The following is a 72089-nucleotide window of genomic DNA, read 5'->3' as shown; positions in this document are numbered from 1 at the left end:
GCGAACCTCTTCGTCGGACGATCCAATGAAGGCGCATTTGTAACTGCGAGTTTCAAAATATTTTCAAATCATGTCCGAATAAGATAGAAGGTAAGAAAGGAAATAATAAGAAAGAATTTGAGGAGGGATAAATGATAATAGTCGTTCAGAAGTGTTGGTGGTAGCGTGTTTATTTCAAAATCGACGCCCACTCGACAGAGGTTGCATACCATTGATAAACTTCCGCGGTGAGGGCACAATGAATCGCATACGCGCTCGTTCGCGAGATATTATATCTTCTTCTTACGTCAGACCGGCAAATTGATTCCACCTTTTCACGGTGAAACACTCGGGGAAGCGAAGGTTCTTCCGTAACGCCAGAACGAAATAAGTTTTGCGCGATTGTTGTCCCTGATTATACCCACGCGATAGTTCCTGTATTAGGTGCAGATGTTATGTGGCCAGAAGAATTCTAATTACCATTGGTTTTCACGTGTTCACTGACCGTTTCCGTGTTTCATTATTTTCACCATGCGTCGTGCCTTTCTTCCTATTCTATCAAACGGACGTTGTCGATAGTCATTGAACTACGGTTCCCACGGTGTTCGCGCCATTTTTCGCACTCTTCGCACTTCATCGTTGCGCGAAAATCATTTTTTTCCCATTCTGCATTTCGTTGTCTCGTAAAAAAAAAAAAAAAGAGGAAATAAAAGTACTTGGCTGTCTTATTTCGTTTTCGTTATTCATAAAACTGCTACGAAGAGAGTAATTTCGGTAACCAAGTAACAAAAGCAGCTTCCAAACATTCTCTCGAATTTCTTCGAAGTGACAGTACTCCTACGTATTCCAAGTAGCACGAAAATTAGCAGGATTCGAAGCGTTGGAGGGATCACGGCGTTACTAACGAACCGTGTTCCCAATTATCATGGCCGCGCGAAACGAGAATTTTCGAGGCACGACTGAGCCTAATGCCCCAGTAACGGGACGACGCTTCTCTGTTCATGGTGCCGCGAATTTGCAATTCAAATAATTAGCGAATCTGGCGAAAAACAACTGACTGTTAATCTCTCACTGTATCCTTTCTCTTGTATCTTCACATATGCACACGATTGTGTGTATTCGTGTTCGTAGTGTCATCCAAATGGACGGATGTTCATGTTCGCCAGGTTTCGCGATGAATGGCCAACACACAACAGTGACTTTTTGACCTAAATTCTTTAACGACCAGCGAAGCTGACGTCAGCGAGTCCTTGACCGTAACCGGCGATCGCCTATACTCCACCGCCGGCACCTCTACCGTCGAAGCATCATGGAATCGCCGATGACCCTACCGGGAATTTGATTCGCGCCGATATTTCCTGCTTCTCTTTTCTTTAGTTCTTCCCCCGCATTTCCCCTATTTTTCACTCTGTTTGTTTTCCTTCGCCGCCCCTTTTCGACGATTTTTGTCAGTTTCCTTCGCATTTTTATTTTATGATACGTTTCCCTGATATGATGCGTTTCTCTATGTACAGAGTGAAGTCAGTGTTTAGCATTCTATTAGGTGTCTTTTTTCCTGATTATTCTCCTTTCCTTTCGTTTATTCTCGTTATCGGGGTTAGTAAAGTTATCATTTCGGGGTTAAGCAAGAAGATCCATGACACCAGCGAATTTTCAAAGGTGATAATTCGAGCGAAGTTCAACTGGTAACCCGGTTCTTTAGTGTCTTCTTTCGTCGCATGAACGCGTCGGACTGACTCGAGTTAGCAGGAAATTGAAAACGCGAGAAATTTCACGCGGAACCGGTACAATTATGCGACTCGCGTACCACTGTGACAGGATGTTTACTTATTGAAATTGTAGGCCTACACAAAATCGGTGAGGATTATGCCGAAACCGGTTCCGATTGTGTAGTTATTTTCGGAGGTACGCAAACTCATAAAAGGCTTTTACGAGGACCGATGGCCTGGCGCGTTCGCGAAACTGCCTGCTCGACGGACGTCCATCCATCGACGAGTCGCTTGTTTCTATAGTGCATGATTCCATCCGAGTAAAATGCAGCTGCTTTACTTGCAACTATCGACCTTCGTTATTCAATCTCTAATGAATATTTAGCATTATATGAATCGCTACATGATTATACATCGAGCCGTATCTACGATCTCGTCCACTATATCGTCAATTATGTCATACGTTTTGTCTCAGGGTTCGGACGACACGCGAAATTGAAATCGCGCAGACGGACGCGTCTCGACGATAGGGACGACGGACGCGTTTCGAGGGATACAGCTCGATGGAGAGGTTGCACGCGCCAGTCACGTAACACGAGATTCTCGTAATCGAATACGCGAGAGAGCGCACGTACAAAGGGGACCACGGGACACGGGAAAAGAGAGGGTGGTGAAAGACGGAGGAAGAAAAAAAAACAAAAGAAAGAGGACGGATAGGATGTACGTAGGTGAGTATTCGGACTGGCCAATCGATCGGACGGTATCCGCGTTACTCGAACGCTACTTCTTGTTCGAGAGAGAAGGAGAGAAAGAAAGAGAGAGAAAGAGATAGAAAGAAAGAGAGGTCAGGCCATGCGCACAGGATGCGTCGATTTTTTGCCCGCCAACATTTTTTCTCTCCTCCATTTTTTTCTTACAGCGTCCGCTGTTGCCGCTGCGCCTTTTCCCTCTCTCCTCTCTCTTCTCCATCGCTTTTTTTCCCCAGGTGGAAAAATGCATAACGGGATACGCGGACCAAGCACCGAAAACCGGGGGAACGTGCGCGGCATCATCGAGCCGCCGAATTCAACGAAGTCTTACATCAGCGTCCCTTCGGGAATGGCAACCGTGTCACGGGTATTTGGGGATGCTCCTTCTTCCCAAAATGGAGGCGGAAGAAACGGAGATGAAGATTCGTTGCTGATAAGTGAAAGGAAGAAGACTTCTACTCGGAAGCGTGGCGGCAAGGGAGAAATATAGCAGGTATTGGAACTACATGATACTTATATGATTCATTGTATATCGACCTAGGTAGCAGCTGCTATAGATTGTCCGCAGCAATCGAAAGAATTAGCCGGGGTGAATGAAACAAACTCAAATATCACGATGAAAGCCATTATATCCCGTGTACGTTGATCGTCCTGCTGTATTTACCAAAAAACCGAGGAAAAAGGCGACCGCAGCAGGCAGCGGTAACACGAAAAAACCTCACGCACAGCGCCACATTTCCTTCCATCAATCAAACCTGGAACACGTGACAGGGGAGAAGGCGCAGACACGGTCGAAGGCCACAGATTGCCTATGCAACTTCTCTCGCAACCTTCTCTTCGGACAGTGAAGGAGAGGGTGTTAGGTAAAAAGATCGTAAATGGTTGCCACGTGAGTTCAGAATTCGAATTCCGTGTGGACGAAAAGCATACATGGTTTCGGCGTTATATGCACGAACGAGGCCTGGTCGTTGTTGCGCACGAGGAAACGTGACGCGAAAGCCGAGTCCTTTTCCGTGCATCTCATTAGGACACCGGAGGGACAGGGGCAACCACCCAGGACCTGTATGTCTCTTATCAGGATGGATATATTTTACGATCGGGAAGTTGGCCAGACTTCCGCTGTTGGAGACTACCTAATTGGACGGCCCTCTTCCTGCTACGATTCGCCGAGGAACCCTCGACTTTCGTGAAGCGGCCCGAACCGTGCTTAGAAGCGTTTCTTTCCGTCCTGCCTCCTCGTTCTCTTCCCTTCTCCCAGCTATACATATTTCTCTCGCACAACGCTCTTTGTCCACCTCCTTTTCTTGCCTTCGTCGTTTTCTCTCCTTCTTCTTGCCTCCCGTCTCTCTGTTCTTCGACCTTCCTTCTCGCCTTCCCTCATCCGCCACACCGACGAGGAAGTTTAACGCCGGCCCACCGTGGTGTGGCACGGGCTGCGTTCGTTCGCCGCGCATCCGTGAAAGTGAAACGGAGAAAATCAGGTTTCGAAGACGAGCCTTCGAACCTCCTCTCCGTGGATGTCTTTCGAGACACGTTGATAGAACCGAGAGCATTGTCTCGCGGACCACGCGGATTCTCCTTTGGACGCGATCCAACGCGACCGGGGACACGCGTTTTTCTACCTGCCTTCGAGGTAGAAAAGATCTTTCCACTTCGATGCGACCTTTCTCTCGACTCTTATTCGATATAGTCGCTTCGCATCTGTATGACTTAATTATCTGATAATAAATAAATTAAAAAGAATGTTATCACGGATAAGAGAATAGATATTTTGTACGTATAAAATACGACAATAAGAAGGATCAGAGTAGTCGATCATAAGGCAGAGATGCTGATGCCGATCTCAGCTGAGAGGCGGCCAAAGTCAGCTGACTTCAAGTGTTACCTGGCACGGGTCAAGACTCCCTCCTACTTTCCACACTCTTTGTCCCCCCATCGCGCTTCCACTTCTAAATCGTCGAGTCGTAATTGCAAGAACAAGTCGAGAAAATTTCGTGACTTTGCAACGTCGAATTTTCGTCCTCGATCTCCACTTATCGACCCTCGTCGGCGGCTGATTAAAAGACGGAAGCGATACTATCCCGGACCAAAGACGATTAACAAGCAGCGGGAATCAAGCGTTCGGAGAGAAACCGATCGTTACCACGGCCTCGGTTCATAAACCAAGAAACCACAACGCGCCACTTCCCGTGAGGGACGCGCGCGCACGCCATTCGTCGCCTCCGCGCCGCGACCGTCCCTGCCGGCCTCTTCCGTAAACAGAGCCCAATTTATGCAACGTTGATAGACAACCGTGCCACCGCGTTGCTTTTATCAGTGAATTTCATCCACTTATTCTGCGTGTCCACTCGATGTAATTTGAAAAATGGATCAGAATTATGAGACTGCGAACTATGCTGTGGTTCACCCTCGGGTCCCGCGAGCGGCGGGTTCGCTCGTGTGTTCCGTCCACGCGAAATCGTGCGAATCGATCGGGCCGCTGGCATGGGACAGAGTGCAAGGAGGAAGCGAGCGATCGAAAAAGAGCAAACCGGGAAGACGAACGCAGAGGATGAAACATCGGCGGCGACAGCGGTAGAAGAAGAAGAGAAGGAGGAGGAGGAGGAAAAGCAAAGGTGGTGGAACAGGAGGCGATCGAAGAAAGAGAGTGAAGGATGAAAAGAAGGGAACGAAGGAGAAGAAGATAAAGTAGACAAAGAAGAGGAGGCAGAAGGAGAAGGATAAAGATGAGAGTAAAGAGGTGGAGAAGAATGAGGAGGAGGAGGAGGAGGAGGAGGAGGAGGCACGAGTCGTCGGTGCAAACCGAACGAGGTATAGAGGAATCGGTAGGCGATACAGGAGCGGGGGAGGTCGAGCGTGCGAGGGAGGGAGGAGGTGGAGGTCCGGGTGTGGGGACGAGGTAGGGTGGAGGCTAGAGGGGATTCGCGGGGCCAGAGACGAAGGGAAGTTGGTATCGCGGATGGCGATGGCGATGGCAGAGTCAATGTCCTAGCGCTCGCACTGGGTCACGGCGAGTTGCGGCCAACGACCCAAGCCAGAGCTCCTCTTTACTTTGCACAGAACGAGCGAGAAAGAGGCCTGGAAAAGGGGAGGAACGAGGATGGAGCGGAACCAAGCGATAGACAGAGAGCAAGCTTGCGGCGCGAGCGAGCTGAATAGAGGGAGTTGGAGGGAAGGAAGCGAGACGAAATGAGTGAAAGAGAGAGAAAGAAGAAGATACAGTCTCGGAGGGACAGAGATGAACAGTGTGTTCCCTGGTTCCTCGTCTCGCGATGTGTATACTGGGTGCTCGAAGCGAGAAGTCCTTCCTTCTTCACCGATCCTTCCCGTGGTGGATCCTTCTTCCTATTTTCTGCATCTCCGACGATCTCCACCTAGCCTTTGTCCACAGTGTCTGCCTAACCCAGACCTGCTGGCCGGCCGGATTCGCCGAGTCGCCGCTGACACGGAAACCAGCCTGAGAATCTCGTTTCCTTCGAGCCTACGTGGTTCGCGTTCCGCTAAGAGGAGAGGGGGACACGCAAGTTCAGTGACGATTATCGGTGACCTGTCTCTTCTCTTCTGTATATATTTCTGCCTGTGGTGTAGCTTCCTCGACCACGATCCACGAGCATTGCCACGAAAATTGCCCACGGGACACGCCGGTTCTACCAAGCTTTTCCCTTTCTTCTCGTTAATCTTCGAGGTCTTCTAAGACTCGACCGGTTCCGCGATCTTTCACGATCGCTATGACTACTCTTTGTGCCGGCACTCTTCGACCGAGACTAATAGATTACGTTCTATCCGTCTGTCTCCGGTGTACCAAGTCCTCCAAGTCCCTTTCCTGTCCTCCGGCGATATTGTGAGGGCTTCTTATATAATTCCCCGTGTCCTTCCTTGAGGAAAAGGCAAGTCTCGCTCGGAACACGAGACACACGCGAGATAGAATCTCTCTAGCTGGGATGGTTGGCTGACTCGCGAGAGAATTCGAGGAAAGTCGGTAATGAACGTCCACTGTGCCGGTGAAACAGTCGTTTGCCAGAGAATAGATAAATTACCGAGGCGTCTGGTCGAATGTAAATCACACGATGGTGGCCTGATACGTAAGTTGGCCTCGCCGGAAGAATCGATCGAACGATCTCCTGTTATCGTAGCCTGTTAGATTTCGATCCGACGACGATCCGATAGCGAATTCCTTCAAGCTACTCCCACAACGAAGTTCACGAAGTTCATCCGTGTTCGCTGAAAGCAGCTCCGTTCGCCGAGACCAATCGAGAAACTCGAGTTTCCAGTCGAGCGACAGATACCGTCTCGAATTCCACTCGCGGCATTACTATGCATAATGAAGAGATATTTGTTTTCATAGCGTTCAGACCACGTGCTTTTCAACATTTCCCTTTCTTAGTCTTTTCCTATTCCCTGTTTCGATCCTCCTTTATCTTTTCATAATACACGACGGTAATGAAAATGGCTATGAATACAGAATTCTCAGATTCGTACCGAAGATGCTGGGGTGTTGATCTCGAGCGTCCTCCGTACGGGCAGGTGACTCCACGTATGATCGATCGGACTGGCTCGATCGAACTCCTCTGGTTCTCACGTGATGGCGATCGATCGAGACGGGTCAAGTTCGAGTACCCTGCTCGCGAATGGTCCCCGAATAATCGGTCTCGGTCGTGATAGCGGTGGGGATGATCGCCACTTAATTAGACGTAGGAAGCGCGAAGGAGGCAGCGGCGAAAAAGACACCGGGGGCTGCGGCGATCTTGCGTGATACGCCGGTACCCGTGGTATTCGCAATAATTTATTCGGCCAATTACTTCAGAACTGACGCGAGCCTATGGCGAATCATTGAGCGTAAAGGTCAATAGCACGTAGTTGTAACTCCGTGCACGGGGAACAAGTCATCTAAGCGCATGTATTCGCAGCGACGCCGCGGAGATCCAGCTTTTCGAGCGATTAGGTTTTATTCTCGTTAGGAACTCTTTATACCACGATGAGGGAATTAAAAAAATATATATATATCTTTATATAATGTATAGACACGTGTACACACCGATCCGTAGATAGAAGGACGTGGGTTCCCCTTGGACTCCTAATGGAGGCTCCCAGTTAAATATCGCGAAATTAACTTCACCCTGTTATTATCTGTACCACGGTCCCTATACGTGTAAGGGATTAATTAATCGCGCGATTAATAAGCGCGCTACGAATTTCAAATATTTATGAGAATGGAATTCAACTGTGTATACGCGCGGCTCCCGAGGAAAGCTAAGTGGGAGAGATCGCTGATAAGCAGACGGAAAATACAAGAACGAAGCGCTTCGAAGACTCGCTCGCTCGAGCACAGTGAGAAGTGAACGGCGATTAAAGCGGCTAAATTTATATTGGATCGTCGAATTCAACGGCCGGCAGCCAGTTGGAGAAATAATTGCCGCCTCTTACGTCGGATTAACGATTAGGTTACCCAATCGATCTTCTCAAGGTCTGTGAGATCTCGATCTCGTAACGAACCCGCCACACGAATACCGGAATATCGAAGTACGGGCGAAGCTTGACGCGAACGTTGACGCGTTTCGCCTCCCTGCGCGAATTCCTCCATCGGTAATATCAGTTAACGCGTACGAATTGACAAGTGGAACTTGTAACACGCCAGTTCCTGTCCGTACAATGTACTATGCTCGCCGTCTCGTGCCTTCGATACCAGGCTTAGGAATCGCGAAACACGCTTGACGGTTCGCAGAGATTCTAATTATAAGTCAGTTTCTAATGGAACCGCCTGGAATTGCCGCTTCAGATAACACGAGAATTATATCCGACCTCTTCCTACGGAATATCAAATGAACAAACGAAAGCCTCGTTAAGCTCATAAATAAACGAACAATTCCCCCCATTCTGCCTACCCGCAACGTCCACCCGATTCGTCGAGGCTTTAGGAGCTACCATTTCGCTCGGATACCAAAGTCCCAGAACATGCTTTGGCGCGCATGAATTATTCTCTCGACTTTAGCGTCGAGTCTTAATCCGCCAACCTATGGATCACGGAAGTTTTTCTTTTTATCGACACAAGCGATCGCCAATCATTTTCATTGCATATGTGATTGATTCTATTATAAACCATTTGAACGATTGCTATCGTATTGATTTATTGCACGATGTAGAATCGAAGGACGAAACGATCGAACGATATTCGCGTCACCTTTGCCATAGTTTAACCCGACAGTTTTTAGCGTGATAGATTTTTCTAAACATACGGAAAACTAGAATACTCGCTGAAGAAAATTAAGGCGACTTCTTACGGTAGAAGATAGAACGATGTTCGAGGAATCAACTGGTCCTATTTCGTACCGAATTCGATGGAACGGCTGGCCAAAAATAAATTCAAGACCCGGTAGATCGGAGAACGAACAGGAACGCCACTAGCAGATCCAGCAGGGAAATATACCGTTAGCGCGTTGCCCACGAATAGTTCACGGCGATCGAGCGAGCCCGATTTTTTTCTGCCAGCCTCGCTGCTCACCTACTTCGAGAGACCGCGCTTCGCTATTTACGGCCCCATCGCTGGGCCGCCAGCGAATCTCTCTTCTTTTTGGATTACCAGGCTGTTTCGGCTGACCGGTATTCCGATTCTCGATGTCGTCGTCTCTTTCGTCTTTCGAACCATGTAGCGATCGTTTTTGCTAATTTCCATCCTTGCGTGAAATAGTCACGCGTCGACCTATCGAACCTACTCGTTTCAGTTTCGTTTAGTCATAATGGAATTATTTACGGTTCGCGTCCTTGATCGTTTCGATCAACCGATAAATATCTACATATTATTATTCCACATATTTTAGAGTATTATATCTTATCTCTAGTTTTATATCTGCTGTACAAATAAGCATAAATCTTCTACTATAACGTTCAACGACAACGTTCTTAACGAAGATGGCAAAGTTCGAATGTTCGAGCTCGTTACATCTCCCTCTTTCGAATAATTTGGCCACTGTTCGCGGAATGGAACTAATTTTAATTAAACGATAGTTTTATTGTTTCAAGATGATAATTCCGTCGTGGGTAATGGTAATGCCGTTTGGGGATGAGACCGACAGCCTCGCAGGATATAGTACCCTTCATGTGAACCTGAAACGATGCCTGGAAACCCGAGGGAGGGAAGCCTGAGGAAGTGTATTTGAATTCGTTACGCGTACTTTGAAAAGTAATAGTAATACTCATAAGCGGGGCTGGGAAGAGGATCTCTCTTCTGACACACAGCAACAATGGGTCGGTTTATTCATCATCGTGTTGCGTACGATATTCCCCCAATTCACTTTTGCCGCGAGCAACTTCAACCGTGACAATTTATTACGACGAACTTGGAATCCTAGGAACGAACATTGAATATTAATACATCGGCAAATACATATTCTGCTATTTGTTGAACAGCTGTGCTCCCACTGCTACCACACTAATCCATTTACCTGGCCGAAATTACCCGCGAGATTATAAACGAGACACAAGCATAATCCTTTTTATTACATTGTGACCCTTTCATGCTCGACAACGTGTACAAGCAATATAGTACTTTGCAACGTCACAAACCGAGTAAACGAAAAATCTACCGATATTTGGTAAAATTGATCTCACTTTTCTTTACGAACAAATTAATTTTTATTGCTCGTAACTAACAAGAGGATATCAATACACAGCCGAAAGAAGATTCGGCTGTGAAAGAGATAAAAAGAAAATTGTAAGAGATGTTGGAACAATCGGTGAACCGATGGTTTCATAATACACGACGGAATACGATTCCGCCTTCGTGGGACAGCAGCGATGAATAGGCGATAATTGAAACGGTCGATGTTGCAAGAAGCGGCTGACCATCGCATCAGGGTCAGCCTGGTGCAACGAGGAAACGAAGGAAAGAAGAAGAAGCGGATGATGGTCGTTGCATAATCCCGATTTCAATCCCCTCGCCCGCCGTTGTCTCGGGGTCAGCGTGCTTCTCGAAGAAAATCACTTTCCTTCCCATAGCTGCTACGAGGTATATACATATATGCATGTAACTACGTTCTATACGCAGCTACGTATCTAGCTACTTGTTCGCGCTTACGAGCGAGCGAGTAAGCAAACGCGTGCACCGATTCTTCCTTCCTCCCGCGGCGCGGCTCTTCCTGGTTTCTCAGCTCGTTACGAACGAACCGACAAATTATCGAGGCTGGCTGCACGAGCCGTGGACGCGAACACGCGCGACTATACACGACGAAAGAGCAGAAGGGAAGACGAAAGAGGAACGACAGCACGAAATCTCGGATGCGTCAGTAACGCAGGCCTCCTCGTACTTTCACTTCCTTTCCCCTTCGAGTTCTCTTTCCCTCTTTCTTCGCTCCTCTTTTTCCGCCTCTTTCTCGCACCTTCCCGACTCTTCGCCTCTTCCACGCGGCCATTCTTTCTTTCTCCCTGCTTCTCCCTCGGACATAGAACTACTTTTCCTTTCAAGCCCTTGGACTCAGGGTACCCGACCATGCCCATCACGAATCCGTGGATCTTGCCGCGTGCATACGAAGCCCTGTTCTCCTTTTATTCTTCGCCACCATCTGGTCGCGTGTCCTGCCGTCGACCATTTGGTCCCGTCGCCGCATCTTGCCGGCGAACGCGTGGGATAAATAGTCGCGTCCAGCCGTGGCTATTGCCGCTCGATCACTGAACGAGCCGCGCCGAGCGCGGAGGAAGGAGAAGGACGAAGCGGAGGAAGAATGAAAGAGGGAACGCGCGCGCTGTGACCTCTCCGCGTGGTGCTTGGGCCACCGCGCCGCGGAGAGGAGCGGCGCAGTCTGCGTGGAGCGTGCTGCCTAGGCGAGCAAGGGTGAGAACCCGAGGGACACGGAGAAACGGAATCGCGAGAGGAGAGACGACGCAAATACGTAGTTGCTGGTGGTAGCGATGGTAGCGATGGCAACGAGGGAATAAAAGAGTTACACGGTAGGAAGAAGAGGTGTAGCAGCGGGCCATGGAGCGGACGTGGAAGAAACCGAAGAGAGCAGGCAGGCGAGGATGTTTCGAGCGTGTGGTGACGCTTTTGCGTGATCGACGGAGACGACGAGGACGTTGACGTTAGGACCGACAACAACAACAACAAGAACAGAACCACTGATAAAGAAGCCGAAGAAGAAGAGAAAGAGGGGCAAGAGAAAAGGAAGGAGAAGAAACGGAGAAAGAGGTGGTGGAGGACGCGTTGAAGAAGGAGACGAAGAAACGGGCAAACAAGAAGGCGAGGAGGGCCGATGATAGAGACAGCGGTCCGTGGCGGTGGAACGAGCGTGAAAGAACATGCAGAGGAAGAGACTGAAGGAAGGCTGTAGAAGGCGGTTGGTGGGTAGGGGAGCGGGTCGGTGGGACGAACAGGGGGGCAGGGAGGTGAGTCGAGATGATGCAGTTGTGCGTTTGCAAGGAAGGCGGAAGGAGGAACCGCGGAGGGAACCGGTCCCGGTCACTGGGCCACCAGCCGGCCGTCGAACCCGCCACACTGCCCCCTACCACCCCCTACCCCTCCTTTTCCTCTCCTCTTCTCTGTCTCTCGCTTTTCTTCGCCCCGTGTTTCACTCCAGCCATCTCTGTCTCGCTTCCTTCGGCCTCCCTGCGCAGAAATGCCTCCCCCGCCCCTCTGCCGCCACCGCCTCCTCCTCCTTCTCCTCCTCCTCCTCCTCCCCTTTGGAAAGCTTCCCTCCATCGAGAAACCTTTCTCGACGCTCGGACTCTCCGCGACGACGACGACAACGACCACGACGACGACAACTCTACTCCGCTGCCTTGGAGTTCTTCAAACAATGTCAACCGGCGTGCAGCGTTGTGTGCGCCGATAATGCCACCGGTGCCACCATGTTTACCGGCCCGAGGCTATATGCTAGCCGTCTTCCCGCCGTGGCCGACGTTTTCGCGTGTCTCCTCGTCCCTTGCGGCGTGAGCCCGCGCGAGGCCGACGATCGCACGCTTCAACGGTGAGAATGAACATGGATCGGACGGACGATGCCTCGATCTTGTCCCGGACGAACTTGCCGTTTCCTCCGCTCGTATTCGGAAGGGAGCTTGGTCCTTTGTCGATGATCGTCGTATCGATCCTTGGTAGATTTTAATTTAACCTTTGTATCGTGTATTCCTTTCCATAGGTTATCAAACATTTTCTTACTTCTTAAATAGATGGATAATTAGTTTTTCAATGTTTACGTATTCGTACATCTCAGATATGTAGATATAGTAAATGTCCGGTGATTTATGCACAGAAGTGTACACGCATGTATCTTGAGAGAGTCACGTTCATACTTTTCAACTTCGAAGCACGTGCTCCGTTTTCTCATTCATTCAACTTTGATTCTCTTTTCTCGCATCGAACCATGAAAAACTAATAGAGACGGGCGACTTTCAAGTACCAATGCGAATCGATACGCGACAATGGAGATAATCTGTTAATCCGGCAAGAAGAAGCGAAACGTTGGGATACACGCGTGTGCGTTGTGCAAACACTGCCGATATATCGAGGCGGTGAAAAGGAACGGAGACACGGGTACTCCGACGGGCACGGTCGTTCGCGTGGAAAGAATGGAAGAATTAGTTTTGGATCGGGCTTTCGATCGTGAGAGAGCAGGCGAGCAGGTAGCGCAAACGGAAGCTTGACTCGTACACGGTAATCTCGCCGAGATACGCCAAACATTTTCTCTTAATTAAGAAAGGACGTGGCCGTAATTAAGTTTCCCTTCCACGTTATTCTCCTGCTCGTTTCAGACCGCGCCGCGTGTTACACCGCCGCGCCGTCAAAACACAGCGTTCAGCGACTTCGAACGATGACTTCTGCTTTCAATTAGCCACGCTAATTCATCAAAACTGCACCTGCTACGCTCTTCCCTCTACATCCTGTTTATTCGTCATCTCGGTGAAAAATATGTTTGTTCCGGTGTAATTGTAGAAGAGGTTGCACCAGTTGCACAAACGACAGCAATCCAAGTTCCAAGAAAAATGTACGATTTCTATCGCGAATGTCACGTGTTTCCAAGCTTTCTCAAAGATAAGGTTTAATTTAGCAATCAAGCCGGTCGATATTACAGTTTCGTTTATCGATACAAGGCTTGTAGTTCTTATCAGTTTTATCTGAACTGGACGATCGACTTCTCGATAGGAGACTCACCTGAACAATACCGGCACGCGTTATCGCCACTGTCCCGCGTTTTGACCAGCGAGCGAAACGCGCTTTGTCACAAGGTAGTAATCGACAGTCTGGAAAGTTCGATGATTCCTGTCTAGCTCGTGCCCGTTTAGATCGCATTCCACAGATAGGACACGCGACGGCAGACAAGAATTATTATCGGCATATGTTGTGACATTTTCCTAGGATCGCGAGGAACATGCGTGATTTCCGAGTTTTCTGATAGACACCGGTTTAGAATCGTCGCTAGTTGCTAAACTTGTTTATTTTTGTAATATACATACATGTGATACATATTGCTCTTTTAATTTATTGGATAATTTATGGAGAAAATACAATCAGTTCCTTATCGTTACCACGGATACGGTAACTGGTTCGAAACATTGTATTACAGATTCCTGTAAAATCTTCGTTGATCGCTATCTACTTTATTTCTAGTAGGTAATAGAAATTTACTTTACCTACAATCGGTGTCTGGTACTGATTGAAGGTACTCGCTAATGCTAAAAGGTAACTAGTTGCGAAGACATTATCGACTACTTTTAATCTGTAGATATTTCAAAATTCCTTCCTTACCTACATGTTACCAGTAACACATTTCGCATCCTATATTTCTCATTCGACATTCGTATCGAAACAACATCTATCAAAATTCATTTAGTCCAGAATAAAAAACATCACGTAGAAAATTTATTCGAAAATAAAACTTTATTACAAAACAGTCATTTCAGTTAACACATTTCGGAACGTTCGGTCTGCAGACGGGTTCGACGATGGTTACGTTTTGCCCGCACGGTGGACAAGGTGGACAAGGTGCACAAGGAGCAGGTGGACAAGCTGGAGGACAACATGGATCACAGGGTTGAGTGCACGGAGGACAACAGGAACAGCTTGGTGGAGGACATATCTTCACATCGCATGCAGCACGGCACGGTGGATAACATGGTTGACAGGGTTGAAGGCACACGGGTTTGCAATCCACCTCGCAGACGTATTGCATCTCGAAGGGCAGGTCGTTTCGTACGGTGAGACATTTGCCTTGGATTAAGTAGCAGTAGGCCAGAGCCAGGACGGGGTTACCGCTGTAGGGTAGGTGGTGAGGATCGGGCACATGTGCGAATATGTCGATGTGCGTGTATTTTAAGGGAGAACAGCTACAGGCTCCGTGCTGCAATCGATACGAGGGGGTGAGAACGAGTGGTCGAACGAGGCGGGCCGAAGGGAGATAGGCCGGCTAAATGAGGCTTTAAACGTCATTGTAATGGAAAAGCTTTTTAATCTGCCATTAATGCCTCCTCGCGGTACTTATGTTAAGCTGATCGCCCATAAAAAATTCATTCCGCCATCCTAAAGAGGGAAAAGCGTGAGATATGTAGGTGTGTATAAAATTGCTTGCCGACGGATATTGGTTTAAAAACGATGTTAACACGATACCTCTTCAAATACCGTGTTATAGGACTGCGGTAACTTATTGAATAATACTAGTTAAATATAACCGTCGCGTGATGAAATGAGATTAATTTCGTAGAATGGTAAGTTTAATCGGTCATGGATTAGCACGAGACTGATTATCTGAGTCAAGTGAAAGAAGATCAGGCTTGGCGGTTATTTATCCCCTCGTTTAAGCCTCCGATTATCGTAGTTATTACCTGTACCTACTATACAGATTGCAGTTTCTTTCTTAGCCAAACGCTGCCAGTATATTCTATAGATCAACGTAAGAAAAATATGTGTCACTGGAAGCATCGTTAAAATGTTACAACAAAAGAACGACGTAGAAAATGATCGGTAACGAACGTGCGTTGCTACGGTGCAAAATACGAATAGATCAAGAACCATTACATCTAGTAGTAGTCAGAAGGTATCGTGATACTATCACGAAGTAACTTTGACGAGCAATAAATGAGAACTTCAAAGAGTAACAAATTCAGTCTTTTGCCGCTGCCAATCTTGTATTGACAGGAATAGCGAACATTTTGAAGTGGAGTTGCGTAACTGTGGTCGTAGAAGTATTATCATGCCCTCTGACCACTACTAGACATAAATTATATTATATAATTTATAACTCTTTAACGATGCTTCCAAAGACAGCTATGATTAGATGATATTTATTCCCTATCGTGACCTATAAAATGTACTAACAAAACTGGGACACGCCACATGTTTCTCTGTCGTACTGATATAGATACAACTGCGTCAGTTTCAGATCATCGACTGGCTAGTTCAGCGGGAAGCCTGTAAAATTAAGTTTAAGTATAAATTTCCACGGGCTAGGCTTCTGTCTGGCTGGCTTTCCCGAAAGAAACGTCACGAAAGAGGAACCGTTTGGCCAACGTCAGAACTGGAGCACCTGTTGGAGATTCGGGAAAATCGCCAGCGCTCCAGGCGATGTCCAAGTGAAGGTATTTCAGAGCTGTTTCTGATCGAGTGCCGTGTTAAAAGTTGCGATTCTTCACGTCTAAGAAACGAGATAAATTTCTCACTTAATAGGTTCTAAAATATATTTTACCTTATCCAGGCCGGAAGCCATGATTAAAAAGGCGGATGGATTTTGGTGTCCTCTGTTCGTCACGCTACTGCCTTTAGGCGGCGCTTGGTAAATATCGTCGCCTTCCGTTCGACCTTCGTGGAAGTGGAAGTCCTCTCTTCGTATCCTTGATATCTCGAATGGATCGCCCATTGTCTCCCCGGAAGCTTGGAGTTTCTCGGCGTTGCTGACTAAACGCGCCACTGCATTATCCATAGCGATCTGGAGTAAATAGTACAATAATTTATATCACAATGGGACGATTTTGAAGTTCGTTATTTCAGAAACGCTTACCGAGTATCCGCGACCGACGGTGAGCATCGCGTGGTTTGTTAGCGTCGCTACAGTGAAAATATGCGGATTAACCGAGCACAGGGCCATTTCTTTCATGTGACAGAGAGCATCGGCCATAGCCAAGCGACCATCCGCGTCCGTATTCGAGACACGTACCCTGACGCCGGACTTAGCGGTGATCACCTCGTCGGCGACGTAGGAATTCTCACCGATGCTGTTCCGTACCACGCACAGAGCCACCACAGCCTTCACCGTCGGTGGTTGCAGCAAATTCACCACCTGTCAACATCAAATCCTTCCTACGGCTACTTTCATAAACATACCAAACGTATAATACTTTTAGCAGTTAACGAGACTATGCGCTCTCTTTTAATCTTCTTACTGTCTCGATTAAGCATTAGGAAATACAAATTACATGGCACAGTTGTACCATTGATTATCCCGATCGCAGAACCGTGCTCATAATCATATCGACCAAATTGTCGGTTTAATCATCGTAAAATGAAACGCTCGAGTTAAATCCCTCCTATAGATTACGCCCGATACTGTCTATAATTTCACTAACCACCTCCGGCCGAATCGGTTAACAACCTTCGAATACGATTGGAAAAAGTTGCAACAAAGCGAAATAGGAAGCGCAGGAAAGCCTTTTACGAGCTATCAAACGTTTCACTTTGATACCGCAGCGTTTAAACGCATAAACGAACAATCTGTTATAGCGAAGCACCTGCATGAATCCAGCGCACGCTGCTGCTCCGCATTTGTCCCTCGACATGCCGAACATCGAGCCGCCGACCTTAAGGTCGGTGCCGCCGGTATCGTAAGTGACACCCTTAGCCACAAGCATAACCGTTTCCAGGATGCAGGCAGGATTAGGCGGCTCATAAGTCAGAAAGATAATTCTACCCGCGTGTCGGGGTATCATGGAGGCTGCACGGTTCACGCACGCGAACAGAGGATATTCCTGCAGCAGAGTTTCCTGGTCGGATACAACCTGCATCGTCACGTTCGTACCGCAGAACAACTCCGCAAGGTACTCTTCGACTCTTGGGGGTGCCATTCTTTCGGGATCTGCGCCACCTGCAGGAAAATTGCGTGAAATTAGCGTAGGAAATGAGATTTCGAGCTATCATCCGGGCTAATTCGAAGCGGTGTTATTGGCACGATTTTACGTTCGGAAATGAGAAAGATTGAGCTGTTGAGGAAATTAGGGCGTAATAGGGTTGAACTTTGGGTGGTAATTTCTTGAAAGTGTCTACTCTGTTATGGGATACACGCGAGGGATAATCATTGTTGGTATGGAAAGTAGAGAGGAGGGCGAGTCAACGACACGGTGGGAAGTGCAACACGAGGTTTATTTTCTTACGAGGTTTGTAGACATGAGTTCTCGCCACTTTGTCGAGTGCAAAGCTGAAATATAGATATGACGGAGTATTGTCTCTTAAATTTCTAGAGATTTACATGTCCGACCAATTACCGCGCTGCTTCCCTCGGAGCTTCCACAGAAGATTTTATTGAAAAAGGGCCGGCAAGGTTAAAAACGATTGCGAATGCTGGTGCACTCTGCAAAGTAGAAGCAATGCAGGTCGTTCTGTACGCTTCGAAACTCCCTCAATGACGCGAGTAGATTCTTCTAGCCAGGCCATACACTCCAGCGGTATAAAAAAGAGATGGTAAAACGAGAAAGAGTCTAACGAGCGACGAGATTTTGGCTTTTTGAATCTACGGAGTACTTGAGAAACCCTCGTTCCCATTTCTTTTGTCTGTAGTTTCACAAAGAGTTAATATCGTATTAAAAGTAACATTACGCTTAATCTACGGAATAATTCGCCCGTTAAAGATCATCAAAAAATACGCGCGTTCCTTTCTATTTGCTGGTCGAACAGTGCGACTACGACCGATTTTTTTCTTCCTTTAATAATCGGCCTATTCTCTGTGAGTATTATTTCAGCCAAACGGATCAACGTTTTTGTCACCTCTAATATTATTTTACGTTAACAGAGGCACGAGAGAGACTTGAACAGTAGATTACCGGGAATTCCGTTTAAAATTTTTACGCGACACGTTTCTTCCATCGGATATAGAATTTTTTCGGACCCATAGTTTTTTAGCAACGAGAAATTAATACGATCCACGTAGTTGGAAGCGAACGGTCAGCGAACGAGGCGAGGAGAAAAAATTCAGGCGAATAATCAACTGGAAACTGAAAACGGCAGTAATTGTTTCTCGAGCGTCCAGGGTGGAAGTACGGCCTGGTATTTTAAACATTGGAGGGAAAGTGCATCGGCGCCGGCGTAACGTCGCGCGAAAACGTATATACGCAACTTTTTCTCGCTTAATTAAACGCCCGAGATTCTTGGGGAGAACGAGCAAGTGGAACAGCCTGAAATTTACATTCCCCCGACCGCGAGGAACGCGAATAAAATGTCGAATCGCTGCGTCTATGTCGAGGAAAAAGTATTCGGGCGATGGCCTCTGAAAAATGTTCCGTCGTCAACGTCCCAGAGTAAACCAGAGGACGATCAACGTTGTCCAGGGACGAGGCAAGAAATTCCACCGAGGAATCCATTTCGAGTCAGTCCCTTTAAAATAAAGAGCACCGATAATGTTTAAACGTTTGAATATTAAAATGGCCCCCAGAGGGACTTTGCTGAAAGGTACGAACACGAAGATTCACGCTCGACCAGTTACTCCAAACGAGTTGTCAGCCGCCAGCGATTTTTCCTTCTTCTCCTACGTCCTATTTCTCCAAGGGAAGTCCGCGAAACGGAAGTCGGCGGGGCCATTCTTCGGCCAGTGCGCTCGATAAAGTAGCAGGAATCTCTCTCGGCCCAGGCAACGACTTACCGATGTCCCTCGCCACGTATCTTCCGCTCTCGAGCGCCGAGGCCAACTTCACGATACCCTGAAGCTTTTTACTGCAAATCGGACTCCATACGGCCAGTTGACACGCCTTGTAGCATCGGTCTGGGCATGTTTCTCGAACCTCCAACGGCTGCACAGAACCGGCAAAGCGATTTCGTGGTTACAGAAAGTATCATTACCAATCAACTTTGAATAGGGTCTTTGAAGGATTAACAAGTTTCCTTATTATCGAACTCTGCAGCTTTGGTTTGACTGGCGAATGGAAGGATGATGGTGATATTGATAGAATTATCGGCAGGTTTGTTTGAAAGGTCAGGGACATAAACGGATCGATGACCAATTTGCAACTTACACCAGTCACAGCTCGATATGATAATTTTATCGTAGCTGCGGAATAGATGGAAATAAAAAAAATAGGTCGTGGACGTATTCGAATGAACGACGACCGTGGAGACGGAAATCCTGTAAACCAATCGCTTGAAATCTTCTAAGCTTCTGTTCGAGCCTGTTTTCTGTACTAAATTGGAAGAAACGGAGTTAACGGAAACAGAAATACCATCAATTACTAAGAAGAAAGCGGGCGTACCGAAGAAAGCTTGTCTGGACTGAAAAATCGATATGGAATTAACCCCAAGAGGCTAGACACGATGTCCAAGTGACGGCGAATTTTCTGTAGCGTGAAAAAAGGATGCAACAGCCGTTTTGCTAAAATATCATCCCCTTAGAACCCGTGTACCATAAATCATTAACAGGAACGAGACCATCGTCTCAATCCCTCGAGCTTCCTTTAACTACACAAATTCCGTCGTAAAAAAAGTTGATCCTACGAGACATCTGACACGGATCAAAGAGGTCAACGTTCACGTTGAAACAAGATAAGCGGTGAAGAAGTTGGTGGAGCGCCAACGAAGACGTCAGTTCCTGCGGAATATTTCACTAGCCAGAGAGAACCAGTTTTCGCAACGTAGACACGCTGCCCGTGTTCGGTTTCTAACGCAGCTTCTTAGCTCCCTTTGTTTCTCCACACGGAAAATATTAAAGCGGATAATCCTCTTAGTGGATCGCTCGATTTATAAGCGGGCTGGCCACGAAACACGTATGTTTCGTTCGAAAGTTCTCGAATTAATCCCCTTAACATTTCGCTCCTCGACCCATTGAGAGCTTGTTTTCCTCCTTCGTTTTCTCTCCCCTTTCTCAGCTCTTTCTGACCGTTCTGCTCTTTAAAAATCGCCATATTTAGCATTACTTTTAATCCTCGCTCTTTCCTCGAACGCCTGTTTCTTTCATCATGGCACGAGGCAAGTTTCAGCATGGAAGATGGTTTCTCGTCTTCGTTATCCGAACGCCCGGCATAGTTCCGCGTTAATGTATTCGCTGCTCGTATCGGAGCCGCGTGTCTGCCTACCCGATAGCTATTATTTCGAAGTAGGTGAATAGTTTACGAGTATATACATGTTGGCGATATCCTGCGAGAGCTTGAAATCGAGGCAACGTTATGTAACAGATTAGGCTGTTAATACATCGCGAACAGTGTTTCCATTTCTCCAACTTGTTAGCGAATGTAGATCCCTCGCGTCAGATTTACCGGTTAATATTTAATTTCCAATCTCTCGTCCGCCACATATGCTTTCTATCGAAGAATTTCTTTCTCGTCGAGCTCGAACTTTGTTAAAACGTTATAAATATCTGATTCATTTCCATTATCGTTTTAGTTCTTTTGGAAAATTGGAAATAAAATTTCTTTTCGGAAAATTCCGATCGGAAAACCAATTCACTGAGAGAACCACGACAGATAATTTTTTAATTACACATTTTCTATCTGTTATGCTTTTCCTTTAACTTACACTCCAATCGAATGTCTACAATTTTTCTGAGATACTCTCTGATTATCGCGTCGCTTCTGCTTATTTTTTGTTCCTCGTAATATCTCGTCGAAAGGATAAAATTCGTCTAGAGCGACACGTAGATAATTTCACAGCATGTCTCAAGATCAATAACGGCGAAATTCCGAATGTTTAAAAGAACCCGGGAATTTCAATCGAAGCATCTGAAATTCCGGGAGCACCGAAAGACAAGTAATATTCGAACCGGGGTTAAAGTACCTGCAGCTATTTTAATCTTGTCGCTGACCGTCTCCTGATCTCCTTCAACGAAAACGAGCTTTCTGACAAAAACGCTAATCAAATATCCGAAAAAAGCGAATTAAAGGAACCACGAAGCGATAAACGAGGGAGGACAGAAATAAAAACGAGTCACAGCAAAACGAGAGAAAGAGGGTGGGAGAGGAAGGGTGAGAGAACTTCTACGAGAAGAAGAGCAAAGGAACGAGACGTTCTACAAGAAGAAGGGTGAAAGTGTCGAGAGGATGAGAAACGGAAGTACCTCAGGGTACGGAAGCGACGAAACGAAGAGACGACGTTCACAACGGCGTTCCGATTACGCGGCGTCGGAATTCCGAGGGCGTCTTCCGGTATTTGGAAAACGATGCTCCGTATTCGCGAGACCCGCCTCAGGAGGATGGCTAAACGACGGAGGAAGTGCGGGCCGACGAAAGAAGGAACGAGCTACGCGTCGATGGCCCAGACACACAGAGCCTGGACCCTCGAGTATTTCGCTAATTAGGTCGCCTTGCCGGCCGCCTGGATTTAGGAACGCCAAGCATCCACTACTCTTGGCAAGACGAAACTCCCTACTACGTTACCCCTTCAACGTCTTATACCGTTTTCCCCTACTTTGGCCGAAGAAGGCGCGTGGTGCTTCTTACTTCCTGTGTTCGTTGCTTAAAGCTGCAATAGCAATGGAGATACGAGTTTCGTTTCGGAGATAAGGGACGAAAGTCCCTAGGCAGTTGTATCCGAAACAAGGAGCGTGTAACGTCGACAGGATGAGGTGCTACGTTTTTGAGAAAGAGATAATCTTTTTTGGCACCTGGTTTGCTGGCGGATGGCTAGCCACGCGAGCGGTATGTTTGGAATTTGAAAAGAGCGGCTGTTAATTTTCTAATGCGATTAAATGGTATTAAGTGGAACTGATACAGAAACGGGAATTCGGTGTAACTGTGTGTACAGCGGGCATTAGCGAATAACCAAGTTTCGAGCGTTAGAAACGCGTGGCAAGAGGTGCATTTGAGATTGGGATTGAAAGGGAGTGAATAGCGCATGGCCACTCAATGTTCTGGGCGAACGTTGGTGAAAAAGAGATTATGTTCGTGCAAATGTATGAGCGATTTAGTCTCCGAGTCAGTATTCAGAGTTTTATCTTGTTCTCTGGACTCTATTTTATAATTATTTTTAATTGTCCTAACCGGGTTTTACGTGGTATTAAATCTGGTTTATAGCTCGACCTTTTTATCTTTCCACAGGCAGGTCGGACAAAAATTTCTAGAACAATATCGTATATGTATTTTGTGGGACATTTCAAGATTGAATTTACGTTGATTTTAATTAAACCCGCGTTAGAAGGGATTTAAATGCGTGTATGTAATTTCTAAGGATAACGAAGCAGCATGTTAACCCAAATATCAGCAGTATCAGTTTTCCCTGCTAATTAATCTTGTCTCCGTGTGGCGTTATCGATAATTTCGCAGGCAAGATACCGCGCCGATACGATTGACCAATGTCAAACAGGCAATTCTGGTACAGAACACGGCTCGTTTCCGATCGTAATTCCGATTGTCAGGTATATCATGTGCTTGTGAGAACGAAGCTGTAATCAAGCGTAGTTTCGCAACCTGGGAAGACATCGATGAACAATGGGGACTCGTAAGACACACTTATCCATCATCCGCAGCTCGCGTTGCCACTGCCGCTGACGGGTGTTGTTTAATAGCTCTGTTGACCGCGCGTTTCGGAGCTGATACCTGTCACGCGCTGCTGTTTACTCAAAATGTCGTCGAACCGGAAACGCTTAGGATTTTATTCGCTCTAGTAACCAGACGACTATCTGGGATCTTCCCATCATCCACGGAGAACCATCCTCGAGCTGACATCTAGAATCACGCGTGGAAAAGCATAGTTACGAAGTACCGGAAAACAGCGATTATTAAGGAATGGAGGAGAGACGACCTTGACCGGCCAATTGATTTTCTACGGGTTACACTCGATGGTCGTAAATAAATCAGAAACGAAACTTTTCAGCGAAATTGCTTTCCGGCGTGTAATTAACGTCTACCATCGAGGGGATAACGAGGTAATCTAGAACGTTCACTTAGTGGAGTTGAACCAAGACCAGGATCAATCGTTTATCCAGAGACTAACAGAGCATTTGGAACAAGAGTTGCGCAGCAAGTATTACTGTTTCACTGGTTTTCGATGACTGAGCGTACGATGCCGTTGGTTATGGATTAAGATGTCAGAAGGATCGGCTGAATTCATTCGATCCTTGCCAATCCACGAGAATGTGACGATGGATTTAGGTCGGTTTAGCGAACGGGAGTCGACCAGCCAATCAAACCTGGGACCAGGTTGAAACACGGGAAGCTGAATTCCTTTCAAACACAGGCCACAGGCTTCCTATTCTGCGAGCGTAGTCCGCACGCCAGCGGCCTGTGTTGTCTCTGTTTGATTGGTTTAAATGGCGCGGCAGTGACCACAATTCGACCGACTATCTGGGAAACGCTTTAACCAGCCGTGTTGCCTACAATTGAGCGGCGCGCGTTTATCAGCAACGTTGACGTTACTAATCTTCGGTTGCTCCACTTTCTTCCGGGAGCTGTTCGATCTGTCATGCTCCAGTCAGTTTCTGTCGTTTCCCCCTTTTTACTCCCCCCTTTACCACTCTCTACTTTGGTTCATCGATACGCTCCAACACCGACGAACGTAGGCAGAGAGTCTCTACTTCTCGCCCGATTGTCTCGTTTGTAACTGGTTAAAATTGTTTTCGGTAGTTCTCTGACCAACGCGATTTCAATATTTGATAAAGACACGCGACCCAGGAAAGCGATCGTTCACGGTATTTTGAGCGTTCAATTTCGCTATTCGAGTGAACTAACGTCGAGTACTTACTACGTAGAGGCCTTCTAGAGCTCCAAGAAGCGTGACCAGCTCGACGTTCTCGAAGCGGATGTCTGGTAGAAGCGCAAGCAGCGGACACCTGACGCCAGCCTTCAACGCTCTGTTTAAACATGAATTCTCGTTTAATAAACAGTCGAACGAGAAAATAAAGGGAAAACGGAAGGCAGTACACGGTCGGTCGAAAGTAAAATTAACCCGATTCCATTATCTCCGGAAACGAAAAAGGAAATAATATATCAATGTCAATCTTGACAGCAAAATGAGAAATCAGGATCGATTTTAATGATCATTAAACCATGATTGAAATCAATTGCATGGAATAGGAATAACCCGCGATAAATTTCGTATTGTCAAACCATCGTTGCTTTCAACTTAAAAACATTTAAAAACTGTTGAGCTGACGAATATTAAATAGAAAAAATACAGAGGAAAATATCGAGCTCGCGTTTCTACGTGTAAAATGTGTACGTATCCAATATTTCACCCTATTGCGAGTCATGCTCTCTCCAAAACACAATTTCCTCCCCTGAAATCGTGTCTTTTGTTCGACGCGTTTAAACTTCGAAACGGTGTCATTCAAAATCAAGGAATCGTGACCAATATCGGTTGAAAGTTATTCTTTCCTCCTCGTTTCGCTGCGGTATTTCAGCTGTCACGCTCGCGAGTGTCGTCAATGTGCACGCGGAATCCCACGCGACAGTCCTCGCGGCGTTTCTAGTGTCAGCTCGTGGAATTTCATTTTTCAACCGAATTTCGGGACGCTCGGCTCGCGTGGAATTTCACTTCCTTCGCGCCCGCTCGATTACCAGACCCTATCTTACGAGATCGAGCGATGCTCAAGATTTCTCATAGTGGAATTGCTTGATTAATCGCCTCGAATTGAGAAGAGAAAGTCGTTGAAAAATTAGGGGAGTCGTGAATAGCGGGCCGAATTAATATACCTATCTACGGACGCCAGTACGTTTGTATAGAGATATATGAAAGAATAATAGTACAGTTAAAAAAAATACAGAGACATTAAATTTTTATAAACGTTTCCATTTTATTCGCCACTTAAAATTATTAAATTTTGGCTAATTAAATATTATTCCATTTTCAATTACTTCGAAGTTATGACTCCATTCTGTATATTGAAACTCCAATTCATAAAAAAGGGTTCTACTATATTAACGACATCGATCCCTTTTCTCTTATAAATTTCGAGCACAGTGTCAATTTTCTGAAACGTGTGAAATCCCTTCCATAACTACGGTATTCGTTAAAAGTTTCTACATTGCTCTGGGTTGTTTGATCCTCCTTTCTAAACGCATTTATCTTGTTCTTTTGCTATTTCCTTACCGTCTTCCGCTTGTATCTTCTATTTCCGCTCGCGGTCAGACTCCAATCTTCGATGGCCGTTTAATCGACACCGTTTGACAAACGGTTATCCCTTTTCTAACCAAGAAAACTGGATGTTATCGCAAAGAACCTATCAACGTTCGTCGAACCTCGGCGCGTTCGACGTTTATTCCGCTTCCGGCGTATTAAGCGCGACAGTAAAAGGCGGCTCGGGGAGAGAAACTGTTATCTTGGTGCACCCTCGATCATGAATATTTATCTCTCGTCCCACAGCTTCGCTTCATTCCGTATTTATTAAGCGAGAGACAGTCGCGAATCAAGCGTGCCATCGCCATAAATAGACAGGGTCGATCCTCCGTTAAAAACTGATAGATCCGATGAATCATTCAGCCGACCGTGCACGAACAACCCTTCCACCCGGGCTCGGCGGCTACCTATTCCGTGTATGTTCTTATAAATATTCAACAGCTCTATTTATCTTTCCTCCTGGAGGACATCCATCATATGAAACGAGAGAACCTTCCAATTGAGATAGGTGTGAACGCTACTCCGCTTTCGACCAATTCTGCGGGGATTAACACGATGAAGACCTAGCCAGATATCTCGAAATTTCGTGTTATTGGTAGTTGGCGTTGTTTAAAGGTTAGTAGGGATCATCGAGGTCGTACCACGTTTACAAGGTTATTACAAGGCCAATGAAGTCGTACTAACGGCTAAAAATCACGAAAGTTCACGTCGTGTTATTGATATCCGCGGTATCATCGAGAACATGTCATTGACACTCAAAGTATCATAAAAGTCGCGTCATTGACAGTCGAAGGTCGTTTGAAAATCCACAGGGATTATCGAGATTGTAAATCAAAGATCATTTAATAGAAGTAAAGCTCGTGACGCTGTCATTTGAAAAAAAAAAGAAAAGAATGAGGAACTTTCTCTTTTTTTTTAAAAGTAGTTCGACCGTTCGATAATTACGGAAATTGTTAGAATAGTTGAATAATTAGGATAGGAAGTTGAAGGTAGTAATATCAAACGGCACATGTGAGCGGACGTCCTCTCCTATATATAGTCAAACTTGTAATCTGAAAATTCACGCGGCTCGTTAGGCGATGGTTTGTCGGTCAATTCGATTAACCAGCTTCTCTCGGCGATGCACCGTCCTTTTTCGCCGCGAGCAAACATTTCGGTCCCGATCGGACAGCCGTGCCCACGGGAAGGCAAAGTTAACCGCGTTATCCCACGCGAAACCTCCTTCGTTATTCAACAATCGTGTAATCCGAGTTCGTCTAATGAGCCTGCACTTTGATCTCCCGCACCAATTAAGCCGTGCAATTAATAAGCAATTACGTGGTGATTAGCTCTGGGTAATCCGCTTGTTCCTTTTTCCCTTTCGCGGGAAATTACTGACAAATATACACTACCAAGTCTGATCAATCCCACGCGCAATCCAACTCAGATTAGCCTAAAAAATCCTACTAAGAATATCTCTTATTAAAAAGATATTTATTCGATACTACCTTTTGACGCCTTTAGTGGCCGCCTCGGCGAAGCTGCGAACGTCATGGTAATCCATGTTGAGCGGCCCGGTCGGACTGTAAATGAGCCTTTTCGCGGGCAAATTGATGGACAAAACCGCACCGATCACGCCCAGAGCGGAATCGATCTGGGCAGCGCTGAACAGCACCGTTTTGAACGGCTCAGGCTCATCGAACCCCGGCGCGCAGCCCGACACCAGGATTATACCATCGTAGTCGCAGCTGCAGATGTTCGGCTCGATTTTCAGCTGACACGGCATCCATCTGAAACGAATCATTATCCTCGTTAGCCTTGCTCTCCGCTAATTGTCGTGCCCCCGGGCTTTCCGAGTGATTATTTGTCAACGATGTATCCCGTCATAAGTCTTAAACAATCGACCACCATCGATGTGTGGTCTCTCGATCGTTTTCATTCTGACACAATTGACGCAGGAGGCTAGCCCAACAGCTACTCCGGAGAAAATGGAAGATCAAATCTTACCCTAATGAGAGATTTGGACGTGGATGGAATTATTTTAGGAGGACAGATCAGATTTGGCGAAAATCTTTGACGTTTCGGTTGGAATATAAAGTCCGTTTAATTGCAAAGACGGTATAGGCGGTATTCCGAGCTTTAGACTTAAGAATGGAGATCTATCCACGGTGTGAGTGACTCAATTACACGACACAGGAAAGATCGCTGTTTGAATCTTGATGCAGCTGTTCTCTTGGAATTGGTAATTCTAGAGATAAGGTTCTCTTCGTTTGAGAGTTGTGGGTCATTTGACGTAATAAAATCAGAATGTATCTCTTGTATAACGAATGGGAGACTTTTATGTTTAAATAGAATTTCTTTATTACTGTGAGTTCAGAGACAAGAGTAACTTAAAAAACACATAAATCTCGCCATTTTGGAAATGGCCATAGTTTCGTTCTTCGATTCGAGATCTATTGTGTGCCACCAACTTCCAGTTCGAACATCTCCCCCTTAAATGTTAAATCCACTATCTCTTTATCGTTTCCTCCTTTCTCGAAACTCTACAAAATCTCAATTTTCCGAAAAACGTTAAACACCCTCATCTCGAGTCTCTTTTAACGAAAAGTTGAATGAGTTGAGAAACTCCGCTTGAACTGGTATTACGTCGGAGGAAATTTCGTACGAGTTTTTCTAAGAATTTTCGAATCCCACGTGGTGCAGTTACACGCGTCGAAGGAAAGTTTCCTTTGGCTTATTTTCGCAGACTCGCGACCACATCGAAGGAGGCAGGGGCATCTTCACGCAAGTTCGTGAAAGCAACTCGACCCCTCAGGGGCGGAGGTGTTAGATCGTGCAGCAACTCGTATGCTTTTGTCTTCGTTACCCATCTATAGCCGCGCTTCACACTGCTCAAAACAGCCGTGAGCATTTATCACGAACAAATATACGAAAATTCGAACGGTATGCACGATCTGACACTCGAAATTTTGCCCTGTGGATTTTTGATCTCGTAAAAAATATATTCCTTAATAAAAAATTTGTAGCGGCACTCAACGGTAAAATTCATAACAGTTTCCGTCCAGTGAATCCGTTACACAAAAACCGTGTTTACCAATAGATTAGTTTATTATAGATCCGACAACCTTAGGCGGTTACCGAAGGTTAATCAAAATCCGTCGTTTTTGTCGTGATCATAGGCCTCCGAGTCGACTACCCGAAAAGTCAAAATTCGTAAACAAGGTCGAGAGTTCAGCGTCCGTTGGGATCTTTCGAGAACATCTTCGAAATTAAAATCCCGACGCCTTTTGTCAACTCTGACGGTTATAAATATAGCGAACAGGGAAGCGAGGCAACCTTTGTTATCGAGTGACACGAGCAGTAACAGCTAAGTTGATACTTCTCCGGCGTCGATATATTCGTAATCACGAATCAAGCCAGCAGTTGTGTTATACGACTAGTGTACACGTAGGGTATACTTTAATAAATTATATTGTTAAATATACTCTGGAGTTTTTAAACCTTCTATCGCCTACATATACCTCAAATTTAATATTTATTCCTTGTAAATATTAAAATTTTGTATTATTATTTATTCGTATTAATATTTGCTTGAGCCTCGTTGAAGTTTCGTACAGAGTATATACGTCTTTCTCAAAGTTTCAATTATAAAGTTATAATGTTAAAACAAGTATCATTACATAAATAAAAATATTTTGGTGAACTTGTTGATAGATCCCTCACCGACTTCGATGATTTTTGAGTATGTTGTCGCAGGCATAATGCTGTAAAACTTTTTCCTATACATGTAACTGTCGGTCAGCCCTAGTTTCCGACACATTCGCAAGAAACTGCCGGTACCAACACGTTAAATCCTGGCTATCTGTTCGTATCTGTGATACAGTCGCGAGCGTAGTCGACACTTTCGCCACTTGGCAATCTGTCGATATCCATCAACCATCGATTTATTTATTTTCGTATCATACTTTACGGATCAAATTCAGCTGCTGCGAAAACCTCGATCATAACTACATATACCAATGTTCCGAGTTGTGACTCAACGCAAAGTGAAAAAAATTATTATCTTATAATTAATTTATTATTATGTTATGCAGTTGTTGTCAGATTAACAAATTTTTTATACTACTATTAGCAAATATCTCGAAGACTATGGATGACCGATGGTTACATACATAGAAAAAAGTTATTCAAAATAATTCCCCGCAACAAAGCCAAAAATCATCGGAGTCGGTGAGGCAGTAATTTTTCGACAAGTTCACTGGTATTTTTAACAAAAAAATATGCAGTTATGTCATAGTTGCAATAGAAAATGTATCAAATTGAAACGTACGTTAGTTTCGTCTACAGAATTTAAGAAAATTGAAGTTCATTAAAAGTCACTTAACGCCAAACTTTATCGGAGTTTCGATAACTCGAACAACTTTCAATCGAAACTTGTTCCGAACGAGACTTATTCTTCCACAAGAAATATCCAATTAACCGTTAAAGAAGACGAAGAAATGTTATAAAACAACGTTCTTCTCAAGAAGACTGTAAGAAGCAAAATCGAAGCGTGGCAGTTTCTCGAAGTAAGCCGAGTGGATGTCAAGCCACTCCGAATCTGCACGAGTCCTCGCGGGTCAACGATTGCAGAAACGCACGAGCGTCTACGTGGCGAATTGTTTCACGGTCTTCATGAACTTACCTTGACTCTACCGCCATGGTAGCTCTGTTACCGACGTCCTTTCGGAAGAGAAATTCGAAAGACTGTTCTCTTCTCGAGATCGATGGTCTCTTTTCTGTTACTGGGCCACTTCGAAGGAATAGATTCGAAGGCGCATTGGATGGCGATTGAAAAATCGCGAAGAAATCGAGATGACGTTTCTCGACGTCGACGCGAGACACCGAAAGGACCGAAAGTATCGAAATATCAAAGAACAACGGCCAATCGACCGTTGTCCTTCACTGCCAGCTTCACATTGGATATCGATCCTCGTTCACTTGCTGCTTCTTTCCCTTTTGTTCTGTGTTCCTCGGCTTCTTGTCTTCGCGATCGATTTCTTTCGCACGCTGGATGCTCACTCTCCAGGATTTTTATGAACAGCCAGGAACGCTAGGGTGCACAGTGTTGCCACTGTTGCCAGTGTAGCCGTGATTCTTCCAGGAAGTGCTATGTATATGGTACTTTGCAGAATGGTAATTCTTGGCCAACTATGTTAGTGACGATGGAGTTAAAGTTAATAAATGATAAATTTATACGTAGTATAACACTATGGAAATAACAATAATATTTTTTAACGTTAAAAATACGATAATAAAAATTTATTTGAAATACTTAATGTCGTTAAAAAATTTAATAAAGCTGCGATATTTGGCTCCCACAATTATGATAATTATGAAAGAGAATTTTTTACAAAATTTAATTAAAGAAACTGGTGTATTTCAATGAATCCTCGCTCGCTATTCAAATATCTAAACATACCTATCGTGCGACGTTACCACGTTGACTTCTCTGCATAACTTTTGAATTCATGCGGAAACCTAGTTTTTCATTAACATTTGAGGCATTTGTAGCGCAGATTGACTTCCTTATAATTTCTTTGAAATTTTGACGACACGTTATTTATCACATTATTTATGCATCATGCAATTTGCAGAGAGCCTGGCTTTACCGAGGTGGAAATATTCATCTTGAAAGTTTAAAGTTTTAACACGTAATTCCTATACATAGTAAGCCGTAAAAATGACTTTTTGATTAATTACAGGAAAACCGTTCCTAAAAAGTTATTAAAATGCTAATATGTTGTGTAAAATGTTTAAAAGAACTTAAAAAAAAATTTTGCCCTTGCCTCACCATTTTCGAATAAAAATAATGTGAAATACGTAATATCGGTAATTTCGGCGTTCAAAATACCGTATGTTACAGTACGAAGTTGCAGTCCTATCCATTTCTGAATTATTTGTTAGTGTACACGCATAGTAAGTACAACAGCCAAGAAATTTCATCTTAGATGGAGAATCTCAGACATGTGTAAAGAATATGAGTTTCGAGTTATGAGATATCGTCGTACTACAAATATCTTAAGAAAAAAGTGTGTAAACAGTTTTACAGAAAGTAATAAATTCGTTTCATGACATTTCCATGTAATCTTGTGCCAATTTTGATGCGGTTCTTGAATACAGTTTTTCTGTGTTAGAAAACAGAAGTAAAACTAAAACTCTCTTTTTTAAAATCCGCCATATATCATCTCGTTAAAGTACATTAACCTATTCGATTAATTATTTACTTTTACTAACAATTTCTCGATAATTATGTGATAAGTTCAAAATTCAGACAAAGGTTTCTTGTATTTCAAATTAGTTTTGCTCGAAATGTGAGAGTAGTCTTAAATTTTGAGGTTTATCTAAGAGCTACTTACCTTAACTTCTTTATCAGGTACGCCTTGCGACATCGGAAATTTGAGTAAAATTTTATGGTCTCCATTTCGATTATATTCCTGCTTCTCACGGAGATTCTATGGGGATTCTACGGAATAGATATTCTCTTGCCTCTGGTTCCTCGTAAATTTGCAACTTTACTTTTGTCGAAAACGACGATCGATAGATTTGTCGTACTTTAGTTCCAAGGAAATTTAACGATAAAGTCGTTCGATGCTGATGGCTTCTCTCGACAAACGCGATCTGATTCTTAATCCAAGCAATTCTTTGTGATTTTTACATTACAATGGAGTCAGATTTGACAGATTCGAAAAAACGTCGGAACAGCTGGAACGATTCGACTCGTAGAGATATCGTAGAGTGCGTAAGCAAATTGAAACAGTGATACAGGAATAGAAAGAGAACTCTAGATATGTAGTGGCCCCTTGAGTCCTCGTCTAACAACATATACACGTTTGTACAGTAAATATGAAAGTTATAAGTGTTATATCGATCAACGAGTAGCGTCAGTGTGCGTGTCTTATTAGACAATAACTAAAAGAATCTCTATGCAGCGTTCTCTTTCTATTTCCGTATCGCATCCACTTACACGGTAATATATGACTCGTGTATATACTCTGTCTTTCTACATATCTTTATGACCTGAATAAACGATAACGCTATCTAATCGATTGATTGACGTGATAGATTAATCTCGCGGATTACGCGTAGCGGTATTTGAATATGCGATTGATGAATGAACGGTATAACATAGTTGCGGAGTTTCATTTCGTACAATAAGAGATCTTTTTGCTGCAGTCGGCGCTAGAATTTGTTTATTAAACGCGTGAACGAGGTTACTGTCTTCAAATATCTGTTTCGTTATTGACAGAGTAAAATAATCTTATCGAGTAAAGTACAGGAAAATGTAAATTGAAGTGCGAAATTCGAAATATTTCAACTTGAATAAATAACCAGGCAGACGATAGGTGAAGCAGGAATGAAAGTAAAGAATGATGAATTTTCAACACAACACGTACAAAACGTGATATATTTGTATGCAAAAAGAGAACAAAATAAATATTCACAGTATTTCATACAGATTCATTTTATATTTTACATATATCGTGTTTAGCGCTGCTATGCTCTATAGATATGTCTATATATTGTTAAAAAAATAACGCATAATTTATGAGATATAAAACTTATAATAACATAGAATATCGTAGAATATACAATATCGTTCAGTATACAATTTGTGCGAACTGTTCGTCACGCTCTGTCAATACACGCCTCATTCATTTGCATATAGTGAATCATTCGTCGCGGGAAACTCTGACCTTAAGAATCCGAACCTTGCGCAACGAAACGCATTAACATCCACTTGATTCTTTGCAATCATATCACGATTCAATACTTTCGTTACACGCTAACGCAGGAGCGGACCAACAGGCATAGGTCACCGGTGTGAGCGTTCTACAAATGTCAGAGATCACTTTCTCTCGCATCAAACACGAATAACGAACGACGTTTTCCCGTATCGTTGGGGAGCGAGATAGATACACCGGATAATTTCTCGATTATCGGGAACATGAACTCTGCAAACGAGTGCTTGACATTGCCAAGGACCCGCGAATTCTGCTCTTGACTTTGAACAATGAGTATTAGACGCGCGTGTACGTATAACGTACAGTATGTTTACAAATTTGCGAAATGAAGATTCTATCGCAAATGGCTTGGTTTCTATCGCAATTGGCTCACGAAGTTTCGTGTGCTCGAACGAAACTTACGTTTTCTTTAAGTGCTTCGCATGGGAAGCTCGGATTGAAGAGGAAAACAAAGTAAGAGCTTGTCGATCTCGTCATTAAAAGACATAAAACGGACAAGACGGAAGAGGAACGAATATAAAGGAGGAGAACACGAGAGAAACGCGAGGAGGAAATCGAGTCAGCAGGGTAGATGCAGTTTCGCGTGCACCGATAAATGCCACCGTTTGTAGTCTGCAACTACCGAAGCGGGCTCGTTTGGGGAGTGTTTTAGGAAGTACCTTGGGGAAAAACCGACTGAATTTTAGTTCTCGGCATCTAGACACGCGTGATCGCATCTTTCCTGGAATCACTTCACTTAACGTAATTACTTCGCTTAAGTATGCGCGTGCACAGTCGGTCGATTAATATCGCGCCTACTGTTTCTTAAATGTGGCTCAACGAAGCCATTCGTTCATGCTTATAACTTTGTACTAGCGCCTACCCTGTAAAATTGCGCGTTTGTCTGGTTATTGGAAATAATAATAGCTGTATGCTGATTCTACAGGATGATTAATGAGAATACTACTAACAATATTTCTAGGGTCGTTATTTGACTATAATACTAACAAAGAATCGTAAAAATAGTGTAACTACGGGAAAATAATTCGCTCACCCTGAAGATTCGTTAACACAACAGTTGGAGAGGGAAATGGAAATCAGCCTCGTTTTCGGAGAAGATCGAACAACACTGTAATCGCGTTCTGAATGTCGCACTAGGAACCTTCTCTCAAAGCCTTGTTCCTTTGCTGACCTCGTTGGTCACATCAAGCGAGACGTTCTTGAGCGCATTAAGCTTCTCCATGTAACCGACGTTGATGTGAAGCTTCCCAGTATCATCGACGATTCCTTGAAGAGGAGCAGTCTTTTCCGCAGCATTCGCGATCGAGGTCACCGACGAGGAAGCAGTCGCATTCGCTGCGTTCTGCTCGTTCTGTAACCGCGTGCTGCTCGCGTACAATCTTCGTCTTCCTGGGAAGTGTCTGGATATCTTCACCGCTAATGGATGAAGCAGATGTTGCTCGTACATGTCTTCTTGTGGATTGGCCGTCAACAGACTCACGATAATACCGACGATCACCGTCGACAGACTTCCTATGAGCGCGTAATACATGTACGTGATACTATATAAATATTCGAGTGGACCTCTAGCAGATGTTGCCTGGATCGCGTTAAGTAATGGCACGTTTTGATCCTGATTGTTCGTGACGTTGAGCGCCGCGTACAACAAGCGATCAGGCTGCGTGACCCAAGGAGAGAACGTGTCGTTCTGACAGTTCTCCGTCGACAGAGGAAGCGATTCCGCCTTGTGCATATTGCCGATACTCAAGTGTCCGAAGGTTATCCACAAAGTGGTCACGTGGCTGAAGATCATCCCAGTCGCAGCACCCTTCCAGTTGGCACAGGGAACCAACATAGCCAACACAAATACGCCAAGCAATGGACCGGAAGTCGCCGATGTCATCAGCAACGACGACTCGATTACTCCCGACAACATCGCCACGAGAAAGCTCACGCCTATTATCAGCACGCCGTAGATAACGCTGATCACCTTGATGAGGTGTAGCTGCTGCTTATCTTTCAACTCCCTGAGTGCGGGTATCTGACCAAGGAAGTCCTCGAACGTGACCGTGGCTAGAGAGTTGAGGTTCGATACCGCCAAGGTGAGCGCGCTGTTGAATAGAGTAGCCATCACGAGACCCAACAAACCGGGGAAGTTAAGGAACTTGTCTTCTACGTAGAACGGCACGATCTCGTCGAATTTCGAGATGTATCCTAGTGTGAGAGGATCGCAGTCCGCGTAGTTAGCGAAGATTACCATGCCAACCACCCAGGAGAGAGAGAACAAGACGAAGATTATCGGCATGTTGGCTAACATGGTCCTAAAAGAAGCACGAGATATTTTTCCATTAGGATGTGGAACACTATCAGGGTTAACGTTCATAGCGTTACAGCCTGAGTATAATGGTAAGAGTTCCTGTTCGCAATTTATTCATTGCTCGTCAATCGATCGACTTTTATTTTCTACCTGCAACTCGTGCAAAACCGATTCGGGGTAGATCTTACGAGCGAGGAACGTCATTAGATACATATACGGTCGACTTGATACTGTTGACCTTAGCTAGAGAAGGAGTATCTGCTGCTAAAAGTTTGGCCCGCTGCCATTTAATCCCAGTCCGGGTGCCAGACGGAGGGCTCATTGATTATGTGGTAACGAGGAGTGCGGAGAAAATTTCACGAATCAGAAAACGGTGAGCGGATACGAACTACATGAAAATCTGCTCTGCTACCAAGGGGTTCTCGACGTTCGTAAATTTTAAACGTTTTATTTCACGAGATATGTAGGATTATTTACGTTTACGATCGGAGCTCTCATTCTCGCGACGAATCTCGGTAAAATCCCAATCGAAAGAGGAAAAAGTATCGTTGGATTTCGGACGAATTTCAAACGGTTATCCGTTCTGTGCGCGAACGTCCTAGAACAAAACAGCGACGTCGTTTTTCTTTCGCACGTTCTCACAATGAAAACTTTATCAATGCTGCTCGAAATTGCGTAATAAAGTGACAAATCGTTGGTAGTTTCGGATCGCTCGCTCGCACGCGGTTATACTCTAATAAAAATCCATACGGGAAAACATTTTTATCGCGAAGAGAGAACGCGTAACCATGGCCGCGATTATATTCTAATAAAAGTCCATTTCGGCGGGGCTTTTTATCGCAGCTACACCGACGCGTCGCTGTTCGGATTTATGTTCTAATAAAACGTCCGCGAGCATGGAATGCCAACGCGTGTCCTCGTCGATGTTTCGTTCGAAAAAGGGAGAGATAAATTGCCTCTGAAATCGGCTGTTCGTTTGTTTCATTTTTCCCCTGTACGGTAACACGACGGGACGGGTTATGCTTTTCACAAATGTCACTTGTTCATTTCGCGAAACGTCACCAGAGATCTTTTCGCGTTTCGATCGTCGGTTATATAATCAACCATCCTGTACGGTTTCCTCCGAATCATTCGGAATTAACTTTCTTATCCCAAGGGAAGGATGAAAAGAAGTTCGCAAATTACTTTCGGCGGGAAGAAGTCCGCTTTTCATCGCAGGTGTTCGGCGATGAAAAACGGAGTTATCGCGTCATCGGATGAAAAGAAGCGGCTGTGGTTCTTAAACGGCAGCGGATACTACGATTTCCTAGAAATTATTTATAGCCTTTTTAACTTACAGATGATTCTATGTGAGTTAGATAAATGTTCTGCTGCATATCTTAGCTTTTTTAAATAACAGGCTTACACACACGTCATTAACGTGTTTTACGCTCGATGTTTATTCCAATTCGATGCAGTTAAAAAATGGCACCGATATGAAAAATCGACGAGTGAAAGCAAGCAACGCTGTTGTTTGTCCGGTGTTTCGATAAATGAGGAGAAGGACCGATTAATGGACAATCATAAGTAAGAATAACAGCCAGACGACTGTAACAATTTGCATAATGCGAAGTGACTGGTTATCACGTGCTGTCACGCGACTCATGCAGCCGGATCATAATAATAATTTAGTAAGATAACCAACGTTGCGGCAGGCAAAAATTGCGTCTCTGGCAGTGTGACGATGACTCATTTCACCATTTGTGATTGACCTTTTAATTAAAAAGTCAGACCTCGATTGTTTCGATCGATAAAGAAAGAATGAAAGAACGTGCAAAAAAGAAAGAATATAAAGCTAGGAAGAACTGAAAAAAGAAGGAAAGAAAACTAGACACGTTCGGCCGGACAGAGTATCTTCGAGATCACCCCCGGAAGGATTCCCCTGCTCCTCGTCTAGCTCCAGGGGAAACAGTCGATTCCGTGTACACGTCGACTAAGTGATCGGCAAACTTTCGTACTCCTGTCGCTTCGATTTCGGGGATACAGAATGAATCCCAATTCTCATCGGATCTCCCTCACTGGTGAATTTCTCGATTGTTCGGCGTAAAGCCACTCCAAGGGGCCAGAAGTAACGCGAGGAATGGCGATGGCAAAATATTACGACAAATTAAACTTGTGAAATTTACTTTCTCTTCTTTCTATCTTTCAGTTGGAAACTTCCTTTTTTCGTAGAATTTTAATAAACGTTTCCTTATTGGCAGACCTCTTCCATGACACGAATTTTAGCATTGCACGTTGTAACACGTGGCGTTATCTACGCGACACTTGTTTACATATCTGTCGCGTAAAATGCTAATTCTGTGCGTGCCTCGAAGTAGTATGGGCAACTTCAGTATTCACGAACTTCGCCCTACATATCGTGTAATTTTTGCTGAAATTGCAGAAACTTCGAGGCAGATTTCGAATAATTGATGCTCGGAAATTTCGAAATTTTTACCGAGGTAGAATATTCGTAACTTCATTTGAGAAATTATTTTCTCTCAAAATTATCGTCAAGATACGAAAAATCTTCTACAAATATACGAATTTCTAGAAAAGGTTGGTAAGGTCGAATAAAAGAAATTACTCACTTTATGACTTTCCGTTGACTAGTCATGCTACAGTATCGTTGTACAAAGTTCTGCTGGCAGCCGAAGATGGACAGGCTCATGAATAATTGACCCAAAGTTGCTGACAGAGTCGTCACTCGGAGGGTGGGATCCAAATTTGTGCTGAAATCAGAGACCGGCCCTATTGACTCGCCAGAAATTGAAGTAACAGTCGATCAAAAGCGTTCTCGTTTTCAAAATGCCCGACGTTACAGGTTTAACTCGGAGACAAACGCTTCGAGTTGTTTTTCACTGAAAATGCACCGAAGCAAACGAGGATTTGGGCTAATTCGATAGGGACCCACGGTTGTAATTCGAGGTTACGTTATTCCTTCTTCACTGCTTCGCTTCGAGAGACGAGTGTTTTGAATTAGAATTACGCGATGAATGTCTCGTAATCTTATTGCTGCTCTTAGGTAGATGTTGCTATAACGTCCACAGAGGATCGATTGTTCAGAGCCAATGTTAAAATAATAAAACCATGTGAACGTCCCCTTCGAACTAACACCGATTTATTATTCGGTTAGATCATACAGATATTTCGTACGGAACGTGAAACAATTTCAAGCTCACGAGATCGTCGATAAATGTCCAACAAAATAACGTGTGAAATTCATCTGATTTTAATCCCTAATGGCCTACTTAATTTCGGCACTTAGATAATCAATCTATATTTGTACTTACTTGAAAAAATCTAATCGACCACGTTCGTACGTCACGTTCAAAATCTTATCAGGTCCGATATCAGCGGAACCCTTAGCGATTATCACGAGCGAAACGCCGATCATCGTCACTCCTTGTATGACATCCGAGAGGATGGCTGCTTTCAAACCACCCTGCGAATAAAAAGACGAGCATTTTCGTTTGTAGTCTGCAATATTCGTTGATTCGAGTTTGATAGCGGAGGGCAACTGCAGATTATTAAAGGCCGCGTAAATGAATTCGAGAATGGGGACGTATCGATATAAGCAAGGCGATATAAAGCGGTAGATTTTCACACTTATGGCTCGTCACCGCTGTTCGTGTATGTTTTACGATCGCGCGTATCGTATTTACGATCCTCTAGACTGGAAATGCACCACGAGCAGGGACGAATAGTCTGCTTCCTCGGATCGCGAATAATTGATGGGACGAAAATACGGCGGACATCGTGAGGACGATTTAAATGTTTCAGTCTCCACGCGGAAAATCATCGGTCCTTGGAAACATTCTTCTCCGTTTGCATCGCCGCGTTACAGTAGAATCATGCTAGTCGATGAACTTTTGTTCTCGAATGAATATTTATGAGGTCACAAGTAACGAGGTTTTTCTGAGAGTTGAGTATAAAACAATGGAACTCGTCACCATCGGTCCTTTATATAAGGGGAATGGAAAGCTTAATAGGAAAGTGACGACAATTGTAGACAATGAGCGAAATACTTCACTATGTTGCAGATGTTTATGCAAATTTACATTTTTATGAATATTAGTAAAGAAATAGAATCTATCTAGGGATTATTCTTTCAGCCTTTAATTGTTATAAATGTAATAGTACAGTATTTTTACATATTAGTATATACATTCTGTACTCTTCTGCACATTTAAATTTTCCATAAAAACATCAACAGTCTATATATCACTGGTTAATTTCCGTCAGATTGTTTTTCATAAGAAAGAAATCTCATTACTTATGAGATAACCTAATATAACTTGAAACGATATCATTTATTTCCGAAAATATTTCAGTCGAATATTTCTATCCTATTTCTCTGTACCGTTCTGTAAGCTAGATAAAACATTCTTTTGTAATTTTAATAGGATATTCAACCTCTTGGTTATATGCAATAGGACATTACGATACGCTTAACGTTTCATTTTTGTGATTCTGGAAAATCATTATTCGAAGCTTTTACGTTTAATATCAAACTTACCATAACGCTGAAGACGACGGATATCGAGGTGATCCCCAAGATACTGGTCCAGTACGGCAAGCCAATCACAGCCTTCAGAGCGACGCAAGGCGTGAATATCGTGACGGCCAAGTTCAACAGGCTACGTATCACGTAAGAGAAGCTCGCGAGGCATCTGACTAGCTTCGAGTTGAACCTGGTGGATTAGCATAATTACAAGAGGTCTATTCTCCGACACGGCCGGACATAATCGTTAAACACGAGAGTAGTTTCAAGGTTCATAGGAAAAATCAAACTCTAAAAACTATCTGAAACAATCGTTTCTATTTAAAGAAAGAGTCTAGAAAGGTTCGCAGTATCGCGAAAAAGAGAAGAAGAGTGGGGATTATGTCATGGCTGGTATACGTAAATTGAAAATGTAAAGCAGCCTGATTTCGGCGAAGCAAACGACGATATCGAGCTCGTCGGGCATCGTGTACACGGTGAATTTAAATTTCCCCATGATCCGTCACGTGTCCGCGTGATTTCGAAGCGAAACGCCACGAAGTCGAGGCGTTCTTATTTCGGGGAGAAAAAGCTGATGCTACGCTTGGTATTCCGTTTAGACAACAGAATCTATTAACTTCCTCGGTCATCGATTATTTCGATATATTTTCGAAATATGAAATTTACATGAAACAAGTACATCGGTTGCTTCATCGCGGCATCAAATTTTCCATCCGACAGAAGAAGAGATGTTTTCTTTCGTGAGAATTCAAATTTCCAAGATACAATATCCAAGCTAGCGTTTCTCAACGTATATTCCCACGAATATCGCGAAATAACACGATTCTCGCAGATAATTACCTCATATCTAGATACTGATAGACTGACGTGATGCCGAGGCTGTAGTAAACAGGGACGAAGATGAAGCACACGATGGGATACGCGAGCAGCATACCATAGATGGTCTCCCACATGGCGCTACCTCTGTAATACAGCTCTGACGGATAGCCGAGGAAAGATCGGACACCAAGGGTGCCACGGGCGATGGACAACATCATGGCGCCCATCGAGACGTTTCCGGTGGCGAATACATAGTCCGCTTTGGTGGTTTCCTTTCGACGGCCACGAAATTTGCCCCATAGCGGAATGACAAACGCGGCGATGATACAGCCGACGAACACCAGATAGTCGATTACCATGGACGACGCGCCGATCGTCATCCTGGGCTCTCTTGCGGGGCCGTTTCTTCCTTTACTATCGAGTCCTTTCTGGTAGCGAAAAATAAGAGCGTGTCAATGCTATCGACGTAGATCGAGCTTATCCTGAACGACCTCGTGTTTGAATCTACCCGCGAAACAGTCTCGAGTTTAGTTATGTTTACAGGTGTCGCGCTCGGTTCCCTTCGACACCTTGACCAGTGAATGCCGAGAACTCAGAACGATCGTTGCGTGACAAAACGATTCGCGTCGCGTTCACGCGTTTCTTTAGCTAGAATTTTCGAACGTTTTACGACGTGATCGTAAACGTACACGTGTTGCGTGTTCGTGGAGAGCGTTGCGATGCTTCGCGAGTCTGTATCGAGTAGCGATAGAAGATTGATGTGATCCGATGCGATCGGAACGGCAGCGCGTACTCTGACTGAACGCAGTCCGTAAACCACTTCACGTTATTATGTTCGGGACGAGGAGCGAGATAGAGCTATCCGCAGCGATAGAGCGACGAACATCGACTCGAGACTATCTTCCGGCAAGTGCGAGGAAAGGGGTAAGGGTAATAGAGTGGAAGGGACTGGTAAGACACTGCCAAAGCTTTTTCTTATCTTCTATCGCTTTATTGTTTATCGGCGTTTGCACACCGCATTAGGCTCCTCGTTTGTTCACTTACGTTATTTGTTTATCGATTCAATGCGCAATGGTTCTTCTGAATTTAATAAGCCTATCCGTAATTCTGTCTAAACGACTGTTTAACGCTGATATAAATCAACTAGCAGTCGTTTGTGCCACGTGAGCCAGGTATTCGGATTCTTTGCGTTTAGAAGACCGAGAACAACAAGAGCTTAGAAACTTGCTTGTTTAAGTGCTTGTAGTAGCATTTAATGCATAATAATTCAGTAAATCTCACTTTGTTTGCAGTTACTTAGAAATTAAAGGTAGATGTGGTGTTGTCGTGTACTATTCCAAATTCTATGTACAATAGTATAGAGATTATTAGAATAACTGGTCTTTGATAATCAAGATTTAAGGAGGAAATGAAAATTATCGAATTTGGAGCTTTCCTCTCGTTAAAGCAAATATTTTGTTTATGATATCTGTATTCTTGCAGATTTCTTAATTATCGAGGACGTAACTATCTTTGATATATTTAGTCAAGGAAAACTTTATATGTACGTATATCGTGACGCATCGATCACAAAAAAGAAGTAGAATCACTTAACTTCTCAAGATAAGAAATTATCATTAGAATATTTATATCGCATACTGAAAATGAACACGAGAGAACCAAATAGAAAGAAAGAGTCGACAACGTAATCTTGAAGAATATTTAGTGTCTTGAAAAAATCACTTTCTTTGACCTGATCTACTTTCCTATCTTAGTACAAATTTGTATATTCTTTTACGTTATTACACTTACGTCATTCTTATACTTATAGAAAAATTACAATCTCATTATCAGAATCGTGTTACCTTGAATCAATCGCTATTGAGAAAAAAATTTCTTTGGCGGGCAATTTTTTCTATTAATTTTTTTTTTACAATTTTATGGAATACATTCCATACAGTTTAGTGACGCGTGATTCAAGTTATCGATCCTTGTCACGACTCCACAAACTCGCTATTGTCTCGTTGATTTTCGGAAATCAGGAAATATTCCATTGGACGTTGTTCCATCGACATACCTGCGTACACTCGCGAATATCCTCGAGCCTCGACTCTCGTTTCCGCAGTTACAATGCGAAATCAATTGCAAGCTATTTATCGTGCTGCGTTTAACCCATTTCGCCCGAGCAATCGAACGGTCGGCCGCTCCGAACCACGTTCCTCGCGAGAATATTTCGTATGCGGATCAGGAATTCTTTAACCGGAATTGTTTCTTCGTCTAAAACAAATGGGACAGTACGAATTTCTTTATTGAGTTATAGTAACGTCGCTTGTTCTCTGCAGACTTGATAAACAAATGTGAATCAATTGCAGAATTACTTGGAGAGAGATCAATTAAAAGATTAAGATTCTTTTCTTATGTAATTTATCTCTGATAAAGAATACGCACGTTTAAACAGAATATGTTTCTGCGGATAGAGGAGAAGCGGAGTTATCATGCATTTTAATCCGTAATTAAAAATTAGAATCCCGGATGTTTTCTACTTATATCGACACGATTATTCTCCTTCTGTAAATTACGTACGAGAACTTTCGTTCGTACGAACGTAATTCGCTTTAGGGTTATCAAAGATCTCGTTGATTTTTTGTGAATTCTCCTATCGCGTCTACCCCACGCATTTTCTAGCGATCAAGCTCGCCGAAACTTTACGAATTATGTAAATAACGATAGAGGCGTGCATAGATATAACGCAACTGGAATCATCTGCTCCAGTTCAGCTGATACGTCGGCCTCGGTGTCATAAATAAGGCAATAAATACCGCTGCTGGCATGTGACACACGAGCCACTTGTTTTCTGCGTGCCTATCGAAACTCGTTCGTTCGTGACAATTAATCCAACAGCGATGGACGAATCATCGAACAGCCGTACAACATGAAACGAACACAGAGAACTAGATGCATCATCCTCTAGCTAATCGTATCTAACTCGGGCCAGTGACCCTGCAGCTTTCTAAACCCTAACCTCGATTTTTTCCGATCTACCTCAACTTCAAATTGAGTCGCGTTTGGTCTTGAAATCTCTTGCTTCTCTCTCTCTCTCTCTCTCTCTTTCTCTCTCGTTATTCTACTCTACTCGATTCTTTTCGAAGGAAAGATTTCTTCGGCTTTAATCGCTCAGTTTGAAGCTACGTCGCTACTCGTCGACGCGCCCCGGTGAAATCACAAGGGAAGGAACGAGCTACTTGTACGGTCGAGCCAAGTGGCGCAGTCACCGTGAAACGCACGGCGCCGCAGTCAATTTCATTCGCTCGTCCTTGTCGTCTGCAGGTATCAAGAGAGCCACCGCCTTCCTTCCCTATACCAAGATCAGACGGCTGCCTTCTACTTAGATACGTGACACCCAGCCATGCCGCGGCGCCGACACCGCGGAAATTTCCCTGAAAAACTCTAATCTGTCGACGTCTGACTCGTCCCATTCGTTTCCCCTTCGCTCTCTGTCGCCAAACTACTGTGCACGAATGGAGACGAACATGTGAAGGGAACCAGACGAACACTTATCAGTATGTCTTTAGGTAGCTAAGAAATTCAGGTCGAGGACGTAATTAATTTCGTGAGGTGTTGATTGTATCTGAAGGTGTGTTTAAGCGTTCTTGGTAGCACACGAGCGACAGCTTCTAAAATAAAAATAATTTCTAGAATATAGATGGCATATATACATATTTTTTTATATGTGTGTATATATATATATGTATATATTCTTGGAATTATTTTATCGATTTGTAAATGTAAATTCCGCGACTGACAATTTCGGAGATTCATACGAATGTCAATTGCATAATTCATCGAGGGATTTCTGCGATATTCTTTTTTTGATAAATGTTGCGTCAGCGTGACAGATGTAATTACACGTGAGTCAATTGGAATCTTCGGTCGACGTACAATGGCTTGTCACGTGAATATTGAATAACATAATTGATCATCACGCCATCAAGGGTCTTCGCCGATTCGCATTCGACCAGCTCGCTTCTCTTTGTTTAAGATGCAGAAATGATACATAATTATCGCGTTTAAACGACTACATACGGAACTGAAATATGTCAATCTCCAGAAACCCAGCTTTTTTTCACAACTTTTTCATCTTCCATCGTACGAAGCGTTGTTCCCGTATCGCCACGCGTTACTTAACGCGCGTTTGAGAACAATGCGGGTCGTATAATGCAAAGGAAACGTCAAATGTTGACGAAAGACTCGGTAACGGTAGTGTTTTTAGCCAATAGCTATACTAACGCTGGAAGCTTTTTCGTACCGTGCACTTTGAAACAATGAGCCCGTGACGTTTCCTCTTTATACGCATTTCTATCTACCAGTGTCCCATTCCGTTCCATGGCCTTCGACGCCTTGTCTAGAATCTCACCCCGAACATTTTGTCCGGACGTAAAAACCTCTTACATTCTACGTAAAAACCAAGGAAACTTTACGCTTCCTCTGATAAAGTAGCATTTCGTGCCGTATATTTTTCTCTCCGTAGAACGAGGGATTTTTTTTTATAATCCACTGCATTCAGGAGATCTCGAGAGCACGTTTGAAATCTGGAGAATCTTAATCCCTGCCATGGAAAGCATCTTGCGAGCCGCGCTTCCTTGGAGCTGAATCCCAATCCATTTCCCTCTTTCACGGAAATCAGATTTATAAATTCAGAAGCAAGGTGTGGCTCGCTTAAGACGTAGGTCGGGGCTGGACAAGAAATTAACCGTGACCGATGAAATCGCAGAAATTGCGACGAAAAGTTCTCGATGTTTGATCGTTCACGTGAGATATCAGGAAAATCCCAAAGACGTCAACGTGTTGCGGATCTTTGGAACGGAAGCTAATTGTAAAATCGATTTGCAAGGAACAAAGGCGGATAACATCCTTTCATCGTCAACTTCAACGAACGGAGATGGCGGATGTCTGTTTTATGGAAGCGAGATGACGGCTGGAAGCAGTGATAAATTTCTCTTATTCCATAAACAGTGATAGTGGCAACATCTAACAAGCTTTTCGTGAAGAAAGGCACGTAAGATTCAAACGCGAGCATGTGATTGCCAGTTATTTCGCAACGCGCGATTAACCGAGAACTTACGAGACACTGTCCAATTTATCAACGACGGTATACCCAGAGCTCGCGCAAGAAGAATTTCGTTTACCCAGCACGCGTCTCGTTTCAAAATCTTTTTGGACGCTCGACGATCATGAATGACATCGCTTGAATTACGAGGAGCGGTACTTAATTAGATCGTTAGAGAGGATCGTTAGCGAAGAAATTTTCCACAGTTCCTTATCGATGGTGTCAAGAGTCATGGGCAAACAACGTTAGAAAGATTACACTTGTTACGTGTTTTTTATTCGGTATAAGCACCGAAAAAAACCAGTAGAAAAAATTCCCTTGTGGTTATCACGAATGGCAGCTTCGCGTAGATTTAACGATCTCAATTTAACTGATTGCTCGTTATCAACAGCCGCCGGCTAGTATGATTAATTCGTTGGTAGAAGAAACTACTTACGTAGAGGGGAGAGCACGTGCTTCGAGTTCACGGAAGCTGATCGATCACGAGAACGGTTGTCACGAGACAAACAATTGGTAGACCGCGAATTAAATCGACGTCTCGATGCTAGTCGGCTCTCGGAGAGCGGCAAATCCATTGCGACCTATCGGAGTTGGGGAGCGGATGCAAATTTATTCGCGACGCGTGATTCCGATCAGCCAGGGCCAATGAAATTTTTATCGGACCGACTGTGACGGATCGCTGCTTTTGGTACTTTTGTTCTTCTCGAAATTTCTTGAGCAACGAAAAATGTGTTGAAAACCCAACCGCTTCGAAATATCGCAAACTTTTGTTCAAAATCTATTTCTAAAGAAATGTTAGGTTCGAACTCGATCGACCGACACAAGTTTTTTTTTTACCTCCTACTCGATAAACCAGCCATCGATCGAAGTATTTCCTATTCCTTTAAATAGCTGATCGACCGAAAATCGTTTAACGGCATTACGACATTTTTCTGGAATTTTTCACGGGAAAATTGCTTTCGCCGAACGATGATCGACGGTTCCGGCGCGATAGGGAAAGCTGCACCTCGCTGCCTACCGATAAACTCGACGCGATACAGCTACACGGTGTCTTTTTCTTTTTCAGCCTCCACTTCGTGTGCACTTCGCCGACCTGTAACAAGAAGGACCTTCTACTTTGCTGATATCGATGCACTTCGTGGATTTATGAACGATCTACAAAGTAATTGTGCAGCGAAGCGGTAACGCCATGGTTGATGAAAGCTGGAACTTTTTCGAAGAGACAAAGTTTAAGCGCGAATTTGACAAGAAAGGAATCCCTTTGCATTATCCGTCGATCGTTAACGCTATGACGATCGTTTAGTTTCACGCCAACAATAGATAAGATATGATTTTTGTTATTTGTAGGAAAATTTAACGACTTTGAATATTTCTCGCCAGTCATCATAACGTTAATAACCATTAAGATTATTGTACCAGAAGACTCGAAAAGTGTTAGAAGAACGACGAAGAATCTCGATCGATTTCAATAGCATGTAAAGTTTTGCAAGAGTTATTATGAAAATTTGATAAAACTGAGCAAGCTTTCTATTGCAAGATGCGAGAACGACGAACGAAAGAAGAATAAATTGAATGATAAAAGAGTTTACTGGAAGCATCCATGAATCAATTATACGACCGAGGCATTTGATACGATTCTATAACGTTTCGCTTTTGGACATTCGTTTCCCAGCTATTACGGCTGGCCGAACGTTGCGGTTCAATCGTAAATGGCGATTGCTTGCAAATTTAATTGAAGTTTTCATCGAGCGCAGCTTTTCAAATTATTGCGTTTCTATAGTGTCATATATGGAGGAAAAGAGATGGAGAATAAAAAAAGAAAAGGAAGAAAGGATCTCCGCTGTAAATACGATAGCTTGGCTCTTTTCGTCGCGATTCGATTCTCGAGGAATCGTATTCAACGAGACGAATATAATGAACCGTGACAACCCGAAATAACATTGCGTAAAAAGCAATCCTCCGAGACGGTCGATCTGTTTCTTTTATCCCGTCTGCTCCGTTCAGAAGCAACGCGAACGAACAGAAACTTGTGACGTACGAGTCGCGATACAAATTCGCGTCTCATGAAACTTTCATTACCGATTGATTTCTCGCTTGGTAGCTGATTTACAAATCGAGTATTAAAATTCGCTCTGGAACAGACGCGTTTTCATCGACAGACAAATATATCCCTTCTATCCGTTCCTTTTAATATCGTCGAAACAGAAATTTTCGCATTCGCCAAGGATTTCCCAAGAGGCTAATCGATTCTCGATTAGTACGGCGACTACTTGTGAATCGTCATACGCGAAAAGACTGTTTAATTAACGATTATTCGGAGGAGATTTCGAGTTCGACGATGGTTTCGGTGACTCTATAGAAAAATTCTCGCATGACGAGCATCAGCGATAACGGTATTGTAATTGGTAGCCGGAGATTAACGATAAACCATATCAGCTGCTCCGGCCTTTGCCAGCACGGATTGTATGCATATTGCATGAGCTTCGGTCTTTTATTATTTTTCCTTGCTTTTTTCGTTACTCTTTTAATACACGACGGTGGTCGTGATCTCGCGAGTTGAACCAGCGAGAGCATAATCAAACTGCTTTGAAAGAAAAAAAAGGAGAAAAAAGAAAAAGTAAAGACAAAAGCCTCGCAACAGGAGAACTATTTTAAAAGTTATATCGATCAGTTTTCATCTTGATGTGTTTATAGGAAAACTAAGCGAGCTCGATGAATTACACGAGTATTTCGCTTTTAAACGAAACAAGAAGGAAAGGAAGAAGAGGTTTAGGATAACGTTGAAAGTGGAATCATCACCGGATGCAAACGCGTACCGAAATCGAAGCTTTCTACGAGTTTTTAAAATTCTACGAAAGCATTTAAACTCTGTACAACGTCCGAAACGATAATAACGTATAATTGAAATAATTGAAACTAGGGATCTAGAACGACAGTCAAAATTGTTCCTTAATTGCGTCCTCGCTTAGCTCTGAAAGAAAAAGAAAGGAAAGAATAGGAAACAATTTCCTCTAGTTCTTAGGGGACGATAAATCTTCGACGGCGTAACTTAAAGCATTTTCCTGTAATTCTCAAATCGGCGCTCTTAAACGTTCTCAACTCGTCAGCCGAATTTCCTGTCGGATTTCGGCTAGCAGTTTGTTCAGCGGTCGTTCTAGGAAAGTTTCCAAGCTCGCGATAGCTCGCGTTCGACAAACGAAAAACACTCGAGAACGGGATAGCGTGGCGTCTGCTCGATTCGAAGGCGATGTCGGAAACAGGACAGGGATTTTTCTTGCGAGGACGCGTGCATCGTCGCGTTCGGTCTGTTTCTGTGCGTCACGAGACGCGGTTGGATCGACGCCAAATCGCGGCGACGTCGCACAGATCGGGAAACTGCGCTTGTCGCCGCGATTCGACAGCTTCTCGACTCTCGACGAATTCCTAACGCAAATAGGATCGACGTTCTTATTCGTTTCGTAGATTTCGACCATCCGGTTGAACGGTAGTTTGCCTGTTTACTTTAAGGTAACGATGTTTGCTGGAAATATTTAATATATACAGTGCTTCTTTTATTGATTTTGCGGAATATTTGATTAGTAATATTATTAGCGTGGTTAGGTTATTTTTATTACGCACGGATGAAGATATAGATAGCCTGTAATATATACAGGCACATTGAAGTACCTTCTTGAGCCATCGTATAAGAATAACAAAAATATGTATATTCTAGAACGTAATCTGAGAAGATTAACTTTTCTTACAAAACGTTTACATAGATCGGACGTACATATAAAAATTTGATACTCTTACTTAATAACGGGTCTCTTATTGGCGAGTGCAGCTTATCGTTAGTAATATCTTGGCATGCTTTGGAATAACTTTTTGGCATATGAGACAGGTAGCGAGCGTCATATTTTTCAAATAGGATTTGCTTGAATTTTAACTTCTGAATGCGTTTGCTTTGAACTTTACATTGGAAATTTGCATACGGACTTTGCAATGAGATTTGCATAGGAAAACTGGGATGGGGATTATATTAAAACTATTGCTTTTAAAAAATCATGCCGAAAATCGATTGACGTAGGGTCCACGAAAATATCTATCACGGAATACGCTTTTTCATTCATTAAAGTGTCATACGAATAATACCGACCAAGCTCGTAAGATCTTCTCATCTCTCAGACTTGTTTACTTGATTGACTCAGTAGAGGCATACGTATTAGAAATACATTAAGTGTTTTGAACAGCGTAGTATTTAATGATAAATTTTCTTGGAAAGGATTAGACTCATCCTTAAGTAAGAACGTATTAGTACCTTGTTACAAAGAAAATTCATCTTCAGAGATATTTCTTCCGAAGTATCGTAGCTTGCAGCTTCACTAGCAATAAAGTAGATAGAAAATAAAAAGAGAGAGAAATAGAACATGAGCCAAAAGCTGGGATAAGAATTAGAGTAAGTTGGAAGACTAGAACAATAGAGTGATGTATCCTGGCGGGACCTGTAGCCTGTACTTTGAAACTTCTCGTACAAAATATAGTGGTAACATAGAAAACGCGGGGGAAAAATAAAATTTGCGGACAGCGCTCTCTAAAGTGCCATCTAAGCGAGACGAGGTTTCCCTGTTGAAGCTCCGGTCTCTTCTTCCTTTTCTTTTTTTTTTTCATTCGAAACCTCGCTCTTGACGTCACACTGATGTATCTTTATTTTTACACGAGCACTACATGATGCAGTCCGACATTTCGGTGTTACGTTTATAATACGTGATAAGAGGCGATGATATATGAACTTGGATCGTACAAACCTCGCTTAAAATGTATATTACTGGCGCGAAGGACTAAGATTGCATACCTATATCCCGTATCTTACATGTAAATCGAATCTTAAAGTTAACAGAATCGTCATGGAGCAATAAGAATCGTACTTGCGTGAAAACAACGGTATACGATCTTCTAATAAAAATTCACAGTTCGAGACAATTTCGATAATTCAGACTCGAGATATTTATGACACATTCTCGGAGTAAGATGTAAACGAAAGAAAGAAAGGCAAATTACATCGATAAGAATGGATTAGGGAGAGAGTACGAGAAAACTTCATTGCACCGTGTCGTAATATCGTTCAATGTTTGATATTTAAACACGCGTTCGCGTATTACCATTAATGTGATAAATTGGCCTTAAATCATTTTATGTACACACGAGCGACGATGTTGTCACCATTAAACATGAAAGATCTATTGAGAATCACGCAATTATTCTACTATCTTTCGTAAAAAAGATCTCGTGACTCACAAGAATGTTACGAGCCTCTTAAAACACCCGGGAAAAACAAACGAATGTTATTAACTTATTACCGTGTTACTAATAAGACTTTAAGTATGGGCGTAATGCCGATAAGAAGAGAAACATCTCTCGCGAAATTGCAGCTGGCCTGTTCTTCAACTGATTTTAAGGAACGAGAGAACGGAAAGAAGAGGATGCAAAGTACACTTTGCGCTAAAAATACATATTTGTTTAAACGAGTCTGTTGCGCGCTCATTAAGTACGTCGCTGTACGCAAATACTTTTTCATTAAACGTTTCGAGAAACGTTTTGTGTTACGAAAACATGCATTGATGTCTGGTAACTATGACATTGGTAACAATGCTTGATCTAGAGAGAAAAACATTCGTGAAATATGTCGCATAATTCGTCTGGCAGAAGTCGATCGCCCGACCCCCGGCAAATACAGATCCGTCTTAATTAGCAACTTCATTAACGACGATAAGGACATTATTCGACTTAGTGCTCGCATCATCTACGGCAGATCCAGATCTTGCGTCACTCCCACTATTATCAATCATAGAATTCGAGTTCCCTCATTAACGTTAATCGAGAGCGAAGAAGGATAAGCAATTTACGCCGCGATAAATACCAATCTTCCATTTAACGAGAATATTCGTGTTAATCGATAGCAAAATTTATCCATACCTTTCTTTACTATAGTCGAAATTTTTCTAGCATCGACGAGCGCCAGCGTCGCCTGCATCGAGTGTAATAAATAACACACCCATTGCCTTGTTAACGAATGTTAATGCAAAACGAATGATTTCTATAAAACGAAAAAAGAAATGAAAAAAAAGATGATCTCATTGCGACTGTTTAGAACAATGATGAATAGGTGATGAATGTTCGTGCACGGTGTTAGCTGCCAAAATGCAGAGTTTATTTTTGTCGATTAGGCAACTGAAATGCAATAATAGTTGTTTCTTTCATAAAGTATTTTTGGCAATGATACTTGATAACGAGCGACGTTTATTTCTCACGAATGTCTCATGAATGTTTATTTCTTTATATGAGCGATTAACAAAGTTTAATCAGTTCGGTACTTGGGAGCGAGCTACATCTCGATACTTGTTACTTATTAATCGACTCGTTATCTTTTTTTTGGCAATGAATCGCGCGTAATTTACGAGCAAGAAAATATAATATAAGAGATTCGATTATATCTTGAAAATTGCTCCTCGTGTTACATTCGAGGAACAAGTAAGAGAATCTTACGCAATCAAAGCGTCATTGAACGTCGATGCGAGGTGAATTTGCAGATCGAAGTTCTGCTTGCGAGCCACTGTAGCTCAAAAGACATCCTCATCGATAATTTCATTATATTGTCAAAATCGAGAAATCGTCACGGCTCGATGGTGTCTGCATTTGAGCACGTTTGCCAGCCCACTTCTGGATGAGTTAATCCTCACGGTGCACCACGGTACGTCATTGCGCATTGCTGCGCCATCGTTACACTTGGCTATCCTCCAGATGCATCGGGGACCGATGGCGAGCGCCAAGGGCCAGAAAAGTTCGACTACTGGTCGATTCTGGAGTCGCGACGTGATTTAAATTTTCGCCGAAGTCGATCGAACTCGTTCCATGAGACTTTAGATCTCCCCAGATTCGTTAGAGTATTCTCTCTGCTGCACTTGCACTCTGATTAACTTTACTCGGTCTGATTAAAGACCGTATAATCCCCTCTGTTCCGTGAAAGATTTTCGCGTTGGTTTCGGCAATCGTTCTTGTCGTGCAACTTTATAAATTATGCGCGGCTGCTTTTTCGTCCATTTTGGTGATTAATCTATCCCACTGCAAGGACAATTAATTTATCAGCGTCGAGACCGCTGCGGATTATTTGTTCAACTGAATACAAGAATGTGGAAGTTACGTTTTGCTGCGTTTTATTTGAGTCGGATCGTTTTATCGATCTCTGCGATTTATTATTAATTAGCTCGATCCGCTAATTATAAATTACAAGGAGAATTCACGAACAACGTGGAGCACTTTTATTACAGAAAGTTAACCACACTTCGTTTGTCAATTTCGATTTAACTAATGAGTCACGGTTAAATTTAATTTAAACATAAGCTAAATTACCACATATACATATTTACATACAGCAAGTCTGCATTGCGGAATGAAATCTAAAGCCACATTTAAAAAATGTTTCCGTTTGAATTGTTGTATGTCAATATGTATTCAGTTTTTTTTTTTATCAAAATTTTTTGCTAGCTCTAGGCGCAAAATATATATCGGGAGAATTCTATCCAATAGTTTCAACGGTTACATCGGCGAAAATTTTTCGATCGTTTATGGTGACAGAATCGATGCTCTGACACCTGACGCGTGACGACAGTTGCGTCCAATGTAATCATCAATCGGCCAACGATCGTCGCCAGAACTCGACACGTTTTCACATTTGATGAGTCAACACATCGCAAACGGATTCGCTGTTTTTACTCGGATAGTGCGATAATCTGGAGTGTGATCGTGATCACGAATCGTGACGATTAATCACGTTTTATATCTTTCTCAGAAAATTGCCTTAATGTTTCTCGTATCTTGTATATATATTCATATAATAGACTCGGCATTTACGTTTAGTTAAATCGTTATTTGTTCACAAGCGATCCGAGAGATTTGCACAACTGTCACGAACTTTGTGCTGGTTTGTTTAATCCAAATTTTGAATAATTAGAATCATGAAACCGATAGCGAATCGATGTGTACGATACGTACACGGAATCTTCCAGAGATCATAGACGATGACACGTTCGAGTTTAAAAATAATTCTTCAATTGCTAGGTATGCAAATATTTGCCACGAAACAGGCGTTTCTTTGCGACGCTCACGAGGTAAATTTTTGGTTGCACGGTCTTGTTTATCAGAATTTTTCGCCCCACGTGCCAGTTGAACTTTATCTATCATCATTTTTTATCGCAAGTCACGTGAAGCTCCACGTTTTAGTAAGACAACGACATTTACAACGTATGACGTTAATTTCAATTTGCAATTTAAGGTAAACTGATAACTGATTATACTTCTTACTCAATATCACGTGAATCGACGCGGCTGGTTCCCGAAATAACTAGGAAAAAATTGGAAATGCCGCGAATTACTTTTAGCAAGTTTTAGCAAGTTTTAGTAATGCGAAACATCTGTGAAGAGCAGATAAAGGAAAACGATCTGGGCAACGTGGATGACCTAAGTTTTTAAAAGTATTTTTCATCCTACTATCAAGATCGTTCTTAAAGATTCTAAAAAAAGAATATAAACACGATAAGAATGTACATACATTATTAGCAAATTTTGGCGTAATTAAGAAGAATTATGTTCACGTGATGGTTTAAGGGAATTACGTCGGTTTCCCTGACGCTTCAGTTTGAGGAAAGTCGTGATGGAAGGAGAAATGGCCGTCAGTGGAAAGTTCCCGTAGCGCACAAACCAAGCGCATTAGCGGTTTAATATTATGCAAGTTTGACGTATTATGCTAGACTGGTAATCACGGTGTTTAACCGATTTATCCGCTAGTAAACACACGTTGATTCATGATACCGTCAACAATTAGTTCTCACAGGCAGCAATAAATTTCACGTGTGCTGGCAAACAGACATGGGCTGGTAAACGAAGTCAAATAAAACGCTGTCAGTACGACAGAACTTTCTCTCTCTCTCTCTCTCTCTGTCTATCTTTTCGTTCAAATTCCGCGTCTGCAAACAGTGTCAAAAGTGCAAACTCGCTCATAAAGAAACAGCCTGTTTATCAGGGAATAATAGTCTTTTTCGTAGTTGTAATCGGTTTCGTAACTCTTTGGATCGTGTGTATCCTTTTTTCGAGCGTCGCTGTTTTCGACAGAGAAAGAGAGAAAAAAAAAAACAGCTCGATGTTAATCAAACGAGAATCCACGGATGCAAAGTTTCTTTTTCTTCTTGTTACTCTATTTTCGTTCGTGGCCAAAAGTAGATTTATTTGAAAGCAGCGGCGCGTCGCGTCGTTTCGCCGGTTCGTTTGAAATCCCCTTACCGTTTGCCGCTTCAAAGCGAAGTGGTGCTGTCGTCAAACTTCTTCGAATGCGATTTTCTTTAAACCACCGGTTCTCATGTAACGGTAGTACGTTCGTAGTCCTTATCCTTTCGATGGTTGAAAGGTACTAATTTCATTAGAAGAACTTCCCTACTATTAAAGAGACACGAAAACTCGTCTTTTCCTAATACCTCGCGCAGTTCATCCAATTCTTCTTTCTTTTTTTTTTTTTTTTTTTTTTTTCTAACATTTCGCCACTGCTTATCTCTGTATGGATAGACAATGCGCACATTTTCAATCCTCGAAAGAAAAACAATTCGTGGATTCGTACGATTCATCATTTGACGAATACTGTAAATAGTGATCTATCAGTGAACAACAAGTGTTACATGAACGTTTCAACCGGAAAATAATGAACGATTAATAGATACACGAAACAAATTGTTGCAGTAACTTATTGTAGTCGAGCCTCTTTGAAAAACAATGACGGTTCAGAAAAAACCAAGGCTCTGTTAAGACTGCGTGTTTACTCGACGAAATTCTATTATATACTTTGGCATTTTCTCGAGATGAAGTAAGCAATTAATGAATATGAAATGCGTGAAAGGAGGAAGTTCAGCTCGCAAGTACCGCTCGCATCATTTAACGACAGATCTTGAAGTGACCGCGCGTAAGAATAGTTCGTAATCAACAAAATAATAAAACTCGGTTTACGGAAATATAGGAAAGGTATGCTAATTCCAAAAACTACGCATCGTTCGGTTTTTCCTGGTTATAAACGACCATCGATTATTCAATGGCAGTTATTTCTAAAGACCTGATAGTTTTATGATTCTATTGTTACGCTACGACACAAATCGTTGTCGCGTATTATCAGGATTTCCGTTAGAAATTCGCTGATGCAGCTGCTGCGAGTCGTTCACTGGATCGAGTTCTCAAAGTAGATGCACCATTAGTAATCGGTTACAGAGCTAACGAGTAGTTGGAGGTAAGTTGGAAACGCGTCGACGTATACACGCTCGTACGTAGGGATTCCGTGGAAGTTACCGGTGATCTAATCATCGGCGCCCATCGTATCAGGAGCCATTAAATCTCTTTAGCAGTCAAGCCGTTGAGTTATGTTAATTGCACATTCGATCATAGAGAAAGCGGAAGACGAGATAGAATTTTGAACGTAAAAAGAATAGTTATGGTTATAACGAGATTCAGATATTTACACAAATTTGTATCTTTGTAAATGCAAATAAAAAAATTGGAATCTAGGCAGAAATTTCTTTCACGTATTAAATATCATAACGAGTCTACTTTGGATATTCGACATTTCTTTGGTTTCCTTACTTTAATAATAATGCATGATTTTTAATATAACGTGCAATTATGTCTCAAATTTCCATAAATATATAAAAATCTGTTATCTAATTGTAATAAAAGAACACCAGAAGAAAAAAGATGTCAAAAGAACCTTGTATATTTTTACCTACGATCGGTAATATCATAATAATAAAGAACATCGACTAACTGACAATGATTGAGAGGAAAAAGAAAAACAAGGAGATAAAAAATTGTTACGAGCATGATTATGCGCAATTTTCGTAAAATTTGCGCCAGAAGAGCTATTGCTCGTTATTTTACGCAAGAAGATACGAGAAGATAGACAAAGGAGGTCGATGGATGTTCGACGCGCGTTACCGTGATTTTCTTAGCGATCTGCAAGATTTTCCGCAAAGGTCATTTTTCTGCGTTATAGTTATTTCGGGAGTAAATTGTCCGTATTGATAAAAATGGGCCGCGGTTTGTACACGGCGAGTACTCTCACGTTGGCGCCAAGAGTCGGCAACCGCAAAAGAACATAAAGAAACGAGGCGAAACTGGACGATGATATACGCGTTCCCGTGGCTAACGACGATTCTCTCTGATTTATGTTCGCTTTGCAACCTGGCTTGCGATGACGAACCTGTATCGTTAACGAGAGCTTCTCCGTTTCTTCCTTCTCAAGTATGGTCTACGGAATAGAAGAAGTTTCAAACAAAGCCATTTCTGTTTATATAGTACGTTAGATGGCCTACTCTCGCTGATAAAAGATAAATTTATGGTATTTGGTTAGGAATAAAGGAGATTTAGAGGCAAAGGTGTCTAGATGCGTATTTCATGGCCAATTTTTCCACGACTTTTCCTTCATCGCATTTCCATTCGATACTTCTTTCATGCTGTCTCAAACAACGATTATACCTGTGCAACGTAAGGAGAATAATGTGCATTGCATAACTTTGCCTTGAACGAAAGAAATATGTATTGAACTCCAGACGCGAAACTTTCCGGAGATGATGTAACTCACACCTGTCTACGAACCATTCAAACATATTCTCGATTTTTCCTTTTTATGGTCTTGTTAGTCGGCGAAGAACAATGGCCGTTTAATTATCATCCGAAATAGAAGACTCTAGAGTCTCGAGACAGGCGATCGACGAGTTTCGATCTCTCCTCCGTCGTTCTAAATTGAACGGACCTTCGTCTATTTGAAATCCCCTGGCCGAAAGTTTCGAAGCTTTCGTTTAATGTGCTAATTCCGGCCGGGTTTGTTTGGATGGCTCGCGTCTTTAAGGCAGTCGGTTCATCTGCATTTCAGATTCTACGGAACACCTGAACGAATATTAAACTCGACCACTTCGTTTTACATTACCAGTCGTGCAATATTCTTATATAGACATTAGCATTAACCGATATTACCTGTGTGATTCTTTATTATACTTCGATATTCTTTTTTGTTGGAGAAGAGAAATGGAAAATGGTTGGAATAGCAAGATCTTATAAAAGAGATCGAAGTCAAATGATCCGTTCCATTGAAGAATGCAATCTCGACTTTTCTTCGTCGCTTCACATAACGATTACATGGTAATGGCGCGTTCACGAGCCATCTACCGAAACCCACCTGCCAACTCCATCAAAGGATCAAAAATCGGTCAAGGAAAGAAATCTCTTCGATTTCGTTTCTTCCATTTCTAAATACTTTGTTCAAACTGTGGTAAAACGCTTGTGTCCGTGGTTCTATCTATATCGCGGATTTACCAAATTAAATAGAAAATTTATAAATTTCACTGTAAGCTTCGCTGTTTCATCCATGTTTCTTTACAAACGAATATCCACAACGACCGAATAAATTGAAATAGCAAATACGATAAAGCCTTTGCTCGAACGATTACCAGTATTTTTATACGATAAAAATAAACCAGTTGATTCACCATTAGCCTGGATAACGTGCGCGCGCGACGTTTAAAACGTTTCAGCTTGGGAAGGAGATAAGACCGACCGTGGTTTCAGAGCCACGACAGTACTCTTTCCGTCTTTGAAAAGGAACGTTGAACGAAGGATATCACGTGAGCATGGAACTCACGAACTCTATTCGGCCGAATTGAAAAGTGCCGTTGCACGCGGCATTAACTTCAAAATTAGCGAGTTCCTCGTGAAATAGCCAGCCCCGCTACCAGATCTAATCAACCTCAGCCTGAGAAGCCCGGTGTGCCACGCTATAATTTGCGGAGAAGCGTGAAATAAGTCGCGGCCGAGCCGTTATCGTCGACGAATCGAATGGCACAGCTTCGAATTTGCCGCGGTGCTCCTCGAAATTCCGCCGAACTCTGTTACATTTTCTTGGAGACGATCGATTGGTTATTGCGGACCTTGTTTTCCGTGAAATTAAGCCCTTTGTACTTTTGTTCTCTCGCCTTTAGAAACCTGATTCATTTTCGGTGGAAGTAGTTACGGTTTCTAGCTCAGATAAATATCCTCAAATTTTTATATTCCAAGCAGCAGAGAGTGATAATAGAGAAATTAATTTACAAGACAAATTCGATAAACGTAATTACTACCCTTGGAATTTTTTCATTCTGAAATATTTGTTCTGTCTAAACTAACTAACTAAAGATACGATAAAAAGTCACCCAAATTATTTTTCAATACTTCCTTCTTCATCTCCTAATCTGGTGCATTTCAACCGCAGTTTCTTCCGTTCGTAAGATCTTATAAAAGTGATTTGATGTCCTTGAGCGAGCAATATCTCTGGCTCCGGTTATAGTGAGAACCAACCGCGGATATTGGACGCGAAAAGAAGCCTGATCGAACGCAAAGGGGAAGCAAAAACTGGGAAATTACATCAATTGAATTGCCGGGCGGAACACGTTTAAATGGAACAGTGTGACAGATATTGTTGGCAGGGTTACAAATTCCAGCTACGGGGTCAGAATTAATCAAATCTGTTCTGCAAAGTCGAGCAAGGAGGAAATGTTAAAACGTTCGAACCAATTAACTACGAACACGTGACCGTCGCTCAATATATCCCTGTACAGTTTAATCTTTCGGAGATTAGATTTCCGAATTAACGAATACGTACGTCGAAAAGTTCCAGACAGGCACAGAGATATACCGAATTAAATCTGAGGGGAAAAAAGAAAAAGGTAAAACTTCCCTTTCAAACCATCTCTCGATTCTCCTTTCGAATTGCTCTTTGAAAGTTCGATCATGTAATTACCTCGTCGCAACTTGTAAGTCACCATCTAATTAATGAATGAAACAGGCGTTAGCAAAGCCACCCGGCGTCAACGCAGTAGCAACTGTTTCGAAGTTTCCTGAAGCTGACACGTTATCGCGTAAGTTTACCCGAATAACATACCGCAAACCGAGGTCACGTCGTGATAGTCGCAGGATTGATAAAACCATCAATTTGGTTCGCGATGACACCCTTAATCATATCCACGTTCGACACTTTCTCCATTCCGTTATCGATGCTGCCTCTCTACAGGTCCATGATATTATGGGAATAAAAATATTTTTTCTTTGCGAGATACGTAATCTAACATGTTGCTTTTCATCGTTGCTGTCGCTCTTACAAAACTCGCTGGACACAGCTGTAAAATAGACGCTTTTAGAGAAGTTAAACCTTGTTACGGCCGCTCGTCAGCAGCCATTCAACAGCTGACGCCTCGTTTCTCCTTCTTTTTTACATCGTATTTTCGTTGCTCGTATAAGAATCTCTTCCGTGTCATGAAACGACTTCCGATCGATGGTAAAACAAGCCAGTGATTCTCGGTGCTTAATGCCAGTCCAGACGCTTGATTGTATCGGAGATCCCTAAAACTTGTTTAGTATCGTCTCTGGGGTAAGCTTATTGAAGCTTCTCTTGTCCTTTATCTTTCGCGATGGAAAGAGGTCCGTGAAGATACTTCGAAGAATCAGACGTTCTTAATTATTTTCTGGTAAAAGCAGCATCGGGAGAATTAACCATTCGTATTGAGGAAAAATTATTCAATACGATCGTTCATTCATTCAAGCACTCTTTCGTAATAATACGTTTTAATACCGAATATTATGTTTCGAAAAGAAAAAGATTATAATTATTTCCGAACCTTTTCATTCATACACGTTAGCATTGTTCGCTTTTCCATTTTAGATCGGTAAAATTAAATAAGAAATTGTATTTTGTCACGTCACCGATGAAATAATATAAATTGCAATATTTCAAAACGAGGATTCGCAAAGATTTTAAGAGAAATTGCAACTATTTTCTCAACTCTAAGCACGAGTTATCCAGCTATCTAATTATTTCTAGCGTTACATTTACTCTTTGGTTGCAATAATATCGTATAATTCATCACTATTTGTCAGATACAGAATATTCTTCGAAAAGCTGGAAATATTTGACACGGACTGAAATCAAATAGAATCTTTGTACGAAAGAATTCAAGGGAAGACCAGGTGCAAAACTAATCACGTTGCAATCACGCGAGCGGAAAAAAAAACAAAAGAGACGACAGCGGGAGTTGCGAGGATTGCGCAACGCGCACGATCAAATGCGCTCGTCTCGAACCGGCGTTAACCGTGTAATTGCACTTTTGTCTGGATACAAGGTTATCGTTGTTCCTTCGTTTCCCTGATTCACGATTTCACATCGATCGAACAACCCTCTCTTTCTAGCTTGTTTCACTTTTTCAACCATTGAAACGAATTAAATGTATAGATGCAGCACGAGAAGAAGAGGGGAAAATATTCTTCTTGTAATAAATAAATAGCAACCACGATATTCACGTCATCTTCTGTTCTCGTTGATGAATCGTCGTACTGGGGAGCAGGCAATTTCGCTTTCAACAAAACTGCGGTAGACGTGACGTTTGTCTTGAAATGGAGGCTAGGTGTCTGTCGTAGAGGGTTAGGTAGAACTGTGTGCAGAATATGAATGACCCTAGCAGACTAATTAGAATAAGGTGGTATTGACTAGCAACCACGCGCGCGTAGAGTTCGTGGTGAGTTACGATACGGGCTGTAGAACTTGGGAAAATGTGGTGTGCGTGGAACGGTGATAACTGTAGAACTATGTAAAATATTGTTGCATACGTAGGTATAATACACTGTTAGATTATTGCGAACAAATAGCATAGTAGATAAGTAGTTTTCGAATTATCGATACTTAGAGGTAATAGGATAAGAGTTGTAGCCAGTTTGATTCATGAGAAAGTTAGGTAAATCGGATAAGGAAATCTACAAAAGCACGATGTGAAAAGCAGAAAAGCTTTCTGTTCTTGAACAATAGATGCTCCGTTTGCAATGATACATGTACTATTCTGTGTTCTAATTGTAGAAGTTTTCACCCGTAGACTGTTTGACGATTAATTTTTAATTTAATAGAGTCGTCGGTGACTAATTTTCGATTCACGATAATTACTGTTCGTATGTATTATTCAATGTTCTAACTATATAACTTTGCATTTCTAGAATGTTTCATGATTAATTTTTTATTTGTTGAATCTACAGTGATTAACGACAACGTAAACAATCGACAACTCAAACAAATTTACGATGTCTCCACTTTAAATAAATTGAGATATCCGGTCAAGACTCGAAAGACCTCGACAACGTAGGTAGATTTTGGGGATCCAATTACGGCGAGGCGATATTTTCAGAGAAATTGGGAATGCTGGCGCAATTAGCAGATGAGAGGTGCACGGACGTGGAATTCAGGTGTCCACACACGATATGCTTTCTAAAATCGAGGAAAATACGGTGTTTGTCTTGCAGTGTTTGTGTTCCGAAGGTAATTTCAAGTGTTTGGCGTGTGAGGAAACGTGGAAACACGGTGAACATGGATAACTCTAGGTGACCAAGTGGAACGTGATAAGGGCAGTGAAAATTTTGGAATAAATTACAGAGAAGAAACTTAGAATTCAGATGGTCCGCGACACAACGAGAACCTTTCGACGACTCTTTCGTTAATTAAAGTGTATATAGTTTTATGGATCGTCGATAAATAACCCGTGAACGAGGTTAAACGTTCGACGAAAGAAGAAATGTGACTCGATTCGATGGCGTAAACGTTTCAGGACTTTTAACTAAAGAGTTAAATTTGAAACTAGCCAGATATGAAAAACAAAAGATTCGTTTTACAAGACGAGCGTACACTTTGCCCTCTGCAATTTGTTTTTTGTTCAACTTAATTAAACTTCTTAATGGTATTCTAAGTCCGTTGATATCTGAAACTTTCATTTAATTTACGTCCATTCTTGTTTGCGCGATTAAACGTCTTCACTCGACAACTAGAAAGACGAGGGTTCCATAAGATACGTTTCTCGGATCATGTTCGATCCCGCTTATCAGCAAGCAGATAGAAGTTTCGCGATGAAAAGAGGTCAGTGCAAGCGATTTCATGCATATTTAGGTCTATCTTCTACTCAATCCCCTTTTAGGTATATATTCTACAATACGAACTTATAAAAAAACATCGCGCTCATTCATCATTCGATCTGACGATAATTTTAACTGACCGTATTTCCGTTTGCGTAACCAACTATCTATCATTATGACTATGTGCTCCTCGAATCGCGACTGTTGGCAGTAGAAAACAACAAAAGAATCATCGGTTATTCGTCGACGTGACTACTTATACCATTGCTGCATTGTTTGAATTATGAATTGATTCTCCGGTGGAATATGTAATCGTAAAAAACAGCAAATTGCACGAAAAGACATACGAAATATCTTTAATCTTTTTCATTCAAACGGAGTTTAATTCTTCGTTCATTAACTCGGTGATTAAATTCAAGATTTAGGATGACATTAATTATATATTAATTTTAATATTTTAAGGTACATGTTTCATGAATTTCTTTTGGGGTCCTTGTTGTAATTAATTGATGTTTAATTTCTTTCGAAATTCGATATCCAAAGAATTGACACGAATCGATCACATAAGAATGTTCTTGTAAAAAAAGAAGATATTTTTTAATTTTATAACCTGAATACGTTTGTAAGAGAACTGAAAGAATCGTATCAGCGCAGCTGGCTTTCCGAATGCGGGGAATTGAAACAATCGTTTAATTTCGTCTTGATAACATCGACATCGAATAACCAAGCATATTCTACACCATGACGTTTCTATATGACTGTGCGGCCAGACCGTTCCGTAAAAATATATTTTATAATAATTGCAATTTATTCCTTTTTATTCGATCTATTTTACTTGTTTGCTTTCAATTTCAGTTTACATACATATTTACCCAACAGTTTTAGTCTGGAAACATTTCCGAAACGAATCAAACGTATGATACATTCGCTCACAGAACAAGAGAATCGATTCGAGTAGTCGGTCGAACGAGAACAACACGAAGAAAGAATTTAACAGTTTCCGTAATTTCCTTTGCCCGCCACGTGAACGAAGAGATTCATGAGTCACGGCACGTACGCTCGACTTGCGATTTCGATATCCCGTTACAAGTGCAAATATTTGTCTGTAAACGCTTCCCGCTGGCTGGCCGTTGCTGTTTCTGCTTTGTGCTCGCTACATTTCAAACGCGAGATTTGTCGACCCGTTGACCCTCCAGACCAGTCAAGAATCCATTTGTTGTCGGATATATCTACTACAAAAAAGAAGTGGTGCGACAAACTTCACGTTTTTCGACAAATCTGTCAAAGCGAGATCACTTTATCCTCGTAAATTTAAAAGGTCTTTACGTTTGCAACTTCGTGAACAGTTTTTAAACTGACAATGAGAATTATTAAATTCTGCAATTATTTCGAGAATGCAAGTGTCCCCAGGAGAAAAGTGGCGAAACATCGTCACGATAAAAGTGTTTTCGTAACTCTCTCGTTAAATGTCAGTATACAAGTTTCGTTAAACGTCGCCGGTGTTCTAAGCGACGAACAACTGTGAATGTTTTTTAATAAACAACCGTCCGGCAGCCACCTCGAAGGCAGTGGTCCGGTTGGAAAACTTGACGTGGCGCATGTTCTTTTCAAACGGGGGCAAGAAACGAACCGGACTTTTTACGTCGTGTTCCAATTAAGGAGCTAAGTAATGCTCCGGCTACGACGAGACTTTGTAAGAAGTACGGGAACGCGACTTAGCGCGAATTAAGTGAGTGTGACACGCGGACCTGCCAACCTGCAGCGATTAATCACCAACATCGTGAAAGAGGCGAGTGGAAACCGGGACAAAGGAATTCGTTTCTTTCATAAAGATTCGAGAAAGCTTGGGGAGAAATTACCAGACGATCGAAGGGAGTTCGTGCGACTTCCTGCCCCTGAATCGCCATCTTTGCGAACGTGTTTCGTGAAAATTAATTATGTTAGAGCAGACATGCGGGGGAACAAAAATAAGCTAAAAGTCATCGCGGTATAAGCGATGAATTTAAGAATTTGTATTCAGTAATATTTAAAAGCGTTCTTCTATCAAGTATCGTAAAAGTTTCATTTTTATAGAAGACGAAAGAATACACAGAGTATGCATGTAATATGCAAAGGTATAAAATTCATCCAAATATAGTGCACATTAAAAAAGCAATTTTCGATCTAACTTTCATTCTTTTAAATTATCTTCAAAAAGCAACGAATTTGCATAAATATCTGCGGTTTACTGATAAAGCTTTCCTGTGTGTGTACGTGTGTGTATTAACGAACACTGTAGAATACAATACAAGAAATTCTTCGTGAACTTCCTTTCTTCTACTTCTAATACACGATTCAATGAAAAAGTAAATATCATACAATTTGACGAGGAAGCGTAAAAATTTTCTACAACGAGACGAAATTCCCGCGGAAAAGGGAAAACATGGAGATAAGAAAATCGTTTGGCATAATACGTTTTAGCTGCGGCGCCGCGATGCGATTGCGGCGAATTTTATAACGTAGCGGAAATTTTTATAATGCAAATCCGGACCACGTAGGTCGTTGGAAGAGTCTTCGTTTCTCGCCGAAAAAGAAACAGAAAAGGGTGAAGAAGGAGGGCGAGGCTGTGAACGACGGCCGCGCATTAGGGACTTTCTGATGGCGTCAGATGCTCGTTGCCTCTCGTTTTTATAGGCGATTATCGCGGAAGTTTTGGGGGAGGGCGCGCCTTTTGCTCAGCCGCCGTGCTGGAACCGAACTTGCCGGAACCTCGTGGGAAAAAAGCTGCTTCAGAAAGTACGGGTATTAAAGAGACTGTGTTTCCTTCGAACTAAATCCTAACGAGAAATCTTTGGGAATCTCGAATTCGTCTAATCTTTGCGAACATGAGTCCCGATAAAAATCCATCAAAACGCAGGAGTAAATTACGAACTGAAAAATAAAGTTTACAACGAAGAAATCTAAATGGAAAAATATCCAATGAACGTCCAGGAACAAGATGTGCAAATATACCGGCGACTAAAGAATAAAACTCGTATCAAAGAAATTCAAATGAAAGCTCCATGAAAATTCTATCTAGCGCGAGGAGGAAAATGAGATTTATCCATATGTTCTACAAAAAGTCATTCGAAGCTTCAAAAATGTATCGTTATGAATTTACAGAACTTTGACAAACGGGAAAGTATGTTAAAAGACCAAAAATTGATAATTTTGACTACCATGCTTTACTTTTGCTTGATATGAGAACCGAAATATAAATAAAATGCATCACTTGCTTCGAATAAATTGCAAATAGAAATAATCTATAACAACCACGTTGATAGTGATCAAAATCAACAAGAACCGGCAGAAATCAACCAACGTTCAAACATCATTGTAGTAGTCGTTCACGATTATCTCGATCGAGTTGCTTCCGATAGTCACAAACTGCTCATCACGTTTGGCAAGAACGACGAGTCCAATTCTTCCCATGGGACCAACGGATGGGATCTCGACAGCGGAAAGTTGGTTTCCTTGCAAACCTGTTCCTACGATAGAGGTTGAATGCATCTTCGAAGAGCAATAGACAAGCGAGGGCAAGGCGAAGGCTCGTGTAAACCGCTATATCGATGACTATTTTTACACACGACGTGCAGGTCCGCTTGGCGACGATCTTGAACCTCGATTGTTCACCACGTCGATCTCCTACAACATCTTTTACGCGGTATTTTGTTTCACGATGACATTTTCACTCTTAGAAGAATTTTCTTTTCGTGGAGTTTTCATATATCAATTGCTTAATTTATTACTGTCATATCGAAGAATGTTCCTCTGTTTACATGGTCAATCAAGTCACTTGATTTGAATGCCATTGGAAATATCTAAAGTTGGTTAAATCAGCGAACACGATATAAAATTAGGATATAAGATATATCACACGGCAATGCATATGGAGCATGCGGAGTAAGGGATACGAGCTGTAAATAAACGTAACACGAGAAAGCACGAATTATTATCATCCATAATACTTTAGTAATTAGTAAACTTTACTATTAGAATTCGGTCTCGCTAAATATGAAATTAAATTTATTATAATTAAATAAAAAGACATTATATTAAATCGAGAATATTCGCGTGAAACTTCACTTTGTTCCGGGAATTTCTATCCGTATGATTCTTAGGAAAATCCGAACTTATAGTAAGGGGTAAACTTTCCCGATGAGAGTAGTTACTCGTGGCGTTAAATATATTCCTTTAGTAACACGGGTCACGTCGTTGAAATTGAAATGAATGGCGAACGGCTCTAAAACTTATATTTTGCCCTTTCTGCATGTTGTGTTTCCTTAATCTAAATATAAACGTAGCTCGACAGGGATGAGAACGAAAGCTTGGCGAGAACGAAAGCTCCGCGAAAACGAAAGATTCGAGGAATTACAAAACGAAGATGGCTCTTCCATGGGATATGCATTCTTTGTGGAACGATCTCGCAATAGAAAATCACGCGATTGGAATAATCGGCGTGGCCTCAAATTGATGCGTTCTCCACTAGCTAATGGCTAATATCCGAGCGTTTCCTCCCGGAATTCGTGTCTACCAATCGAACGAATCTGCGAGTATAATGAGATCCGTGGGTTCGTTCGTTTCGTGTCGAGAAGACGATTCAACAGAGGATTGCGCACGTTTGAAAATGGTTGATCTAATACGGAAGAATTTTAAGCAAAGCGGATAATTACTTGATTATTTAGAAAAAAGAATTTCAAGCTTGAAAGAGAATTGAATAAGATTACAGATGTATTGAATAAGATAATAATGAGATTTGTTAAAAGATTAAATGGCACAATTCTTTAATTAATAAAAGTAAAGAAATAGAAGCGTGTCGATGTTTGGAAAGCAAAATGTTTTGAATAAAAGAAGTTTCTTAAGGAATTTTAAGGACAAATAAATTAAAAGTGCGTGACTTGGGCGAATAAAATTTGTACAATATAAGAATTCAGAGGGCAATTCTCAATGAATTAACGCTTGTTCCTTAAAGATTCCAAGAAATATCTTACAAGAAACGGAGACTCACCTCTCACGTCCTTTTATTACAAATTCTCCGATGTTTCCTCGCGCTGGCTCTCATTCCCGAGGAGGTTCAGCATCGATTCAACTCGGAGGCTCTCACGAAGTCGCTGGAAACTTTACGACACAACGTCCTTCGGCGGTCGCCAGGCTCCTACACCGAAACAGAAAGAAAACCGACTCCGTGACGCGTCTGATCGATCGTTCGTATCAATTCGCTGCACCAAAGCAACTTTAATTTTCCATCCAACTGATATCAATTCACACGAATCTTCTTCTTCAATCGTCTACACAAATCATCCTCTAAAAAACAAGAAAATATGTTCAACGATGTCCGAACGAGCGACACGACGCGAATGGCTTCGTGCTGCGGCGCAAACTGCGACCTTCGCGAACTTGGACTTTCTTCTAGAAACATTTTGGCGGCACAGAGCGGATTGCATCAGCTCAGATTCGAACTCTGCTTACACGTGGACGCGCACGGAGAACGTAGAAAGCGTAGAAAACGAGAGAAAGGAAAGAGAGACGTGTAGAGAGCGATGAACGAGTGACGAACTAAAACGAAACAAATAGACGAGAGGGGATCGACAGCCGCTCTGAAATAGAAGAAGAAGGCGAAACTGGACTCGTTCCTGTTAATTCACTTAAACAGACGCGCTCGACTAGTTCGTTAGCTCGATCGAACCGCGTCGCGACAAGCTCGCGCGCTGCCTCTGCGAGTTGGTCAACGTCGTCCCCGCCGGAAATATGAAGCACTATTTATCGGGTGACGCGTTTAATCTCGGCCGTTGGCTATTTTCAAAGGCAACAAACAGTGTCTTTAGAATCGAAGTTAGACACCGTTACGCGGTGCCAATCCTGTTCCTTGGAAAATCGGTCCGCTTTTCGATAAACAACGAGACGAGTCGTAGAAACGTTGAGTTCGTTCTTCGACTTGCACATCGAAAACTACGTTTTCAATTGTCGTCAACCAATTTCCATTAAACTAATGGGATCGCCGTTTCCGATGCTTTTCCAATGGCAAGAAACGAACGAAGTTCAGCCATACTTCTTGGTTCTGGGAGGTGTCGGAGCACTTGACATGGTCGATTTTTCGAGAACATTCTGTCTGCGTAAGCTCCTTACCTAGTTTTACACTTGCGAAGGTACGCGTTTCATTCTAAAGACCGTTGAAGTCGACTGTTCTTTTTCTTCTTTAGCTTTCGATCATCCGTGAAATTCAGCGGTTAGATAGGAACGTTCTGTTGATATTATTCATCCGGTTTGCAGAATAGACTTGGCCGAAACTAGCGGAACGAGGTGGAAGGGTTTGTTACCAATAGAGTAATTTATGAAGCCGTCGCGCCCCCGATAAGCCGCTTTATCTACGCGAAGACCGTGTCATCAATGGTCTCGAAGCGGCTTCCCGCCTGCCAGAAACTGCTGCGATTTTATCGAATCGCCAACCAGCTATCTCAAAGTTTGAGAATAGTGTGCTGCTCTAACCGCTGGCACGCGAATTTACGAGCTGCCGAAATGTTAAACGCGCCCGAGTCGTATGTTTTCGCAGCTGCATCTAAAATGGTTGTGCAAACCAATTGGGAAACACGGAAGTTGATTCGAGAATGCAGATTTAGTTGTTACACCTGGATTTTCTCCTTTCCCGTTATCATGTACTGACAATAACTCTGATCTTCTACAAACACTCTGTTCGTTGTATCGAATATACTCGAGTTCATCGTTACTTATTCGATGAAACGCCAAAAAGTGAGAAATAAAAAAAATAAAGATATTTGAACGCAGATCATCTTTTTACCTAAAACGACAAGTGTTACATACCTAGGAAATCGCGAACGTATCCTATCAGTGAAAACTTAACGTGAACCGAATGGGAACAGATCGAAACGGAAGTGCGCGAATGGCGGTCGATCGATAAACGTTGCGGCAGATCGTCTCCCCGGGTGTCGGGACGATGATTCGAACTGATAGCTGCAAAGACGTGCGCCGTGGTCAGTCGTCGACGTAATACTGGGAAGCCGAGAGAGTTCGGTTGGTATATTTAAAAAGCAGAAACGTAGAGTGGCGTTCGCGGCCGAACGACTGACAAGCTGGCATACGGCGCCATACTCTTGGCACCAGCCGCTTTAAGCACATGCTCCTGGTCTGAGTATTGTTTCTTTCACCAGGAGAAGTTAAAAATAAAGGAGACGGTCTCTCGCGTTAGCCACTCTGTGTATTTTCTTTTGTTTGCTCTATCCGTGGGTCGGCTTTTTCATTCTTTGGTGAACGCTGTTGTGGAGACTGCGACAACCTTCGCACGCTACTAATTAATATCTTTGTTTAATAATTATCAGATAATTTCTGAAAATGTATTTGAGATGAATAGATACGACTAATTACGATCATCGTTGGAATTGCGAAAAGCAAAGAGTGATTGGAGATTGGGAACTAAGATGCCGAGAGGAATATGGGATCAGATTTGTGCCAGGCTCGATCAATAATAACGCTAAATTACGTAACAATAGATTACATAGGCGTATACAAAACGAGACAAACGAGATCGTGTGTCTAACGTCGGACATACGAGTATGTAACTCTCGTGACACGCGGATGACCACATTGACTAAAGTTAGAAGCGCGAAGTTAAAAGGAGAAACCAGAAGAACACGAGATGCGAGTGATATCACGATTCCTCTTCCTTCTCTCGTCGATCAGCCGTTCGTTCCTCGCTCTCCCACGTGGAAATCGAGAACGAAAACGATAATGGTAAGAACATAATGCGCGACAATGGAGTGGATATACTTGCGCAAGACAAAACCAATAATATCACGTGCCTGCTACTATATGATGTCGCCTTGTGCTCGTGATACACGACCCATGATATATATTTGAATTAATAAATATACAAAGTACGAGAAATACGGATGTTTCCGCGAATTTTAAGAGAACTTTCAACACTGTGAGAAAGTTTCGACGAATCGCACAACGACAAAGTTTCCGAGGGCAAACTGCAAAGTAGCACGATCCGTCCTGCATCCACGATCCGTGTGTACGCATTGTTAACACAGATTTCATCTCCGGTACAGCTAACAATATACATGGCGAATAGCAACAATTTAACACGGAACAGCTAACGGACAAAACATGTTACGAATTACAGCTATAATATATGTACATAAACCCTGGAAATCGTTACAGACTCACGTGTGCGAATCGAGGAATATAAATCGAAGCTCAAAGGATTAATCGGTATTGTTCTTGGTTCTGCCGTGATATTTCTGGAGAGAGAGAGAGAGAGAGAGAGAAAGAGAGAGAGAGAGGGGAGGAATAATAGCATGATCGAGAACCAAAGTAGATGATGCCCGTAATGAATTGCGGCTATGGTTAAAACCGAATGCTAATTATCCGGTAGCCGCAGTGTTTGCGGCTACCATAATAACGATTTTGTTATATTATTTTTATATTCATTTATTTGTTTCACGTGGCTAATTTTGAAATATAACGACGTGGGAGGACCGATTCTAAGAGTCTGAGAGGTCTCGCGAATGCATAAAAGTTAATCAATTCAAGGACTTGTGGACAACAAATAGTTCCATTAATCAACCAAAATAGGAAAAGTAGGTCGCCAACGATTCTCCGAAATTGAAGAGATTTCGAGCAAAGTTCATTTATGAGTGAACTATAGTCGCGATGGCTGTTCTTTTTTTGTTCGTTGTAAACAAATCCGAGAATGCAATGGTATATATTTTCTATCAACTTTAACGTCGTAAAATTATATTTTGTTGTGTAAAATTTTGCATTAGGAAAAGAGAAGGGAACGATGCTCGCGTGTTTTCAACGAAAGAACGAAAAATCGGTGGAAGAACATTGGGAAAAAGAAGGATCTCTCTGGGAACTCTCGAACGAACGAGCCTGCCACCCATTATCGTTACACGACTAATTAGCTCGAATACGCGACGCGATTCCGGAC

General features: G+C 42.6%; 2 protein-coding genes and 2 long non-coding RNA genes across 7 annotated transcripts; 2 read left to right on the top strand and 2 right to left on the bottom strand.

Annotated features, from left to right (window-relative positions):
- Window positions 1-14682: 14682 nt before the first annotated feature.
- LOC100647083 (putative aminopeptidase W07G4.4) lies at window positions 14683-30673 on the bottom strand. Its single transcript, XM_048412575.1, has 8 exons — window positions 30319-30673; window positions 27143-27424; window positions 24282-24390; window positions 19261-19408; window positions 17141-17493; window positions 16414-16692; window positions 16102-16341; window positions 14683-14939 (listed from the first exon to the last, which is right to left on the bottom strand). The coding sequence occupies exons 1-8, from the start codon at window positions 30333-30335 to the stop codon at window positions 14898-14900; spliced, it is 1470 nt and encodes a 489-aa protein (XP_048268532.1). The 5' UTR covers window positions 30336-30673; the 3' UTR covers window positions 14683-14897.
- Window positions 15852-16656, top strand: LOC125386404. Its single transcript, XR_007226519.1, has 3 exons — window positions 15852-15994; window positions 16111-16432; window positions 16517-16656. It is a non-coding gene; the product is annotated as an uncharacterized LOC125386404 (long non-coding RNA).
- Window positions 30674-33051: 2378 nt separating the features above from the next.
- LOC105666567 (sodium-coupled monocarboxylate transporter 1) lies at window positions 33052-70152 on the bottom strand. 4 transcript variants are annotated; one of them, XM_012317158.3, is made up of 7 exons: window positions 69959-70152; window positions 68148-68294; window positions 41077-41483; window positions 40252-40426; window positions 39026-39177; window positions 38324-38464; window positions 33052-35718 (listed from the first exon to the last, which is right to left on the bottom strand). In XM_012317158.3, the coding sequence occupies exons 3-7, from the start codon at window positions 41433-41435 to the stop codon at window positions 34566-34568; spliced, it is 1980 nt and encodes a 659-aa protein (XP_012172548.1). In that variant the 5' UTR covers window positions 41436-41483; window positions 68148-68294; window positions 69959-70152; the 3' UTR covers window positions 33052-34565. The 4 variants fall into 4 exon arrangements, with proteins under 4 accessions (XP_012172548.1, XP_012172549.1, XP_020722375.1 ...); XM_012317159.3 differs by lacking the exon at window positions 68148-68294; XM_020866716.2 differs by lacking the exon at window positions 69959-70152 and having other exon boundaries at window positions 68148-68443.
- Window positions 41613-51368, top strand: LOC125386402. Its single transcript, XR_007226517.1, has 2 exons — window positions 41613-41979; window positions 47208-51368. It is a non-coding gene; the product is annotated as an uncharacterized LOC125386402 (long non-coding RNA).
- Window positions 70153-72089: the final 1937 nt, after the last annotated feature.

This window comes from Bombus terrestris, chromosome 15 (assembly GCF_910591885.1).
Source record: "Bombus terrestris chromosome 15, iyBomTerr1.2, whole genome shotgun sequence".
NCBI lineage: Eukaryota > Metazoa > Arthropoda > Insecta > Hymenoptera > Apidae > Bombus > Bombus terrestris.
This window is presented reverse-complemented; position numbering and strand designations above follow the sequence as displayed.

Coding starts and splice junctions, on each gene's coding strand:
- LOC100647083 (XM_048412575.1), bottom strand. Junction 16,693..17,140: donor CGTGCGCTGGATTCATGCAG/GTGCTTCGCTAT, acceptor TGATGTTGACAG/GTGGTGAATTTGCTGCAACC. Junction 14,940..16,101: donor TGGCTTCCGGCCTGGATAAG/GTAAAATATATT, acceptor TTCCCTCTTTAG/GATGGCGGAATGAATTTTTT.
- LOC105666567 (XM_012317158.3), bottom strand. CDS start 41,435: ATGACGATCGGCGCGTCGTCCATGGTAATCGACTATCTGGTGTTCGTC. Junction 40,427..41,076: donor TATCAGTATCTAGATATGAG/GTAATTATCTGC, acceptor CTAATCCACCAG/GTTCAACTCGAAGCTAGTCA. Junction 38,465..39,025: donor GGTCGATTAGATTTTTTCAA/GTAAGTACAAAT, acceptor CTCTGATTTCAG/CACAAATTTGGATCCCACCC.